Source organism: Lygodium microphyllum, chromosome 7 (genome assembly GCF_053477565.2).
Source record: "Lygodium microphyllum isolate KBCC chromosome 7, Lygodium_microphyllum_v1.1.10, whole genome shotgun sequence".
NCBI lineage: Eukaryota > Viridiplantae > Streptophyta > Polypodiopsida > Schizaeales > Lygodiaceae > Lygodium > Lygodium microphyllum.
This window is the reverse complement of record NC_141141.1, coordinates 163,129,668-163,201,756: the sequence shown is the minus strand read 5'-3', so window position 1 is coordinate 163,201,756 and position 72,089 is coordinate 163,129,668. Positions and strand designations below refer to the sequence as shown.

The window sequence follows — 72,089 nt, the reverse complement described above, 5'->3', positions numbered from 1 at the left end:
ATTGGTTGGGACCATTTTTGTTGTGGTTTTGAGGCATTGATTGTGGCCACTGCGGATTTGGTACACTATACTGTGATACTGAGGGCATCTGTTCGTAGGGGTAGGGGACTGTCCCTGGGACTGCATTTGGTGGGTACATCATTCCTAGCATCAGAGGAGGTAGGACTCCTCTTCTTGGATTCATCGCCAATCTAGCTTCCACTTCATCGTATAGTCTTGCACCTTCGGTTGTAGCTTGTAGTGTGGCTGGTCTTTGCAGCTCCACAAACTTACAGACTTCTGGTTGTAATCCTCTGAGAAACACCCCCTTCTAAATGCCATAATCTAGATTACAGTTAGTCCATCTCTTCAGGATGGATTCCATTCGTGAGACATAAGCTTCTACTCTTTCTCTAGAGGACTGACTTAGATTCATAAATTCCTCTCGCATCCACTCTTCAAAACCTTCACGCCTATATTTAGTGAGGAAGGCCAACTTCAGGTCGTCCCATGTGCCAAAAGTTCCTTCTGCTTGTCTCTCATACCACTGAAACGCCGCGCCCTTGAAAGTGGCGAGGAATATTTCTTACCAATGCTTAGGGGTTCTGGCATTGTTAGCCACACATGCTACCATAAACTCTGCTACATGAAGATCAGGGTCTTCATTGTACTCTCCCTTAAAAACTGGCAATGGGACTACATTCGCTGGCCTATCATCAATATTTCGAGGACGGATCTGGCTCGGAAGTGGACCTCCAGCAGGAGGAGGAAGGGCTTGATGTGCCATTGGGACTTCTGTAAAGAGTTCCGCAAGGGCGTCAAAGGCGGCTTCTCCTGCAAGCTCGTTCTTGGCTTTGATTTTTGCTTTCTCTCTTCTCACGTACCTCTCGACTCGTTCTAACGCTTGCCTCTTTATTGTGTCATTCATCAGGGGGTTGGCTCCACTATGTTGTTAGTGCTCCACAGAGGGATAACAGAAGGCTTCAGTCTCTGGAGGACTGTCTTGCCAACATTTCCTCTACTTCTTCCTTTTCAACGTCTCTGAATTTTGCTTTCATGCCACTGCACAGAGGAAGGTATTCGGTTCAGAAGGTGTCAAAATGCATACGTCTAAGCATTGTGGTGGTGCCATCATCATAGTAACGCCAGCTTCTGATGGTTTCAACAGTGTATGTTGTGAAAAACACTCTATCTACCAACTTCCAGTGGGTTGCCAATTGAAAAAATAGAAGATTGTCAGAACACCAAGCATCCCATGTATCTTGCTGCTGTTGAGCATCCACGAGCAAATTTCAACTCTTTTCCTTCTTGTCTTTGTGAACCACAGAGCAAGACTCCTGAAGCTTCTTCACAGTCTCCCACTTGATGATGTCTGGAAACTTCTTAATGAATGCCAAATCTTCTATGTATGGTCATTCTCTCTGTTTCTGCTCTTCAGTTTGTTCCCAAACAGTTTGCCACTAAGATGCAAGTTTCTGCTGCTTCAACAGGAAGAGGAAACTGTCCACCACATAGAGCATGCATCATGATGGTGATATGTTTCCGCCATTGTGGGATGAACTTCTTGTGGAAAGTGGCTTGGATTATGAGGAATTCCAACTCTTCAGTGGAAGAAGAAACTTTACAAACATCCATTGAATTCTTCTCTTCTTAGCAATGCCATTTCCTTCATTTTCAGCCTCTTCTGGTGCTTGTTGATGGCAAGATTCCCCAGCTACACACAAAAAACATGGAGTCCCAAAAACCAAGGAAAAGGGAATTATCTTGCAAGAAAATCTATCTTGTAACATCAACAAGCTTTTTTATTAGGGTTTATATGATCACAATGAAGAAAAAAACACCAGGCACAACAAATCTTCATGTAGCATCATGTAGATCTCCCACGGATTTGATAGAATCAACCATATTCTTCAACATCTTCATAAAATCCATCAATATAACAAAGAAAGTAAAGGAATACACCATCTTTGAATGGAAATACATCACATAGTATTCATCTTCAATGTCTTCATATTCTCCTATCTCAATCTCTCATATACAATCACACTATTTTGATAGAATTGGCTATCTCTGACTCTCTCTCTCTCTCTCCATCAATAGTACATCATCTCCTCACTACAATACTCTCATACTAATCCTCAATAATCCTTCTTAGGTTGTGGATACACCTCCCAAGAGGTATGTCTGATATGAATAGTCACCAGAGCCACTACAGTGTCTTTTCATAGCTCACCACTGTCACTTCACTCCAGTCTTTACTTGAGTCTTCAATCTATCTCTACTAATAAACATCATGAGCTTAATAAAACCATTCCAACCTATCCAAAACACTCTCAAACCACTTCCAAACCAATCAATCATCTCATAAAATCAACCATTCAGCTCTCAAAAACAACAAAAATCAGCCAAAAAATAGGTCATTTCAACACTCAACAGTATGACATCCTTGAACTCCTCCAAAATTTCCCTAACCCTATCATCTTCTACTACATGTTTCTTTTCTTCATCTCCTAATTGATCCATTTCTCTCATGATACATAGGTGCACTGAACTTCCTCTCTTCAACTCCTTCTCTACTTGCTTAGCACTGCACCACTATGGCGTCTTGCCTTTGTCCTTGTTTGTCTTCACTGGTGTAGTCATGACATTCTGCTTGCTCCCACTACTGACATTCTGCTTGCTCCCACTGCTCTCCCCCTTAGTTGTTTTAGCCTCCATCTGTGCCATCTTCCCTTTTTCTCCACTTTTCGCCTCTACTCGCTTTGGATTCAACTTCGGTTTTGGTCTATAGTAGTTTATCATCACTGTTGACCCATTCATGTCTAGTACAATCTGATTTGATCCCTTCCCAAACATAGCCAAAACATACTTGTCATACCATGTCAACCCCAAAATTGCCTCAAACTCATCCATCGGCACAATCACAAAGTCCATCTTGGCTTTCCAATCTCCTAACTGTATCAATACTCCATAGGCTATGCGTACATTTGAATCTTTGCCTTGTCCAAAACTTACAGTGCAAGTCTCCATATTTGACCACATCTCTACCCCAACCTTCTTTGCCAACTGTGGCATCATGAAATTATGAGTTGCCCCCGTGTCTATCATCAATCTCTGCTTGTGAGCATTCACTATCCCATCCACATATAAATGTTGTATTGCCAGTAACTTAGCTGCCAATAAACTCGCTTGAACTTGTAGCACTCCCACTTTGGGGCACTCTGCCTCTCCTCCTAACCCCTTAGATTCATCCTCTTCTACTTCTGTGATTCTCACTCCCTGATTCATTTCACTCCTATAGACTTGATCCATTGCACTAGTTGCTGCCACCCGTGCTCTGCCCATTCCTTGCGTTTGCAAACATTCTCTAGCAAAATGCAATCCCCCACATGTAAAACATCCCCTTGGTGCTGCATTCCAGTTTGAGAAGCCTCTTCCTTGATTAAACCCACTCCTTTCATTATTCCACTGTGATAAAGTACCCCCAGTTTTCGATACTACATGTTGGGAGGCCTATACATTGATGGTGATGAAGCTACACTTTCTGCACCTCGATTCAGTTCTCCACCTCGACCCACCAGTGGTGTTCACCACGAATTGGTTTGAGCTTGATTTTCCATGTTGAATGATGCTCCTCTCCCCCCTCCCGTAGATCTACGTAACTCCATGTCTGCCAACCTCTTCGTCATCTCAAAAGCTAACTTGATATCTTCAGGTTCCTGCTTTTCTATCTCTCTGTGAGCCCATTCTTGTAATCCATACAAAAATCCATGTAACTTGGTCATTGCATCCATATCCTGTAGTTGAAGCATGTATCTTCTATATTTCACTATGTACTCCCTCATTTTACCCGTTTGTTGCCTTAGAGCACACCACTTGTCTCTCACTTTGAAATTTTCATTCTTTGGGATAAAATAATTTCTCAGTTCTGCACGTAACTCTTCCCAACCCATCATCCGTGTTTTTCCTTGCTCTATTCTGTCTTTTTCCTTTGCCAGCCACCAAATCACCTAAATGTTGAGATGCCACTTCCCCTCGTCTTCTTGTGGGCACTTTTAGAATGTGCATGTATTGTTGCATGAGGTTCAACCATCTCTCAAGAAGGAAAGAATCTCTTTCCCCTTTATACTTCCTCGAAGGTGTCGGTCTGTATCTTCCATATTTTGAGTTTGAATCTTCAGTTTCATATCTTACCTCTTTTTTATTCCCTTTTCTCTTCTTTTGTTTCTCTTGGTTCATATTCATCAACAATTGGGTCATTTGCACAAACGTGGCTTGAAAATCCATGTTGGTCACTCCTACTCCACCTGCCATGCTTCCTTCATCATCTTCATCTTCCGTAGGTGCATCCAAGTATGGTGGTTCCCGTTCTACTTCCTCATCATCAAACGGTCTTGATATCCCTTCCACTTCCTTTCCTTTTTCTCTATCTCGGTCCTGGACCTTCAGCATCTTGCCACCCTCACACGTGATGAAATTTGCTTCTCGTGAGGTATGCTCTGATACCAAGTGTTAAGATGGAACAAGCTCACAACTCAACTTCGGGCCAAAAGACAAGCTTTTCAAACTCCCCCAAACATGCAAGGAGCCTCTTTGAAGGTAACACGAAAGGTTTTGGTGCTCACGCAAGAGCCAAGGGTGGAAACCCTGGCCCTTCTCTATAACCCCCTCACCTCTCAACCCAAGAAGAAACTAAAACCCCCCTCTCACTTTTCACTCAAGTCACTCACCTTCCCTCCTATATTTTCCGATGGGATGCCCCGAGCCACTTAACCATGCCCAAGCGTGATGTGCAATAGCCCCATGCCGTGTCACCACCAAGGAGAGCCAAGCCTCGAGTAGGGTACCTCCCATATAGGTGCTATGATGGTCCAACCCTTAGAGAGCCACTAGGGACCTCCTAGGGACCCTGTCTAGGCCTTGGGGCAGCACTAGACCCTTCCCATAACTTTGCCATCCTGACCCCTCAACATGTCACGGGGCACCCAAACATGTCACGGAACACGGCACAAGTTTCACCCAAGGGCCCATCTTGAGGGCATCACGTAATATTGATAAGTAGAAAGCATTTACAAGATCACCAGGGCTCAGCAAGGGACTATGTCACGGTGGGTGGGTGGAGCTATCAACGCGCTACAACACGATGCCAACACAGTGGGTGAGGGAGCTAGAGAGGTACTCCCTCATACACACCTCCCCTTGAAAGAATTTGATGACCACATCGAGTGAGGGAGGCACAACTTATTGGCCTTTTGAAAATGGTGATTTGACTCAGACTCATATTTATTGTCGGGGGTCTTAACACGCCTCACTATCAAGGCGGCCAGTGTCTACCCGCTAGGTGCCATGCTCACTGACTCTATTTACAACTGTGAAACATGGACTTTTCGTACTTCTTGCATTCCACCCAGTGACTCAATTTACAATTGTGGAGTAGAATGGGACTTGGGTAGAATTGTGAAAGAGAATTTATTGGGCACATCAACCCATCCACCTGCTAACCAAATTTACAAGCACAGAATGGAGGGTAACCCAGTCGAAGACACGTTGTGCACCCATGCTCCAACTTGGGCCAAGTAGCTTGAGTGCGTAGAACTGCCTGTGGACTAAGGTCTTAACAAATAGCTTTCACTCTGAATGCCAAGCCTAGAATGCAAGGGTCCAGGCAATGACACCTTGCGTAGAAGAAGGCCCTCTTTGGCCACATCTTGCAATCCGCCGCTGATGAAGAGAGTGTAAGGGGTGTGTTTTGCCTTGAACGCACCTCCCCTTGAAAAGAGCTGGACCTTCATCGTCCCAATCTTCGATGCCGCATACTCTCTAGCTTTTCTCTTAGTGCCCTTGAAGGCATGAATCTGACTTGAAGTTCCTTGTGAAGAAGACCATCCGACCTACTGGGATTATGGGGGAAGACCATCCGACCTACTCGCGTCTAGAATCCTTCCATGCATTGTAGCACACACCTTGAAATAGACTTGGGGCAGCTTGAAACAGATTCAGGGAAGTCTTCTATTGGACTGAATTATGGGGGAAGCATACTGGTTGTTTGGAATCCTTCCCCACGTTGTAGCACACTCCTTGAAATTGATTGGGCTAAGCTTGAAGTAGATTTGGGGAAGTCTTCTGTTGGACTGAGTTGCACGAGGAGCACATGTGACAGGAGCGAACTGCACGACATGCCTGGAAGGTGCATGCCGCTTAGCCCACCGCGCGAGATCCAAGTCTCCCACATCAAATGCCCCAACCTCATTGAAGCATGCCCCGGTAAAAGGATAGGATGAGAGCATCAACCCTGGTTGACTTGAGAGTTGGAGCACCTGGCCAGCTCATGACAAATTGATGGGTTGTATCAAACTACCACGCCTGTAGAGTGAGGGCCATTTCCCTCGTTGTGATCACCTTCAGGCCTCTGTTGCCCAGATCTGATTGTCTCATGTGCAAGAAAAGAAGGTAGGCTTTTTATCTATCCGTAAATGCCACACCCACTTGAAATTTTAGGCCCTTATTGGCCAGATCAATCTCTACGAAGAACATGGAAGACGTCCGGGACCATTTCATAGCATTGACCCTTCTGGCTTGCATCGGGAGGGTCATGTCCCCCGCCATAGTCACGTCGAACTGGCCCTGCACGGCTTGAAAAGACAAGGAGGTTACCATTTTCTCAAGCAACTCTCGATGAGGGGCCACCATGCCTCGCTTTGCTTCAGGAATGGGCCTACGCACGCTTGGATCCATCTTATCAGCCTGAATGAGAGCTAAGACTTCACACCTCGGCTCTCCTTCATCGCTTGCTCCTTGAAGAGCTGAATGTGCATGGAACTCATAGGAGTGTGAAGCCTCCTTGCTTCCCCCTTGGTTCCATCTAGTAGTTTTTTGGCCACTTTGACTTTGCTAAGACAATCGCATCCCTTTGGCCCAAATACCAGAATGGGCTTGATTGCACACGTGGGTTTCCTTAACTCCTACACCTTCCTGAAACTCACCTTCATGTTGAGCGCGGGTCTGATGTCATTCCCTAACTCAGCCACTAGGTTTTGCTCCTTGAAGGCCCACTTGCCATGGTTGGACTGCAGTTGGAGTTCCCCAGCACTCCCAATCTTGATGCCGCGTGAGGGTTTGCCACCCTTGGAATTAGCCTTTGCTCCTCACTTGCTGCATGAGGGTTTTGCACCCTCGGAATCATCCTTGAAGCACAAGTTGACTCCTCATCAGCTTTGTAGCAGTAGGACCTCACTTTCTTGCGAAGGCTAACCTATTGTCACCTACTAACCGAGTTGGATTCAGGGGGCATCCGATTCGACACAAGAGTCTTCTCCTTTGCCCCACAAACGGATGACTAATTCACAGGTTTTCAAATTTTCCTTCTCTTCCTCTCCTTCACTCCACTTCCTTCCACACCAACTCTCCTCTTCCTCTCATTCACTTCACTTCCTTCCACTCCAACTCTTTTCCTCCTCTCCTTCTTCACCCAACATGCAACCGGTCATTTACCCTCCCAGTGCAAGGAGCCTTCCTCAACACACAAGGCCATTCTTTTACCCTCATGGCTAATGAGCTCCTCCCCATCATCCTCAACACAACTGGCCATTCATTTATACTCATGGCTAACAAGTTCTTCACAAGGGTTGCCCATTCGTTTATTCTCCCGGCGCAAGGAGTCTTCCCCATCCACAACCTTCTTCCTCTCATCCGCATCAGAAAAAACACAAGGCACCAGTTCATTTATACTCACTGGGCCGGACGAGTCTTCCTTCATCTCACCAACACTCCTCCTCTCTTTAGCACAACTCTTTCTCTTCGTATCTGCATCAAAAAAAACACAAGGCACCGGTTCTTTTACACTCGCTTGCCCGAAGAGTCCTCCTTAACCTTCCCTACTCCTACACACTCTTCCGCATCCTTACATAACACAAAACATGGTCCCAATTCATTTATGCTCGCTAGGATAGACGAGCCTTCCTTCACCTCCTCACCTAACTCAAACTCATCCTTTACCTCATCCTTTACCTCATCCTTAACACATAGTTTTATACAAGGCACCAGTTCCTTTATGCTCGCTGGGCCGCACGAGCCTTTCTTCACCTCCTCTACTCCTACATTCCTCCTCAAACCTCCTATACATAACCCCTTATCTAACTCAACCCTACACTTCAACTCATTATCAATGCATGGCAAAATACAGGGCTCCAGATCATTTACACTCGCTGGGTTAGACGAGTCTTCCTTCGCCTCCTCTTTGACACAACTCAAAAATAGTGAAATACAAGGCTCTAGTTCATTTATACTCGCTGGGTCGGACGAGTCTTCCTTCTCCTCCCCTACTCCAACACAACTCAAAACATCACGTTTCTCCTAATCTTCAACACAAAACTTCAACACTTCATCTCTTTTTAACTCAACATGCTTGAGCTCAATATCACTCCTCACCTCAATAACTGTACATGGTAAAATACAAGGCACCAGTTCATTTATGCTCGCTGGGCTAGACGAGCCTTCCTTCACATCATCCCCTCCAACACAACTCACTTTTGCATCTATACATGGTAGCACACATGGTCCCAGTTCGTTTATGCTCGCTGGGCTAGACGAGCCTTCCTTCTCCTCTTCCACTCCAACATACGTCAACTCAGCACCACGCTTCAACACTTCATCTTCTTTCAACTTAGCTCACTTCACCTCAACCTCAGCATAACACTTCAACTCAGCACCCTAGCATGATCATAAGAAAAATCATGTGGTCCTAGTTCATTTATGCTCGCTGGGCCGGACGAGCCTTCCTTCTTCTCTCCTTTCCCCTTCCCTTCTATCTTTTCCAAAACATAGGGCACATCACCCCGCAGCACACTCGACGCACATGATTTAGACTTAGCCTCTTTGGCTTCGTCCATCTCCTTAATCACCATCCCATTCACAACACACTTCTTTCTATCCGCAACCTCAAACAAAACTTTCTTTTTCAGCTTTCTCTCCTCCCCCACATCATTTCTCACCACTAGATTAGCATCTTGCTTCCTCACTGCACCCTTCTCATCAACACACGTCTTTTTCAAACAAGGGGCCGGCGTCTTTGCCATAGCCCGCACAGCATCCTTCTCCTTCCCACTCTCCATACTCTTCTTCACTCCCTTAGCCTTGGCATCCAACATCACACCACACTGCTTCACACCCTTTTGCATTATTTTCATTAAGTCCACAAACTGGGCTTTCATCGCCTGCATCCTCTCTTCACTCTCCTTATCCTCATCCTCACTCCCATCATCATCTTCATCTTCTGCTTCGGATCTCGAACTCGGCTCTTTGAACTTTGAGGGCACGGGCCGCCGCAGCGATGTATCAACAAGACTTGGTTTCTTCAACTCGACATCATTCTTCTTCTTCTCCACCCCTTTCTCTCCCACTCCATCACTCCTACTTCCCTTCACCACCTTCACTTCTTTCTTCACCCCCGACATTCCACCTATAGCGATAGATGCATCAAAATCCAAAGCAATTTTTCTTTTCAACCCACTTTCAACCTCCAATGCATCCCAGTCTCCCTTCCTCATCGTCTTCTCTCTCCACTCCTCAATCTCCTCATTCACATCCTTCAACTTCTTCTTCACCTCATCCTGCCTCCCTTCGATCAACCTCACCTTCTTTTCCAGCTCGATTCGAATTTGGGATGGGGCACTTGGCCCGTTTCCACATCCATACCTCAGCTTTTCCCCCAAACCCAACATATCATACTCCAAATCATAAAATTCATCTAGAAGGCTTCTTTTTTTAAAAATAAATATACTCCATAGCATCATATGACTTGGGCATGGCACTCTTCGGAGTTTTCTCAACACACCTCAGCCCCAGCTCCCCAACACAGGGGTTAGCACATGCCACTCGCGAAGGCGGATCTGATACCAAGTGTGATGGTCCAACCCTCAGAGACCCGCTCGGGACCCCCTGGGGACCCCGTCTAGGCCCCGGGGATGCACTAGACCCTTCCCATAACTTTGCCATCCCGACCCCTCAACACGTCACGGGGCACCCCAACACGTCACGGAATGCGACACGGAACATAACACGGCACAAGTTTCACCCAAGGGCCCATCTTGAGGGCATCATTTCATATTTATAAGTAGAAAGCATTTACAAGATCAGTGGGGCTCAGCAAGGAACTATGTCATGGCGGGTGGGTGGAGCTATCAACGCGCTATAACACGACGCCAACACCGTGGGTGAGGGAGCTAGAGAGGTACTCCCTCATAGGTGCTGTGACGACACTCCCCTGGAGCCGTCATGGGGTAGGCAACGCCCACCCCGTGGAGCTCGCCTCATGAGGGATCACCCTCTAATCCCTGGCCCCACAGCAGTACGAAAGCATTTTTCAAGGTAACTCAGGACGCGACACGTAACGCGTCATGGGCAGCGGAAGGTAACACGTAACGAGCAAGGTAACACGACAGGAAAATGAGGTAACACGATATGTATATTATGAAGTGCAATGGAGACACGAGAATAATTACAAGAAGCCAAAAAGGCTTGGGGGACGAGAAATCACATATAGAGGGTGGACGCTATCAACGTGCATACCATGACGCCATTATGTGGGTGAGGGAGGAGTACTACCCTCATAGGTGCAATCAGCTCCAAGGCAAGGCATACCTACAAAGCCTGAAATTTTTGTTATTGGGGGGGGGGGGGGGGGGGGGAGGGCGCATCGCCTCATGTCATCATGGCGTGTTGAGGGGAGGGGTGGCCGAATTTTGGAGGAGGGGAGGGCGTGTCACGACATGGTGTGGTGTGTGTTGAGGGGGGGGGCGAATTTTGGAGGAGGGGCGGGGAGGAGGGCACATCGCGACATGGTGTGGTGTGTGTTGAGGGGGGAAGGGGGGGCCGAATTTTGGAGGGGGGAGGGGAGCCGAATTTTGGAGGGAAGGTGGGGGGGGTGCGAATTTTAGAGGGGGGAGGGCGTGTCGCATCGCGATATAGTGTGTGTTTAGGAAGGGGGGAGGGAGACCCGTCACGGTGGGTGTGTGTCTGTGTTGAGGGGGGGGGATGTCATGTTATGTTGGGGAGGGGGAGGGGGACGTGTCATGTCGTGTTGTGTCCTATCATGGGGGGGGGGGGGGACGGGGATGCCATGTTATGTTGGGGAGGGGGAGGGGCCCGCGTTGCGTCGCATCGTGTCATGGGGGGAATGTCATGTTATGTTACGGAGGGGGAGGGGGGCGCGTCGCGTTGTGTTGTCGCGTCATGTCATGTCATGGGGGGGCCCATCACGTCGTGTCGTGTCATGGGGGGGAGGGGATGTCATGTTATGTTGGGGAGGGGGAGGGAGGCACGTCGCGTCGTGTCGTGTCATGGGGGGGGAGGGGATGTCATGTTATGTTGGGGAGGGGGAGGGGGCAGCATTGCATCGCGTCGTGTCATGGGGGCGGGGGGAGGCGGGGGGAGGGGGAGGGGGACGCGTCGCGTTGTGTTATCGCATCGTGTCATGTCATGGGGGGGGAGGGGGGATGTCATGTTATGTTAGGGAGGGGGAGGGGGAGGGGGGAGCATCGTGTCGTGTTGTGTCATGGGGGGAGGGGGGGATGTCATGTTATGTTGTGGAGGGAAAGGGGGGCGCGGCGTGTCGCGTCATGTCATGGGGGGGGGGGATGTCATGTTATGTTGGGGAGTGGGAGGGGGCAGGCGCATCGTGTCGCGTCTTGTCGTGTCATGGGGGGGGGGATGTCATGCTATTTTGGGGAGGGGGAAGGGGGCGCGGCGCGTCCTGTCATGTAATGGGGGGGAGGGGGGATGTCATGTTATGTTGGGAAGGGGAAGGGGGTGTAGCACATCACATCGTGTCATGGGGGGGGATGTCATGTTATGTTGGGGAGGGGGAGGGGGGCGCAGTGTGTCGTGTCGTGTCATTGGGGGGGGGGATGTGATGTTATGTTGGGGAGGGGGAGGAGGATGGGCACATCGTGTCGCATCGTGTCGTATCATGGGGGGGACAGGCGCATCGCATCGCGTCGTGTCGTGTTATGGGGGGGATGTCATGTTATATTGGGGAGGGGGAGGGGGGCGCATCGTGTCGTGTCGTGTCATGGGGGAGGGGAGGGGGGGATGTCATGTTATGTTGGGGAGGAGGAGGGGTTGCAGCACGTCACTTCATGTCATGGGGGGGGATGTCATGTTATGTTGGGGAGGGGGAGGGGGAGGGGGGCACGGCGCATCACGTTGTGTAATGAGGAGGGGGGGATGTCATGTTATGTTGGGGAGGGGGAGGGGGGCGCATCGTGTTGTGTTGTGTCGTGGGGGGGGATGTCATGTTATGTTGGGGAGGGGGAGGGGACGCGGTGCATCGTGTTGTGTTGTGGGGAGGGGGGGAGTTATGTTGTAGAGGGGGAGGGGGCGTGGCACGTCACATCATGTCATGGGGGGGGAGGGGGGGATGTCATGTTATGTTGGGTAGGGGAAGGGGGGCCCAGCGCATCACGTCGTGTCATTCGGGGGGGGAAGGGGGGGATGTCATGTTATGTTGGGGACGGGGAGGGGTGCGGGCGTGTCGCATTGCGTTGTGTCGTATCATGGGGGGGGATGTCATGTTATGTTGGGGAGGGGGAGGGGGCGCGTCATGTCGTGTCGTGTCATGGGGGGGGGAGGGGGGATATCATGTTATGTTGCGGAGGGGGAGGGGGCGCGGCACGTCGCGTCATGTTATGGGGTGGGGGGGATATCATGCTCTATTGGGGAGGGGGAGGGGGGTGCGGCGCATCGCGTCATGTCATATCATTGGGGAGGGATGTCATGTTATGTTGGGGAGGGGGAGGGGAGGCGCGTCGCATTGTGTCGTGTCGTGGGGGGGAGGAGGGGATGTCATGTTATGTTGGGGAGGGGGAGCGGGGGGCATCGCATTGTGTCGTGTCATGGAGGGGGATGTCATGTTATGTTGGGGAGGGGGAGGGAGCGCGGCGAGTCACATTGTGTCATGGGGGGGAGGAGGGGGGGCATGTCATGTTATGTTGGGGAGGGGGAGGGGGCGGGTGCATCGTGTTGTATCATGGGGGGGAAGGGGGGATGTCATGTTATGTTGGGGAGGAGGAGGGGGCGCATCATGTCCTGACGTGTCATGGGGGGGATGTCATGTTATGTTGGGGAGGGGGAGGGGGGCGCAGCGAGTCGCATCGTGTCATGGGGGGAGGAGGGGGGGCATGTCATGTTATGTTGGGGAGGGGGAGGGGGTGGGTGCATCGTGTTGTATCATGGGGGGGAAGGGGGGGATGTCATGTTATGTTGGGGAGGAGGAGGGGGGCACGGCGCGTCGCGTCGCGTTGTGTCATTGGGGGGGGGGAGGGGGGGGGATGTCATGTTATGTTAGGGAGGGGGAGGGGGGCGGGCGCGTCGCATCGTGTTATGTTAGGGAGGGGGGATGTCATGTTATGTTAGGGAGAGGGAAGGGGGCGGGTGCATCGCGTCGTGTCCTGGGGGGGAGGCGAGGGATGTCATGTTATGTTGGGGAGCGGGAGGGGGCGCGTCGCATCGCCTCACATCCTATCATGGGGAGGAGGGATGTCATGTTATGTTGGGGAGTGGGAGGGGGGGATGTCATGTTATGTTTGGGAGGGGAAGGGGGGCGCATCGCATCGTGTCATGTCAGGGGGGGATGTCATATTTTGTGGGGGAGGGGGAGGGGGTGCGGTGCATCGTGTCGTGTCATTGGGGGGTCCCATCGTGTTGTGCCATACTCTGTTTGGAAGGGGGGTCATGTTATGTCATGGCACCCAACCCCCTCCCACCATGACATGGCACCAACCAACCCCCCGCCCTTCCCCCCCCCAAAAAAAAACCCACTCCATCGAAGTCTCCCCCCTCCCCCAAAAAAAACCCCGCTCCAACCAAGTCTCCCCCTTCCCCCCACAACATGGCAACCCCCTAAAAAAACCTGGCTCCATCCATCCCACCCCACTTCACCTCAAAAAACCCTGCTCAACCCACCTCACCCCCCACAATATGGCACACCCTCATCGCCCCCCCACCTCTCCTCATCCCATCCCACCCCACCTCGCCTCACCCCTCCACGACATGGTGCACCTTCCCCCCCAAAAAAAACCCCGCTCCACCCAACCCCCTATCCCCCCATGACATGGCACAACCCCACCCCACCTCACCCCCCCACAACACGGCACACCCTCATTCCCCCTCCCCCTCCAACCTCTCAAAAAACCCCCCATCCCACCCCACCTCACCTCAACTCAAAAAATCCCCACTCAATGCACCCCACCTCACCCCCCCAAAAAAAAACCCCACTCCACTCCACTCCACCCTACCCTCCCCCCTCCCAACCTCACCTCACCTCACACCACCCCACCTCACCTCACCTCACCCCCCCACGACATGGCACACCTTCCCCCTTATGAAAAACCCACTCCACCCAACCCCACGCACCCCCCCACCCCCCCCAAGACATGGCACAACCCCCCCTCCCCAAAAAAAAAACCCTCTCCATTCATCCCACCCCACCTCACCTCAAAAAACCCCGCTCAACCCACCTCACCCCCCCACAACACATCACATCCTTATCCCCCCTCCCCTCCCCACCCCACGTCACCTCACCTCACCTCAAAAAACCCTTCTCAACCCACCCCACATTACCCCCCCAAAGAACATCACTCCACCCTAAACCCCCCCCTCCCACCTCACCTCACCTCACCTCACCCCCCCATGACATGGTGCACCTTGCCCCTAAAAAAACCCCACTCCATCCAACGCCCTCCCCAAAAAAAAAACCTACCCCCCACTCTACCCAGGCCCGTCCTCCCAAAAAAAAAAAACCCTCCACCCAAGTTCGCTTCCCCCACCCCAAAAAAAAGCCACTCCACCCAAGGCCCCCTCCCCCCGCCAAGACATGGAAACCCCATGAAACCTCCCCCCCCCCATGGCATGGCACAACCCCACCCCCCAAGACATGGAAACCCCATGAAACCCCGCCCCCCCACGGCATGGCACAATGCCACCCCACCTCTCCTCCCCACATCACGACACACCCTCATCCCCCTCCCCCCCGCCTCTCAAAAAGCCCCCCCATCCCACCCCACCTCACCTCTTGAAACCCCGCTCAACCCACGCCACCTCACCCCCCACCACATGGCACACCTTCCTCCCCCTAAGAAAACCCTACTCCACCCAGCCCCCCTCCCCCCCCGCCTCTCAAAAAGCCCCCCCATCCCACCCCACCTCACCTCTTGAAACCCCGCTCAACCCACGCCACCTCACCCCCCACCACATGGCACACCTTCCTCCCCCTAAGAAAACCCTACTCCACCCAGCCCCCCTCCCCCCATAACATGGCACAATCCCCCCCTCCCCCCAACGACATGGCACAACCCCCCTCCATGACATGGCAACCCAGTGAAAAAATCTCGCTCCATCAATCCCACCCCACCTCATGTCAAAAAATCCCGCTCAACCCACCCCACCCCACCTCATTCCCTGATGACACGGCACGACCTCATCCCGCCCCCGGCCTCTCAAAAAACCCCCTACCCAACCCCACCTCGCCTCACCTCAAAAAACCCCACTCAATCCACTCCACCTCACCCCACCTCACCTCACCTCACCTCAGCCCCCCACAACACGACGCACCTTCCCTCCTTAAGAAAACCTGGCTCCCACCCAAACCCCCCCTCCCCCCACGATATGGCACAATCCCCCCACCCCCGCCTCTCAAAAACCCCCCCACCCCACCCCACCCCACCTCACCTCACCTCAAAAAGCCCCACTCAACCCACCCCACCTCACCCCCAAAAAAAAAACCCCGCTCCACCCTAAATCCCTCCCCCTCCCCACCTCACTTGACCCCACCCCACCCCACCTCACCTCACCTCACCTCACCTCACCTCACCCCCCCATGACATGGCGCACCTTCCCCCTCCTAAGAAAACCCCGCTCCACCCAACCTCACCCCCCCATGACACGGCACATCCCCCGCCCCACGACATGGCACAGCCCCCCCACCCCACCTCACCCCCCCACGACACGGCGCATCCCCCCCACCCCACCTCAAAAAACCCCGCTCCATCCAAACCACCCCACCTCACCTCAAAAAACCCTGCTCAACCCACCCCACCTCACCTCACCCCCCCACGACATGGCACACCCCCCCACCCGCCTCACCTCACCCCCCACGACACGACACACCCCATGCCCCACAATACGGCACACCCCCCCACCCCACCTCACCCCCCCATGACACGGCGCATCTCCTCCCCACCCCACCTCCAAAAACCCCGCTCCATCCACACCACCCTAGCTCACCTCAAAAAACCCCGCTCAACCCACCCCACCTCATCCCCCCATGACACGGCGTATCCCCCCCACCCCACCCCCAAAAACCTCGCTCCATCCAAACCACCCCACCTCATCTCAAAAAACCCCACTCAACCCACCCCACCTCACCTCACCCCCCCTACGATACTGCACATCCCACCTAACCCCCCACCCACCCCACCTCACCCCACCCACCCACCCACCCCACTCACCCCCACCCCACCTCACGACACACACCTCACCTCACCCCCACCCCACCCCACCACACCACCTCACCACACCACCCCCCCACGACATGGCACACCCTCCCACCCCACCTAACCCCCCCACGACACAGCGCATCCGCCCCCCCCACCCCACCTCATGGCACACACCTCACCTCACCCCCACCACACCACCCCCCCACGACATGGCACACCCCCCCACCCCACCTAACCCCCCCACGACACAGCGCATCAGCCCCCCCACCCCACCTCAAAAAACCCCGCTCAACCCACCCCACGTCACCTCACCCCCCCATGACATGGCACACCACCCCACCCCACCTCATCCCCCCATGAAGACACGGCGCATCCCCCCCACACCCCACCTTGAAAAACCCCGCTCCATCCACATCACCCCACCACACCTCAAAAAACCTCGCTCAACCCACCCCACCTCATCTCACCCCATGACATGGCACACCCCCTCCACCCCACCTCACCCCCCCATGACACAGCTCATCCCCCTGCACCCCACCTCAAAAAACCCCACTTCATCCACCCCACTTCACCCCCCACGACACGGCGCATCCCCCCCACACCCCACCTCGAAAAATCCTGCTCCATCCACCCCACCCTACCACACCTCAAAAAACCCTGCTCAACCCACCCCACCTCACCTCACCCCCCCATGACACGGCACATCCCCCCCCACCCCACCTCATCCCCCCATGACATGGCACATCGCCCCCGCACCCCACCTCGAAAAACCCCGCTCCACATCCACCCCACCCCACCACACCTCATAAGGCCCGACTCAACCCACCCCACCTCACCTTACCCCCCCCCCCCCCCACGACACGGCGCATCCCCTGGTACCTCACCTCACCTTACCCCCCCACGACACAACACATCCCCCCTGTACCCCACCTCGAAAAACCCCGCTCCACATCCACCCCACCCCACCACACCTCAAAAAACCCCGCTCAAGACACAGGTGGTGGGGGAGAGGGGGGCATGCCACGACATGCCATTCATACCACAGAGGACCTGTGTCCATGCGAGCACTAAACCCCGCGCACATGAGATTGAGTCATAGAATCCATGCCATGGATGAACTTGGAATGCCATCGGGTACCCTTTATGACCAAACGTGAGCATCCATACGAAGAGAACCTCGCGCACATAAGGACAATGAGGTACAAAAGATCAAGTCATAGAATCCACATCGTGGAGGGTGCATGTCCACGTGAAGAAGAGAACCCCACGCACGTCGAGGCAACACACAGAAGATCCGAGTCGTAGAGTCCATGCCGAGTTGTAGAGTCCATGCCACGGGGGGCGGACTTGAAATGCCACGGATGTCGACGAGGCAAGACAAGCATGAAAACCGCACTAACACAAGTGAGCCAAGGCAAGAAATGTGAAGAGAAGGCAATCAAATTTCCCACATGAGCTAGACTAGATTGGGTGCACTGTATTGTTTTGTTTTGTTTTGCGAGTCAGGTGTGTAATTGATAGGATATACCTACCCTCTACACAATGCTTTTGCAAGGCCAAACCCTTAAGCCCACGCTTTCGACAAGCAAGCCCGCTTATTACCGCCTCCTTCTAGCGAAACCACCGGGAGGACCGAGCATTGGGTGCACGGTGTGCACGAGGACTTGGGGGCGTGCCATGACACACAAGGGCTGAGGCCAAGAAAACCTCGTCAAATCGAGTGAAAGGGGGACAAACCAGTGTGGCGGCGGGCTGAATCTCAGTGGATCGTAGCAGCTGTTGAGATTCAGCAATCACACTCATTGACAGCCTCTTTGTATGGAGCTTTAGGGCCAAGGACATGTAGGCTAACCTATCCCATACGCACAGTGGTGCCTACTGCAGTTTCCTACTTTCCTATAAAGCATTGTAATTGCTTCCTTTTCTTAATGCAAATGATAGTACTCTTTTCTTTTTAGTAAAGTGTCAGTGTCATTGTCCACATACACAAGATTGTGTTTATGAGTCCAAGTCTCAATCTTGGAACCTAATTCACTTGTGTAACAAATAGTGTCTTTGTCTTCTCCATCATGAGTCCACACTTCTCCTTCCATCCACCATAACTAACTGCCATGTCCTAGATCTCGCATCTTTCACATGGTATCAGAGCCCAGACGGGCATGGCACTACTCCTTCAACTCCATTTCACTTTCATCTAGCTCAGCTTGAGCTCAGTCCAGCTCAAGACTTCATCTTCTACTCTTTTTTCTCACTACCCTGTTTGGCAGCCATAGCCAAACTTGCACCTACCTGCCTTTGAGCTCTTAGATCTCTTGAACTAGGCAATATCTCCCCAAGATCTCTTCTAGAGGATTGTTCCTAAAATCCCTAAGCTTCCCTCTGTTGCATAACAATCCAACATTGGGCTCCTATAGCTCCAGCATGGTCATTCTTCTGTGTTTCTATCTTGTGGCCACCATAGCCAGCCTGGACATACCTCTGATAGAGGGCTGAGATCTCCCTCTACAAGTCAAATCAGCCTATGACCTCTTCTTGGAAGATGTTCCCCAACACTAGGCGCAACTCCCTATCACAATAGCTGATGACATTGTTACTCTCTAGCCCTGGCATTATAGAAATTGACTATGCCTGTCCTGAACTGTGCCGATTCTGATCGAGTGCTCTGCATGCACCGTACAGCCCACGATCTGGTCAATCTCCATGGGGCTTTGATAGCCCTTCACATAAGCTTCCTAGACATGTAAATTTTTTTGAAAATGATCAAGAATTGAGGTCATAGCTGTTGAGATATCGAGCTCCACTCGTGATACGCCAGGGTGACCGTTGTGTATTTATGTCACCGACTTGTCAGTTGCAGATGCGGTTGGTACACCGCCCCTGAATAATAGCTACATGATAGCTATCCTTATCTACTCTAGTTCGTGGCTCAGTTAGTATGCCACCTTAGTTAGTTGAGTTTGGTTTGAGACCCATATAGAGGGTTCTTCTATTTCTTTGTACTTGAGTTCTTTTGGCTTACACAACTAAGAAGAGGAAAACTGTTTTCAGCCTCCACCCTTGTGTGTCTTCTCCCATTGTGCAAGCAAGGAAGCTTCAAGCGAGACTCCTTCCTTCTCTCCCATAATCTTGACATGGTATCAGAGCCTTGTTCGTGGTAAGGAGCTCAAGAAAGCAAGCCAAGCTCGCGGTGTTCTGGTAAGAGGAGTAGTGTTGCTTTCATTTTCTGTTTTGGGAGCAGATCTCTGTAGGTAGCACAGCCGGAAAGTGCAGGAGTGCATTGTCTCAGGTTGAGACGTCTTTCGCGGTGAAGCAAGAGGGCAGTATATGCTGCGGGTTAGGGCTTTAGCCCTGGCGACCTTGTTTTTTTGATTTGAGGCCATTTCGGGGCCTGTTTTGCAGACGGAAGTTTTCTGCACGCACTCAGGAAAAGGCTCAGTTTTATGCTGTGCAGCCACTGTTCTACAGGTCGGTGAAAAGTTACTGTAGAAATTGCATCGTATGCTTGTGCGCAGAGACATTGGGAGTTTCAGAATCATCCTTGGTTCTTGTTTATGCAAAATCGTCACTAGGAAGTGACTGTGTGGTCAAATACCACTTTCGCCAGTTTTGCAGATTTGCCCTTGTGAGGGTGAAGCTGTGTTTTTTTGCAGTGACAGAATTTCTTGCAGTATTCTGTAATGGCGTTTGATTCTCTTTCACAGATTGTCACTGAAAAGCTTGACAAGAACAACTTCCAGGCATGGAAGTTTAGAATGACGAATTTCCTTATGGGAAAAGGATATTGGGAATTTGTTGCAGGAAATGAAGAAGAACCAGTTCTTCCTGATGTTCCCAATCAACAGCAAATGCAGGCATTCAAAGCATGGCATGAGAGAGCCAGGAAAGTTATGTACTGGCTGTCTATCAGCATTTCAGACTCTATGATTGTGCATATTCAAGATCCAAGTACGCCAAAGGAGGCATGGGATACTCTGTCAAAGATGTATAGCACAAATACGCAAGCCAGGAAAATGCAGCTCAAGCAAGAGTTTCACAATGTGCAAAGAGAAAATATGAGCATCAATGACTACCACATGAAGGTGAAGAAGATTGCAGATGCACTTGCTTCCATTGGGTCGCCAGTGGAAGATGATGATTTAGTTTCTGTGACCTTGAATGGTCTAGGAAAGGATTATGCACAGTTTCAGACATCCATTTCAGTTCGTGAAAGATTTCCTGATTTTGAGGAGTTGACTGCTCTTCTAATTTCTGAGGAACAGAGAAATGGTGGTGCATCTTCTTCAGGAGGAACTTCAAAAGAAGCTGTCTTCTACTCAAATGCTGGAAGAGGTAGAGGCAGAGGTAGAGGAGGCCGATTTGGAGGCCGTGGCAGAAATCAGAATATGCAGCAGACTCAAGAAAACCAATCCTATGGAGGAGGACGTGGTAACTCTAGAGGCAAGGGGAGCCAAAGAGGTCGTGGTGGATGGCAAAGAGGCCAAAATGCAAACAGTAATGTTGAATGCTACTACTGTGGTAAAATGGGTCATATGGCTAAAGACTGCTATAAAAAGCAGAATGACATCATGAATGGAAAACTGCAACAAGGGAATTATGCATCTTCTAGTAGACAAGGTGATGACAGAAATGAGCACTTGTTTATGGTGCAGCACATGAACAATTCTGTGACAAGTGCAGAAGAAAGCAATGATGTATGGTATGTTGACTCAGGTGCATCAAACCACATGACAGGTCATGCAGAATGGATGGAGGATGCAAGGAAAATGGAAAAACCAGGATTTGTGGAGACTGGTGATGATACTGCACATCCTATTGTGCAGATTGGAAAAATTCCCTTGTCTATGCAGGATGGGAAAAAGAAATACCTGTCCGATGTATTTCATGTCCCGAATATCACCAAGAATCTGGTTTCTGTTGGTCAAATGGTTGAACAGGGCTTGCAGGTCAGATTTAATCCTCATGGATGCTTTGTTGAGGATATGAAAAATAAAGGTCGCTTGATAGCAAAAGGAAAGAAGAAGGGCAGAATGTTTACATTGGATGCAGACATGTCTGAATTGAGTGCAGCAATGTTTGCACATGGGACCGGTGTAGTTGCAGATATTGATATCTGGCATAAACGCATTGGTCATGTTAATGTACATCGACTTAAATCAATGCAGGCCCAAAATATTGTTGCAGGTTTGCCAAAATTCAAGGTTGCAGAAATGCATAAGGTATGTGAAGCCTGTCAGTTTGGAAAACAGGCAAGGAAACCATTTCCTAGACATGTTCAAGAGAGTGAAAAGCCATTGGAATTAATCCACTCTGATGTGTGGACTACTAAAGCTGCATCTCTTGGAGGCTGTCATTATTTTGTCACTTTTATTGATGACTATAGCAGAAAAGTTTGGGTGTATTTTATGAAAAAGAAAAGTGAAGTTTTTGGGCATTTCAAAACCCTTAAAGCTATGGCTGAAAAAGAAACAGGTCTGCAAATAAAATGCCTAAGGTCAGATGGAGGGGGAGAGTACCTCTCAAATGAGTTTGCAAAGTTCTTGCAGGAGCATGGCATAAAGCAGCAATATTCATGCAGTTATACCCCACAACAAAATGGAATTGCAGAAAGGAAAAACAGGCATATTGGAGAGGTATCTCGTGCCATGCTCAATGAAAAAGACTTGCCAGATTTTTATTGGGCTGAAGCAGTTGCTACAGCAGTCTACATAATGAACATGACTCCCACTGCAGCAATACATGGAATGACTCCAGAGGAGAGGTATACTGGTAGGAAACCAGATATTTCTCATTTGAAAATTTTTGGTTGCATTGCCTATGTACATGTGCCAGATGAGCTGAGATCCAAGTTGGATCCAAAAGCTGAGAAGTGCATCTTTATTGGTTATTCTCTGCAGCAAAAAGGGTATAGATGCTATAACCCTTCTACTCGTAAGTTTACAGTGAGCAGAGATGTTTTTTTTGATGAGATGAGTAGCTGGTATAAACCAGTAAATGTGATTGATGATGTAGATGCACAAAATGGTAATGCTGCACAAAATTCACAGCAGCAGTCACAAAATATTAGTGGACCTGGAGCGTCCTCTAGCAGTGGTTCACATTCTTTGCCATGGACAGGCAGATTGAGATCAGGAGAATCTTCTGAAGGCAGCGCAAATAGTGGTATGCAGGTATCACGAAAAGGAAAAGAGAAGGTAGATCAGCCCATGTTTGATGTGAATGCAGGTCACTCTTATGTGGATGGTGAATCCAGTGGCTCAGAACAGAGCATTGATGATGAGTTGGGTATTCCTTCTATTGTTACACCTGGAGTAAGGAAGACCAGGGATGTTTTGAGAGCACCTGGGAGTGAACCTACTTTGCGCAGGTCTACGAGAGCTAGGTATCCTGTGGATAGGCTGAAATATGATGGATTTACAGCCATTCACTATGCATATATGGTCAAAGTGATACAGGGAACCAGAACCCACTTCTTTTGAGCAAGCCATGGGAAAAGAAAAATGGGAGAAAGCCATGGATGAAGAAATGGATGCCTTGGAAGCAAATGCTACATGGGAATTGGTACCTTTGCCTAAAGGTAAGAATGCAATTGGCTGTAAGTGGGTTTATAAGGTGAAGCACAATGCAGATGGTTCTGTGAATAGATACAAGGCAAGATTAGTGGTCAAGGGGTATGCACAAACATATGGCATTGACTATGAAGAAACATTCAGTCCGGTTGCAAGGATGGCAACCGTAAGAGCAGTCATTGCTATGGCTGCATCAAAGGGATGGTCTTTACATCAGATGGATGTAAAGAATGCCTTCTTGCATGGTGATTTGCAAGAAGAGGTCTATATGGAGCAGCCACCAGGTTATGTGCATGCTGTTCATCCTGAGTTTGTTTGCAGGTTGAAGAAAGCCTTGTATGGCTTGAAGCAAGCACCTAGAGCATGGTCTGACAAGATAGGACAGTATCTTGTCACTATTGGCTTTCAGATTTCCAAGGCAGATTTCTCACTTTATGTGAGAAAAACAGAGAAAGGTATTATGCTACTTGTCATTTATGTTGATGATTTGATTATGACAGGTGATAGTGATGAAGATATCCTTCATGTGAAAATGCTATTGAAGCAGAAGTTTGAGATGAAGGATTTGGGAGAGCTGCGTTATTTCTTGGGCATTGAGGTGATTAGATCACCAAGTGGGATACAGCTCTTGCAGAGGCAGTATGGATTGGACATGTTGTCCAAATATGGGATGACAGGCTGTAAGCCTATTTCAGTTCCTTTGGAGCAGAATGTGAAGCTGAGCACAGATGCAGGTGAGTTTCTAGAAGACCCTACTATGTACAGACGCATAGTAGGAAGTTTGATTTATATGACTATTACCACGCCAGATTTGAGCTATGCTATTGGATTGGTAAGTCAGTTTATGCAGGCTCCAAGGAAACCACATTTGGATGCGGCTAGACGCATACTCAGGTATGTGAAGTCCACATTGCAGTATGGACTATTTTATGAGACTGGGGTTCAGATACAGTTGCATGGATACACTGATGCTGATTGGGCTGGTAGTATTTCTGATAGACGATCTACCACTGGATATGTGTTCTCTTTTGGGAGTGCTGCAGTCACTTGGAGCAGCAAGAAACAGCCTACAGTTGCCTTGTCGAGCACAGAGGCTGAGTACAGGGGTGCAGCAATGGCTGCATGTGAGGTAGCTTGGTTGCATAAGCTACTTTATGATATGCATCAGTCTACAGATGGACCAGTTGTCATTTATTGTGACCACATGAGTAGTATACACTTGGCAAATAACCCAGTCTATCATGCTAGAACAAAGCACATTGAGGTGCATTATCACTATGTGCGAGAGAGGGTTTTACTAGGTCTTATTGATCTAGTTTATGTCAGCACAGAGGATCATGTAGCTGACATATTCACAAAGGCATTGGGCGCAGAGAAGCTGCGCAAGTGCAGAGAAGCTGCGCAAATTCAGAGACCTGCTTGGTGTGCAGGAATTGGGATTGAGCTCGAGGGGGAGTGTTGAGATATCGAGCTCCACTCGTGATACGCCAGGGTGACCGTTGTGTATTTATGTCACCAACTTGTCAGTTGCAGATGCGGTTAGTACACCGCCCCTGAATAATAGCTACATGATAGCTATCCTTATCTACTCTATTTCGTGGCTCAGTTAGTATGCCACCTTAGTTAGTTGAGTTTGGTTTGAGACCCATATAGAGGGTTCTTCTATTTCTTTGTACTTGAGTTCTTTTGGCTTACACAACTAAGAAGAGGAAAACTGTTTTCAGCCTCCACCCTTGTGTGTCTTCCCCCATTGTGCAAGCAAGGAAGCTTCAAGCGAGACTCCTTCCTTCTCTCCCACAATCTTGACAACTGAAAAACCAGGCCCCTGTCTCAGAAACCCTAATTCCACCATAGCCAAAATCTCCCAAGCTCATCTTTTCCCTCATTTTCTCACTCCTGACACTTAACCAAGCTAAAGCCCACTCTGATCCATTGTCCCAGCACCAAATCAAGGAGGGGAAGGACCTGAGAAGATTAAAGAACGAGTGAATGACCCCGAACAAGAAGAATCAAGCTCAACATCAGCACAGACATAGTGTGTTTTCACACTGTCATTACATGTGTCTCTTGACACATTGTAATCTGCTCTTCCACTAATAAAATCTCAGAATTCTGGAGTTGATTTGCTACTGATCTTGCAACCTCAACATGGGAAAAGACTCTCCAAATGCTCGATTCAAAGGAGTCGAGTTTCACACCTGGCAAACCCGCATCAAGCTCATTCTGATGAAGAAGGATTGTCTTTGGGCCATCACAAATGCCAAAGAGAAGAAACCTGGGGATGTAGAACTTGCAGTTACTTGGCAAAAGAATGATGACATGGCACAAGCCATCACTAAACTGGAATTGGACGATAGCTACATCCATCATGTGGATGCCTGTGACATGCCCCATGACACTTGGGACAAATTGGATACCTTATTTGGTGCACAGTCAAAGTCATCTAAGTATGGTCTATTGATTGAATTTTTCCAACTTGATATGAAGCCTCATACATCCCTGGCATCCCATCTAAACTACATGGAAAGCCTGCTTACTCAACTTGCAGGGATAAAGCTAAAAATGGATGAAGATGTTTGTATTGGTGTCTTGTTAAAAAGTTTGCCTCCTGCTTATGATAATGTATCAACCACTCTAACTAATATGCATGATCCTCAACTTGTTGATATTAAAGCCTCTCTGCTAGAGGAAGAAAAGAAACTTAAAAGCAAAGAAGAGCCTAGCACTTCAAAGGATGAACAAATGTTATATGTAAACAACAGATACAAAGGTAAAAAGGAACCGCTCTTCTGTGACTTCTGCAAAAGGACCGGACACACTGAGAAGTTCTATCATGCTAGAAAGAGGTCCGAAACGGCCTATCTTGCAACTATGAAAGAAGAAGAATACCATGGACCAAAAGATGAAGATGAAGACCACCAGGATCGAAAGGATAAGACTCATCAGTCCTTCTACTCTCATTACTCTGATAGACTGTTTTAAAAGCCTTGTATTTCCTTTCCCTAATGCTTCCTGCCATAAGCTTTGTAAACTCCTTATGTAACTTGGCATTACAGTCCCTATACACTTTGTGAGGCCCCTGTTATAGCCTCTAGATGTCCATCATGTTCCTTAATTTTTCTTTCTAAGAAATTCTGCTCTTCGTTCACCTTGGAGACTTGATGCGGTTATGAGTATGACTGGGCATGATCGGCATTTGCTCCTGCAGATTTTTACAGGCCACCAGGGGCGCACCGAACACACTTTACCAGCGCTGGACCCTATCTCCGGGTGATCCGATTTTAGGGTGGGCGAGGCCCCCGCCGACGTCTCCGAATTCGGTCACATTGCCGTCCACTACCACGTCTCGGTTCCGGAATATTAACCCGATTCCCTTTCAATGAGCGGCGCGCATTGCGCCCTTGACAGAGGATTGCCCCATCTCTTAGGATCGACTAACCCATGTCCAATTGCTGTTCACATGGAACCTTTCTCCACTTCGGTCTTCAAAGTTCTCATTTGAATATTTGCTACTACCATCAAGATCTGCACTGGAGGTCGTTTCACTAGTGCTCGCGCCCAGAGCTACGCCACGACCCCCATGCCCTCCTACTCATTGGGGCCTTGCACTCACCCCGATGGCCAGGTATAGGTCACGCGCTTCAGCGCCATCCATTTTCGGGGCTAGTTGATTCGGAAAGTGAGTTGTTACACACTCCTTAGCGGATTTCAACTTCCATAACCACCGTCCTACTATCTTAATCAATCAACACCCTTTGTGGGATCTAGGTTAGTGCGCAGTTTGGCACCGTAACCTAACTTTTGGTTCATCCTGCATTGCCAATTTTTCTTACAAAAAATGGCCCACTTGGAGCTCGCATTCCGTGCTAGGGTTCAACAGAGCAACCCTGGAAAATTACCTATTTAAAGTTTGAGAATAGGTCGAGGGTGTTTCACCCCCGATGCCTCTAATCATTCGCTTTACCTGATAAAAATGCTAGGAGCTCCAACTATCCTGAGGGAAACTTCGGAGGGAACCAGCTACTAGATGGTTCGATTAGTCTTTTGACCCCTACACCCAAGTCTGACAAACAATTTGCACATCAGTATCGCTATGAGTCTCCACTAGAGTTTCCTCTAGCTTCGCCCTACTCACGCATAGTTCACCATCTTTTGGGTCCCAGCAGGTATGCTCCTACTCAAACCTTTCACAGAAGATCATGGTCGATCGATGGTGCACCCCATGAAGGGGATCCCACCTATTAGGTTCCTTGCGCCTCCGTGGGTTTGCCACCCACTAGCTCGCGTACATGTTAGACTCCTTGGTCCATGTTTCAAGATGGCTCAGATGGAAAGCCCAGAGCGCCAGCGTCCCGAGAGTGCAGGTGCAGAGCCCGCCACAAGTGGTGCACGCTTTGTTCCTCGGCCGACACGATGGTATCGGTGAGTCATCTAAAGCCCGCTCGTATCCCGCCGCATCGGCCCACGCTGACCAGCACCCCCCGTTGAGCGACGAACTAGTTCGCACCGTTCTGCATCCGACCGGGGTGCACCTGCGGCCTCCATTCGCTTCCCTCCCAGTAATTTCAAGCACTTTTTAACTCTCTTTTCAAAGTTCTTTTCATCTTCCCCTCGCGGTACTTGTTCGCTATTGGTCTCTTAACCATATTTATCCTTGGATGGAATTTACCACCCACTTAGGGCCGCATTCCCAAATAGCCCAACTCGTCGACGGTGCCTCGTGGAGCGACAGGGTCCGAGCTCGACGAGGCTCTCACCCTCTCTGACGCCCCTTTCTAGGGGGACTTGGGCTCGGTCCGCCACAGAGGACGCCTCTCCAGACTACAACTCGCATGGCAAAGCCATGCGATTTCCAAGCTGGGCTCTTTCCAGTTTGCTCGTAGGGTAGCTACTAGGAAAATCTTGGTTAGTTTCTTCTCCTCCGTGTGATATGCTTAAACTCAGCGGGTAGCGTTGCCTGATTTGACGTCCGAGTTGCGTTTCGGGTCAGCGAGGGCAAGCCCCGGCTCCGAAAAGCCCGATCCGACACGTGCACCTTGGAAGAGGTCCCCGCAAATAGCCGCCACCTCGACGAGGAGACGAACCACCCTTGCGGAGCAACGTCACTACACGGTGCTGCTAGTACATTTCAGCCAACTGCGGCATCATGTCGGAGCACGGACGACCAATTCCACCCTCCCCCAAAGAAGGGGAGAGGGTGTTGGGGAGTTAGGGATGCTCAAGCAGGCATGCCCTTGGACGAGCCATGGGCACAAGGAGCATCCAAAGACTCGATGATTCACGGAATTCTGCAATTCACACTACATATCGCATTTTGCTGCGTTCTTCATCGTTGCAAGAGCCAAGATATCCGTTGTTGAGAGTCGTTGTGTTTTGTTTTTTAATCCTCCCGAGGGGAGGAATCTCAAACAAGACAAGGTTTATTAAGTTCCTCCTGTCACCCCCGCGTGAGGGAAGGGGCAAAGGGTTTATGAAGGTGGCGACATGCCCGAACGAGCACGATGGAGGGGGATCATCCTAAGCAAGGAAGAGAGGTCGAAGGTGTCCCTCCTTCCTCCTCCACTGGCCGCACGGTCGTAGGAAAACCCTGAAGCATAGCCTCCCCCACTGTCGCCTGGACTCCAACGAGGGGAGAGAGAATGCCGACCGCGCCTCCGAGTGCAATCCCTTAGGGACATTCCACGGTTTGCATTGTTCTCACAGACGTGTGTCAATTATCCTTCCGCATGTTCACCTACGGAAACCTTGTTACAACTTCTCCTTCCACTAAATGATAAGGCTTATTGAACTTCTCACAATGTCACCGGTGGCAAACCACTAGAGTTGCCACAATTCGAAAACTTCACCGGACTATTCAATCGGTAGGAGCGACGGGCGGTGTGTACAAAGGGCAAGGACATAGTCAACGCGAGCTGATGACTCGATCAATAATTGCAATGATCTATCCCCATCATGATGAAATTTCAAAATATTACCCAGACCTCTCGTCCCAGGTGGTAAACTCGTTGAATTCATCAGTGTAGCGCGCGTGTGGCCTAGAACATCTAAGGGCATCACAGACCTATTATTGCCTCAAACTTCCATGGCATTTTGACACAGCCTTTGATCATAATTTGGCTTGCCACTCTAGCTTTCAGCTCTCCAATATTGTTGCTCATGGTCTGCTTCTTCTTTAATAATCGTTTGCTCATCTTCAACATCTGATTCCTTATATGTTGAATCCATACTACCAAGTTGTAATTGGACAGTTTCCTGAGTTTGTCAATTGTGCGCTGCCAGTGCTTACTTCATCCTTTCTACCATCTGAGGTAGCATTCTTTGTTGTTCGGGAGTCAATTGGCCATCTGATATCATCTGTTCAGCCATGGCTATGTGGCATTGTGTTGCAGACAAAAACTCTTGATCATTCAATAGATCTTTTGCACCGCTTTCACTTTCTGATTCACTTTCTGACTCAAAATCCCTATCTGCATTGTGCATATCAGCACACGGCCTTTCTGACTCACTTTCTGACTCATATTCACTGTCTGAATTGTATATATCAACACATTGTATAGGTTGACATGCGGGGGGTGTCTTTGTTGGAACTAAATCATCTGGCATACCCCCCTACGCGATGATTTCACCATATTGTTTTACCATATCTATGTGCAATTGGCGCTCCACACACACCGAATCAAAGGCTAACTTTTTCTTGTGGTTTTCAGACCGCTCAGCTATGTTGTCATTGACTACTCGAAGACACATTTTTGTTAGAAGTTGTGTGTCCTTAACGAGCTTCAATTTGCCTTGTGTGTCCTTGACAAGCTTCAATTTGCCTTGAAAATCTTTTTCTTCTTTCTTTGACAGAATATGGCCATTTTGCAACGATTGTATTTTCGTTGACCAAAGAATTCGTTTTTCATCCTCATTTTTGAACTAATGGGTCAAAATCTTGTATTTTTCAGCATAAAAATTCTCAATTTGCTGTTTTTCGGCCTCATTTTGGGCTCTATCCACTCTTTTGTGCTCATTTTTCACTTTTCTAGCACCTATCTTCTTTTTACCCATCGTACTTTGACCAGGCTCACTCACACGGGGTCATTGTGCACCAACCAAGGAGTTTTCTCTGATACCAAGTGTGACGACACTCCCCTGGAGCCGTCATGGGGTAGGCAATGCCTACCCCGTGGAGCCCTCCTCATGAGGGATCACCCTCTAATCAGTGGCCCCACAGCAGTGCGGAAGCTTTTTTCAAGGTAACTTGGGACACGACACGTAACGTGTCATGGGCAGCAAAAGGTAACACATAACGGGCAAGGTAACATGACACGGAAATGAGGTAACGTGATATGTATATTATGAAGTGCAACGGAGGCACGAGAATAATTACAAGAAGCCAAAAATGCTTGAGGGACGATAAATCACATGTAGAGGGTGGATGCTATCAACGTGCATACCACGATGCCATCATGTGGGTGAGGGAGGACTACTACCCTCATAGGTGCAATCGGCTCCAACTGCAAGGCATACCTACAAAGCTCAAAATTGTTTTCGGGGGGGGAGGGCGCATCACATCGCGTCTTCATGGCTTGTTGAGGGGAGGGGGGGCTGAATTTCGGAGGGGGGAGGGCGCGTTGCGACATAATGTGGTGTATGTTGAGGGGTGAAGGGGGGGGGCGAATTTTGGAGGGGGGGAGGGCCGAATTTTGGAGGGAAGGTGGGGGGGGCGAATTTTGGAGGGGGGGAGGGCATGTCGCGTTGCAACATGGTGTGTGTTGAGGAAGGGGGGGGAGGGAGACCCGTCATGGTGGGTGTGTGTGTGTGTGTTGAGGGGAGGGGGATGTCATGTTATGTTGGGGAGGGGGAGGGGGCCGCATCGCGTCGCATCGTGTCATGGGGAGGAATGTCATGTTATGTTGTGGAGGAGGAGGGGGGCGTGTCATATTGTGTCGTCGCGTCGTGTCGTGTCATGGGGCGGGGATGTCATGTTATGTTGGGGAGGGGGAGGGGGGCGTGTCGTGCCATGTTCTGTCATGGGGGGGGGATGTTATATTATGTTGGGGAGGGGGAGGGGGAGGTGGAGGGGGAATGCCATGTTATGTTGGAGAGGGGGAGGGGGAGGGGGAGGGGGAGGGGGGCCCGTTGCGCCGTGTCATGTCATGGGGGGGGATGTCATGTTATGTTGGGGAGGGGGAAGGAGGCATGTCGCGTTGTGTCGTGTCATGGGGGGGATGTCATGTTATGTTGGGGAGGGGGACAAATAGGTGCGGCAGCGGGCTGAATCTCACTGGATCATAGCAGCAAGGCTACTCTGCCACTTACAATACTCAGGCACATATTTAAGTCATCTACAAAGGATTCATCTCCCCGGTTGTTCAGAATTTTCATTCAGAGTCCTCGAGGTGACCACTTCCAGCACCTCGAGGGAAGACTCTCAACACATGCTCTCGGGGACGCCCAAGCGCCCCTACTATCAGTCGGGGGAGGTAGAGAGCATGGCATCTAGCATGGATTTTGACTTAGAGGCATTCACTCATAATCCTACACATGGTAGCTTCGCGCCACTGGCTTTTCAACCAAGCGCAATGACCAATTATGTGAATCAATGGTTCCTCTTGTACTAAGTTGAATTACTATTGTGGAACCACTCATTAGTAGGGTAAAACTAATCTCTCTCACGATGGTCTAAACCTAGCTCACGTTCCCTATTGGTGGGTGAACAATCCAACACTTGGCGAATTCTGCTTCGCAATGATAGGAAGAGCCGACATCAAAGGATCAAAAAGCAATGTCGCTATGAACGCTTGGCTACCACAAGACAGTTATCCCTGTGGTAACTTTTCTGACACCTCTAGCTTCAAATTCCAAAACACTAAAGGATCGATAGGCCATGCTTTCACAGTTTGCATTTGTACTAAAAATCAACATGAAATGTTCTTTTACCTTTTTGTTCCACACGAGATTTCTGTTCTCGTTGAGCTCATCTTAGGACACCTGCATTATCTTTTTAGAGATGTGCCACCCCAACCAAACTCCCCACCTGACAATGTCTTCTGCCTAGATCGGCAGCCAGCACGCCTTAAGACTAGAAGTAGGGGCCGAGCCCCACCTCCACCTCATGGAGTAAGTAAAATAACGTTAAAAGTAGTGGTATTTCACTTGCGCCAAGTTCTCATTTGAATATATGCTACTACCACCAAGATCTGCACTGGGGGCCATTTAACTTAGGCTTGCGCCCAGAGCTGCGCCATGACCCCCACGCCCTCCTACTCATCAAGGCCTTCCACTCACCCCGATGGCCGGGTATAGGTCGCGCGCTTTAGCGCCATCCATTTTCGGGGCTAGTTGATTCAGCAGGTGAGTTGTTACACACTTCTTAGTGGATTTTGACTTCCATGACCACCATCATGCTATCTTAATCAATCAACACCCTTTGTGGGATCTAGGTTAGCGCATAGTTCGGCACCGTAACTCCGCTTTCAATTCATCCCACATCGCCAATTCTGCTTACCAAAAATGGCCCACTTGGAGTTCGCATTCCGCGCCACGGTTCAACAGAGCAACCTCGGCCGCTTACCTATTTAAAGTTTGAGAATAGGTCGAGGGTGTTTCACCCCTGATGCCTCTAACCATTTGCTTTACTTGATAAAACTGTGAGGAGCTCCGGCTATCTTGAGGGAAACTTCAGAGGGAACCAGCTACTAGATGGTTCGATTAGTCTTTCGTCCCTATACCCAAGCCTGACAAACGATTTGCATGTCAGTATCGCTACGAGTCTCCACTAGAGTTTTCTCTGCCTTCACCCTGCTCAGGCATAGTTCACTATCTTTCGGGTCCCAGCAGGTATGCTCCCACTCAAACCTTTCACAGAAGATCATGGTCGGTCAATGGTGCACCCCATGAAGGGGATCCCACCTGTCAGGTTCCTTGTGCCTCCATGTGTTTGCCACCCACCGGCTCACGTACATTTTAGAATCATTGGTCTATATTTCAAGACAGGTTGGATGGAAAGCCCACAGTGCCAGCGTCTCGAGCATGTAGGTGCAGAGCCTACCACAAGTGGTGCATGCTTCGTTCCTCAACCAACGTGACAACATCGATGATCCATCTAAAGCCCGCTCTTGTCCTGCCGCACCGGCCCACGCTGACTAGCACCCCACGTTGAGCGGGGGACTAGTTTGCACCGTTCCACATCCGATCAGGGCGCACCCGTGGCCTCCATTCGCTTTCCTCCCAGCAATTTTAATCACTTTTTAACTCTCTTTTCAAAGTCCTTTTCATCTTTCCCTTGCGGTACTTTTTCGCTATCAGTCTCTTGCCCATATTTAGCCTTGGATGGAATTTACCACCCACTTAGGGCTACATTCCCAAATAGCCTGACTCATCGATGGTGGCTCGTGGAGCGACAGGGTCCGAGCTCGATGGGGCTCTCACCCTCTCTGACGCCCCTTTCCAGGGGGACTTGGGCTTGCTCCGCCGCAAAGGCCGCCTCTACAAGCTACAATTCGCACGACAAAGCCGTGTGATTTCCAAGCTGGGCTCTATCCGGTTCACTCACAATAGCTACTAGGCAAATCCTGGTTAGTTTATTCTCCTCCACTTAGTGATATGCTTAAACTCAGCAGGTAGCCTTGCCTAATTTGAGGTTGAAGTTGCGTTTTGGGTCACCGAGGGCAAGCCCCGGCTCCGAAGAGCCCGATCTGACACGTGCACCCTGGAAGAGGCACCCGCAAATAGCCACCACCTCGACGAGGAGACGAACCACCCTTGCGGAGCAACGTCACCGCACGGTGCTGCCGGTACATTTCAGCCAACCGCGGCATCACGTCGGAGCATGGACGACCAATTCCACCCTCCCCTGAAGAAGGGGAGAGGGTGTAGAGGAGTTAGGGATGCTCAAGCAGGCATGCCCTTGGACGAGCCCCGAGCGCAAGTTGCGTTCAGAGACTCGATGATTTGTGGAATTCTGAAATTCACACTACGTATCGCATTTTGCTACATTCTTCATTGTTGCAAGAGCCAAGATATCCATTTCTAAGAGTCGTTGTGTTTTGTTTTTCGATCCTCCCGAGGGGAGGAAGCTCAGACAAGACAAGGTTTATTAAGTTACTCCTACCACCCTCGCGTGCGGGGAGGAGCAAAGGGTTTATCAAGGTGGCGGCATGGCCAAATGAGCATGACAGAGGGGGATCACCCCGAGCAAGGGAGAGAGTTCGAAGGCGTCCCTCCTTCCTCCTCCACCCGCACGGTCGCGGGACGACCCCAAATCATAGCCTCCCCCACTGTCGCCTGCCAACTCTGACGAGGGGAGAGAGGATGCCGACCACGCCTCCAAGCGCGATCCCTCATGAACATTCCACGGTTCGCATTGTTCTCATGGATGTGTGTCAATGATCCTTCCACAGGTCCACCTACGGAAACCTTGTTACGACTTCTCCTTCCTCTAAATGATAAGGCTTAATGAACTTCTCACAATGTCACCGGTGGCAAACCACCAGCGTCGCCGTAATCCAAAAACTTCACCGGACCATTGAATCAGTAGGAGCGATGGGCGGTGTGTACAAAGGGCAGGGACGTAGTCAATGCGAGCTGATGACTCGCGCTTACTAGGAAGTCCTTGTTGAAGGTCAATAATTGCAAAGATCTATCCCTATCATGATGAAATTTCAAAAGATTATCCACACCTCTCGACCCAGGTGGTAAACTTGTTGAATTCATCAGCATAGCGCGCATGCGACCCAGAACATCTAAGGGCATCACAGACCTATTATTGCCTCAAACTTCCATGGCCTAGACGGCCATAGTCCCTCTAAGAAGTTGGCCACGAAGAGGATCCTTCGTGTAACTAGTTAGTAGGCTGAGGTCTGGTTTGTTAACGGAATTAACCAGACAAATCACTCCACCAACTAAGAACGGCCATGCACCACCACCCATAGAATCAAGAAAGAGTTCTCTGTCAATCCTTACTATGTCTGGACCTGGTATGTTTCCCCGTGCTGAGTCAAATTAAGTCGCAGACTTCACTCCTAGTGGTGCCCTTCCATCAATTCCTTTAAGTTTCAGCCTTGCGACCATACTCCCCCCAGAACCCAAAAACTTTGATTTCTCATAAGGTGCTGGCGAAGTCATCAAAATAACATCCACCAATCCCTAGTTGGCATCGTTTATGGTTGATACTAGGATGGTATCTGATCGTCTTCGAGCCCCCAAATTTCGTTCTTGATTAATGAAAACATCCTTGGCAAATGCTTTTGCAGTAGTTCGTCTTTCATAAATCCAAGAATTTCACCTCTGACAATGAAAGACGAATGCCCCCAACTATCCCTATTAATCATTACTCTGGTCCCGAAGACCAACACAATAAAACTAGATTCCTATCGTGTTATTCCATGCTAATGTATTCAGAGCATAGGCTTGCTTTGGGCACTCTAATTTTTTCAAAGTAACATCACTGAATCCACGTCCTAGCCAATTAAGTCCAGGAGCACGTCTCCGACAGAAAGGGCGGGGCGATCAGTGCACACCAAAGGAGGCGGACGGCATGCTTTGCCCCGAGATCCAACTACAAGCTTTTTAACTGCAACAAGTTAAATATACACTATTGGAACTGGAATTACGGTGGCTACTGGCACCAGACTTTCCCTCGAATGGATCCTCGTTAAGGGATTTAGATTATACTCATTCCAATTACCATATTGGTAAAAGCCCAGTATTGTTATTTATTGTCACTACCTCCTCGTGTCGGGATTGGGTAATTTGCGCGCCTGCTGCCTTCCTTGGATGTGATATCCATTTCTTAGGCTCCCTCTCCAGAATCGAACCCTAATTCTCCCTCACCCATCACCACCATGGTAGGCCTCTATCCTATCAGCGAAAGTTGATAGGGCAAAAATTGGAATGAAGCATCGCCGGCTGAGGCCGTGCGATTCGAGAAGTTATCCTAATTCACCGCAGAAGTCGGGAGTTGGTGCACGTATTAGCTCTAGAATTACTACGGTTATTCGAGTAGCAAGGTACCATCAAAGAAACTATAACTGATTTAATGAGCCATTCGCAGTTTCACAGTACAAGAGAGTTTATACTTACACATGCATGGCTTAATATTTGAGACAAGCATATGACTACTGGGGCAGGATCAACCAGGTAGCTATCTTTCATCACACAAGCAGCACCGCTGCTGCTGCGCGTTCCGACTCCACATCAAGTGTGGGTGCGGGGCAAAAAGGCACGACCTCATGACCAATGTGCTCTTCTTGATGTAAAGAGAAAGAGGGGAGGAGCACGAAGGCTTGAGAGTTTACGGGGAGAAAAAGAAAATGACAAATGGGGATGGGACGAGGGCATGCTTTTGTCTCCCACCGTGGACAAAGCCACACACGAGCACGTGCATCAGCCATCACCACCACCACACATGAGTCATGCTCTGCGTTGTCTTGTCTGCCACATTTCGAGCTTGTGTCGAGTCAAAAGACGATGGAGATGCTCATGCATTCCATTGTTTCGCATCAACAAGAGCCCATCAAGAGGTGCACTCAACCCCACTGGGAACAAGCCCCGCAGATGAAGCAGCACCTCGATCACATCGTTCCATTGGTTTCGGTCCATTTATATCGAGACAAGCCGCACAATATTCACACTGAGATTTGCCATTAGCATTGAGAACCATGGAGCTCGAACACGATCTCGCCACCAATGAGACGCGTGTTCAAGGCACCACACTTCACACCTCACTACCTAGTGGGCACACGTTGACCGCCACGATGCGATGTCCTCACAAGGATCACCACAAGTCGCTTGAGCCTAACCGTTTGATGGGGGGTACATGGCATTTGCTCACGAGACACTCCTCGTGCAACAAGACGGATGCGGAGACCATATGCCTCACATCACCCTCCCTTGGATCTCCAAGGAGTGTTTTGATGGAGCAAGCACCAATACCCTTATATGTGCTGTGGCACTGACTTTCTAGTCCCACGGGTCCGCACGTGAAGCCCGCACAAGAAACATGGCCCACGGGCACCTAGCACCACATCGCATCTTGGAACACATAACAGAAGCCAACTCGCAAGACATGTTAAGATGACACGCCGTAGAGCATGACCCCGTCGCATCGTGTCGCGTCAGGTCACGGGCCATTCATTTATTCTCATGGCTCCACGAATCTTCCCCGTGCCTTCTCACGACTCTCCATGGTCCTTCTCATCAGACCCCAGGTACCAGATTTTCCGCTTCTTTACCCCACTCACCGGATCAAAGAGCTCTAGCTTCTTTATACTCGCCAACACCTACAAGTTTTGGCCCTCTTTCCATGTCGCTTCACACGGCCCCCATCTTTATACTCCTGCCTCTAGAAGTGTCCACCCTTCTTTTGCCTTCCAGCCCGGCTTATTTAGCCTCGCTCGAGGTCCATGAGCTCTGAGCCCCGGCTTATTTATACTCACCCCACGTCCACAAGTCTTCACACCACCATCCGCCCGGTCCATTGCCCTTCTCGGCTTCACTGCCATCGGCATGGGGTCTTCCTTCCTTCCCCTCTTTATCGACCCAACTTGGCTTATTTATACTCACCCCAGGTCCACGAGTCTCGACACCGTTCTTTATACTCCCGGTGTTAGGAGTCTCTTCCTTCCCCTCTTTCTCCACCCAGCCCGGCTTGTTAATACTCGCCCTAGGTCCACGAGTCTCGGCACCGCTCCTTATACTCCCGACATTAGGAGTCTTCTTCCCCTCTCCCAAAATCCACCTCTTCCTTCTCCTAGCCTGGTTTCTTTATACTCGGCCCAAGGTCACGAGTCTCGCAACCGTTCTTTATACTCCTAGTGTTAGGAGTCTCCCTTCCTTCGGCCCTCTTGGCCTTTGCTCTCGGCCATTCATTTAAGCTCGCAGCTCCACGAGCGTTGTGCACCACAGATCTTATTTTCTCTTCCTCAACTCCTTCCATGCACTCGACCATTCTTTTATACTCCCAACTTAAGGAGTCTTGCATCTTCTAAATCAGCTTCGCCATTCTTTTATACTCGCAGTGTTACGAATCTTCTCCATGTCATCTCTTCACCTCCTCATCTCCTTCTCCATCCTCATCTTCTTTACTTCAAAAACTTAGGGCCGCAGCCCGTTTCCATCTTTTTCTTCATAAAAACTTGGGCCTTTTGCCTGCATCTTTGTTTTCTACTCTTTCCACTCCTTCTCGCCTCTGCTTTCTTCCACTCCATCCTCTTCTTCTTCTTCAAACAAAGGGCCTTCTTGCCCTAACCAAAACTCTTCAACACAAGCCCGCTTGCTTTATACTCCCTGGGTTGAGATTTGCAAGACCATAGCCTTTTAGCTTCCCTTCACGTGACTTCAGCATCGCAGGTTCTTTTTGACACTCTTTAGTAGCCCCATAACAAGCAGACATAGTCTTTCAGCTCCAAATAATTTAACCCACGGCCATCCATACTCCGCTCCGTTTCGCCTCTTGGCTCATTCTTCAGCTCTTCAAACAGATATCCAATCCGCATCCTCCAACAAGTGATCTCACCATAAGCCCATGTTCTTTATCCTCTTGCCAAGTCCGGGAGTCTTTGGCTTTGACTTAAAGGGTTTCATTCAACAGACTAAAAATTCACTCGTAGGAGCTCATCCACTCCATCAGATACACCCTCTCATCTCAACCTTGCCCGCGTTGTTTATACTCCTGCCAGGTCCGGGAGTCTTCAAATATATCAACTTTACTCCTCCTCCTGTACCCGCTTTCTTTATCCTCGCGCCAAGCCCACGAGTCTTCTCTCGAGACACTAAGCCCGTAGGCTCCATCTTCAGCTCGCACAGATTTCAAGTCAACTAGGCTGCCCTTGAGCCGTGATGATAAAGAGCTACACAAATTTCTCTGATCTGCTCCAAAATACACTATCTCTAATCTGCATAAACCCTTCAATCTTATTTTTTGGTCCACCAACAAGATTTGGTCTCATATCATGGCTCTCATAGCCCCAAGAGATCCGTTTTTAGCACAAATGAGCATATCACTTCACTGCCCGTGGTTAGGCATAGATTTAGGTTCAAACAGATCAGCTACATCAGTCTCTTCACAAATGAAGACAAGTTGTGGGTAGTAGCACGCAGCCCCAACCCTGCTTCATTTCCAATGACGGCTCATTTTTTCAACACATGCAACTTGAACAAGCTTGACTTTGACCTCTCGACTTGCTGGACACTCATAGCCTGAAATCTTGGCCGACTTGCCTCCACCCATGTTGACCACCCTAGTAGTCGGGTAGGAGGTAGCTCTGATACCAACTGTGGCGTTGACATTCTGATCCCACAGGTCTGCACACGAAACCCGCACAAGAAACATGGCCCACGGGCACCCAGCACCGCATCACGTCTTGGAACACGTAGCAGAAGCCAACTCACAAGACATGTCAAGGTGACATGCCATCGCATCACAACATGACCCCATCGCGTCACGTCACGGGCCGTTATGCCCCATGATATCCCTCCCGCGTTGCGGTTTGCTCACAACACGCGTAACACAATTTTCTAACTCGCACAAGGGTAACTTGGCGCTTGGATTCGCCGGATCGCGCCACTGAAGAGTTCCGGGCTCACAAGGATCCACACTCAACCATCTTAGAATACGGCGCCACGGGGGCGACACGGTTCACAACCCACCTTTCCTCATAAGAAGTCATGGTGACTCAAACTTGGAACACGGGGCACGGCTGCCTCACTCAAAATGAGAACCCTGCATGCCGGGAGTCTAAAAAAATGGTTGCTCCATGAGGCACGGCCTACATGGAGGAGGTGGGGAGACATGGGTTGCCCAAGCCTCACACTCCCTTCGCTCATAGGTGCAATCGGCTCCAACAGCAAGCCATACCTACAAAGCCCGAAATTGTTTTTTGGGGGGGGAGGGCGCGTCGCGTCCCGTCGTCATGGGGACATGAGGGGAGGCGGGGCCGAATTTTGGAGGGGGGGCGAGGGCACGTCGCGACATGGTGTGGTGTGTGTTGAGGGGGGAGGGGAGCAGCAAATTTTGGAGGGGGGAGGGGGGCCGAATTTCGGGGGTGGGGGGGAGACCCGTCATGGTGGGTGTGTGTGTGTGTGTTGAGGGGAGGGGGATGTCATGTTATGTTGGGGAGGGGGAGGGGACCGCGTCGCGTCACATCGTGTCGTGTCATGGGGAAGGGAGGAACGGGGATGTCATGTTATGTTGGGGAGGGGGAGGGAGCCACGTCGCATCGCGTCGTGTCATGGGGGGGAATATCATGTTATGTTGCGGAGGGGGAGGGGGCCGCGCCACATCGTGTCTTGTCATGGGGGGAGGGGGCGGATGTCATGTTATGTTGGGGAGGGGGAGGTGGAGGGGGAGGGGGGCCTGTCGCATCATGTCCTCTCATGGGGGGGGATGTCATGTTATGTTAGGGAGGGGGAGGGAGGCACGTCGCATAATGTCGTGTCATGGGGGAGGGGATGTTATGTTATGTTGGGGAGGGGGAGGGGGCCTCGTCACATCGCGTTGTGTCATGGGGGGGGGGGGGGGGGGATGTCATGTTATGTTGGGGAGGGGGAGGGGGCACATTGCGTTGTGTCATCGTGTCGTGTCCTGTCATGGGGGGGGCATGTCATGTTACATAGGGGAGGGGGAGGGGGCCGCATCACATCGCGTCCTGTCATGGGGGGAGGGGGGAGGGAGGGGGGGAATTTCATATCATGTTGGGGAGGGGGAAGGGGGCACGTCACGTTGTGTTGTGTCATGGGGGGGCGGGCAAGGGGGAGTGTCATGTTATGTTGGGGAGGGGGAGGGGGGCGCATCACGTCTTGTCGTGTCGTGGGGGGAGGGGGGGATATCATGTTATGTTGGGGAGGGGGGCACGTCACGTCGTGTTGTGTCATGGGGGGGAGGGGGGGATGTCATGTTATGTTGGGGAGGGGGAGGGGGCATGGCACGTCGCGTTGTGTCATGGGCTGGGGATGTCGTGTTATGTTGGGGAGGGGGAGGGGGATGCGGCACGTCGCGTCCTGTCATGGGGGGTAGGGGAGGGGGGGATGTCATGTTATGTTGGGGAGGGGGAGGGGGCATTGTGTCGTGTCATGGGAAGGGAGGGGATTTCATGTTATGTTGGGGAGGGGGAGGGGGGCGCGTTGCTTCATGTTGTGTCATGGGGGGGGAAGTGGGGGATGTCATGTTATGTTGGGGAGGGGGGCATATTTCATGTTATGTTGGGAATGGGGAGGGGGGTGCGGTGCGTAGCGTCATGTCATTGGGGGGGGCGGAGGAGGGGAGGTCATGTTATGTTGGGGAGGGGGAGGGGGGCGCGTCGCGTCGTGTCACGTCCTGTCTGTTGAGATATCGAGCTCCACTCGTGATATGCCAGGGTGACCGTTGTGCATTTATGTCACCGACTTGTCAGTTGTAGATGCGGTTGGTACACCACCCATGAATAATAGCTACATGACAGTTATTCTTATCTACTCTAGTTCGTGGCTCACTTAGTATGCCACCTTAGTTAGTTGAGTTTGGTTTGAGACCCATATATAGGGTTCTTCTATTTCTTTGTATTAGAGTTCTTTTGGCTTACACAACTAAGTAGAGGAAAACTATTTTCAGCCTCCACCTCTGTGTGTATTCCCCCATTGTGCAAGCAAGAAAGTTACGAGTGAGACTCCTTCCTTCTCTCCCACAATCTTGACATGGTATCAGAGCCTTGTTCGTGGTAAGGAGCTCAAGAAAGGAAGCCAAGCTCGCGGTGTTCTGGTAAGAGGAGCAGTGTTGCTTTCATTTTCTGTTTTGGGAGCAGATCTCTGCAAGTAGCACAGCCGGAAATTGCAAGAGTGCATAGTCTGAGGTTGAGACGCCCTTCGCGGTGAAGCAAGAGGGCAGTATTTTGATTTGAGGCCATTTCGGGGCCTGTTTTGGAGGCGGAAGTTTTCTGCACACACTCAGGAAAAGACCCTATTTTATGCTGTGCGACCACTGTTCTACAGGTCCGTGAAAAGTTACCACAGAAATTGCATTGTATGCTTATGTGCAGAGACATTGGGAGTTACAGAATCATCCTTGGTTCCTGTTTATGCAAAATTGTCACTAGGAAGTGACTATGTGGTCAAATACCACTTTCGCCAGTTTTGCAGATTTTCCCTTGTGAGGGTGAAGCTGTGTTTTTGGCAGTGACAGAATTTTTTGTAGTGTTCTGTAATGGCGTCTGATTCTCTTTCACAGATTGTAACTGAAAATCTTGACAAGAACAATTTCCAAGCATGGAAGTTTAGAATGACGAATTTCCTTATGGGAAAAGGATATTGGGAATTTGTTGCAGGAAATGAAGAACCAGTTCTTCCTGATGTTCCCAATCAACAGCAAATGCAGGCATTCAAAGCATGGCATGAGAGAGCCAGGAAACTTATGTACTGGCTATCTATCAGTATTTCAAACTCTATGATTATGCATATTCAGGATGCAAGTACGCCAAAGGAGGCATGGGATACTTTGTCAAAAATGTATAGCACAAATACGCAAGCCAGGAAAATGCAGCTCAAGCAAGAGTTGCATAATGTGCAAAGAGAAAATATGAGCATCAATGACTACCACATGAAGGTGAAGAAGATTGCAGATGCACTTGCTTCCATTGGGTCGCCAGTGGAAGATGATGATTTAGTTTCTGTGACCTTGAATGGTCTAGGAAAGGATTATGCACAGTTTCGGACATCCATTTCAGTTCGTGAAAGATTTCCTGATTTTGAGGAGTTGATTGCTCTTCTAATTTCTGAGGAGCAGAGAAATGGTGGTGCATCTTCTTCAGGAGGAACTTCGAAAGAAGCTGTCTTCTACTCAAATGCTGGAAGAGGTAGAGGCAGAGGTAGAGGAGGCCGATTTGGAGGCCGTGGTAGAAATCAAAATATGCAGCAAACTCAAGAAAACCAATCCTATGGAGGAGGACGTGGTAACTCTAGAGGCAGGGGGAGCCAAAGAGGTCGTGGTGGATGGCAAAGAGGCCAAAATGCAAACAGCAATGTTGAATGCTACTACTGTGGTAAAATGGGTCATATGGCTAAGGACTGCTATAAAAAGCAGAATGACATCATGAATGGTAAATTGCAACAAGGGAATTATGCATCTTCTAGTAGACAAGGTGATGACAGAAATGAGCATTTGTTTATGGTGCAGCACATGAAAAATTCTATGACAAGTGCAGAAGAAAGCAACGATGTATGGTATGTTGACTCAGGTGCATCAAACCACATGACAGGTCATGCAGAATGGATGGAGAATGCAAGAAAAATGGAAAAACCAGGATTTGTGGAGACTGGTGATGATACTGCACATCCTATTGTGCAGATTGGAAAATTTCCTTTGTCTATGCAGGATGGGAAAAAGAAATACCTGTCCGATGTATTTCATGTCCCGAATATCACCAAGAATCTAGTTTCTGTTGGTCAAATGGTTGAACAGGACTTGCAGATCAGATTTAATCCTCATGGATGCTTTGTTGAGGATATGAAAAATAAAGGTCGCTTGATAGCAAAAGGAAAGAAGAAGGGCAGAATGTTTACATTGGATGCAGACATGTCTGAATTGAGTGCAGCAATGTTTGCACATAGGACCGGTGTAGTTGCAGATATTGATATCTGGCATAAACGCATTGGTCATGTTAATGTATAGCGACTTAAATCAATGCAGGCCCAAAATATTGTTGCAGGATTGCCTAAATTCAAGGTTGCAGAAATGCGTAAGGTATGTGAAGCCTTCCAATTTGGAAAACAGGCAAGGAAACTATTTCCTAGACATGTTCAAGAGAGTAAGAAGCCATTGGAATTAATCCACTCTAATGTGTGGACTACTAAAGCTGCATCTCTTGGAGGCTAACATTATTTTGTCACTTTTATTGATGACTATAGCAGAAAAGTTTGGGTGTATTTTATGAAAAAGAAAAGTGAAGTTTTTGGGCATTTCAAAACTCTTAAAGCTATGGTTGAAAAAGAAACAGGCCTGCAAATAAAATGCCTAAGGTCAGATGGAGGGGGAGAGTACCTCTCAAATGAGTTTGCAAGGTTCCTGCATGAGCATGGCATAAAGCAGCAATATTCATGTAGTCATACCCCACAACAAAATGGAATTGCAGAAAGGAAAAATAGGAATATTGGAGAGGTATCTCGTGCCATGCTCAACGAAAAAGACTTGCCAGATTTTTATTGGGCTGAGGCAGTTGCTACAGCAGTCTACATAATGAACAAGACTCCCACTACAGCAATACATGGCATGACTCCAGAGGAGAGGTATACTGGTAGAAAACCAGATATTTCTCATTTGAAACTTTTTGGATGCATTGCCTATGTTCATGTGCCAGATGAGTTGAGATCCAAGTTGGATCCAAAAGCTGAGAAGTGCATCTTTATTGGTTATTCTCTGCAGCAAAAAGGGTATAGATGCTATAACCCTTCTACTCGTAAGTTTACAGTGAGTAGAGATGTTGTTTTTGATGAGATGAGTAGCTGGTATAAACCAGTAAATGTGATTGATAATGTAGATGCACAAAATGGTAATGTTGCACAGAATTCTCAACAGCAGTCACAAGATATTAGTGGACCTGGAGCGTCCTCTAGCAGTGGTTCACATTCTTCGCCATGGACAGGCAGATTGAGATCAGGAGAATCTTCTCAAGGCAGTGAAAATAGTGATATGCAGGTATCACGAAAAGGAAAAGAGAAGGTAGATCAGCCCATGGTTGATGTGAATGCAGGTTACTCTTATGTGGATGGTGAATCCAGTGGCTCAGAACAGAGCATTGATGATGAGTTGGATATTCCTTCTATTGTTACACCTGGAGTAAGGAAGACCAGGGATGTTTTGAGAGCACCTGGGAGTGAACCTACTTTGCGCAAGTCAACCAGAGTTAGGTATCCTGTGGATAGGCTGAAATATGATGGATTTACAGCCATTCACTATGCATATATGGTCAAAGTGATACAGGAACCAGAACCCACTTCTTTTGAGCAAGCCACAGGAAAAGAAAAATGGGAGAAAGCCATGGATGAAGAAATGGATGCCTTGGAAGCAAATGCTACATGGGAATTGGTACCTTTGCCTAAAGGTAAGAATGCAATTGGCTGTAAGTGGGTTTATAAGGTGAAGCACAATGCAGATGGTTCTGTGAACAGATACAAGGCAAGATTAATAGCCAAGGGGTATGCACAAATATATGGCATTGACTATGAAGAAACATTCAGTCCGGTTGCAAGGATGGCAACCGTAAGAGCAGTCATTGCTATGGCTGCATCAAAGGGATGGTCTTTACATCAAATGGATGTAAAGAATGCTTCTTGCATGGTGATTTGCAAGAAGAGGTCTATATGGAGCAGCCACCAGGTTATGTGCATGCTGTTCATCCTGAGTTTGTTTGCAGGTTGAAGAAAGCCTTGTATGGCTTGAAGCAAGCACCTAGAGCATGGTCTGACAAGATAGGACAGTATCTTGTCACTATTGGCTTTCAGACTTCCAAGGCAGATTTCTCACTTTATGTGAGAAAAACAGAGAAAGGTATTATGCTACTTGTCATTTATGTTGATGATTTGATTATGACAGGTGACAGTGATGAAGATATCCTTCATGTGAAAATGCTATTGAAGCAGAAGGTTGAGATGAAGGATTTGGGAGAGCTGCGTTATTTCTTGGGAATTGAGGTGATTAGATCACCAAGTGGGATACAACTCTTGCAGAGGCAATATGGATTGGACATGCTGTCCAAATATGGGATTACAGGCTGTAAGCCTATTTCAGTTCCTTTGGAGCAGAATGTGAAGCTGAGCGCAGATGCAGGTGAGCTTTTGGAGGACCCTACTATGTACAGACGCATAGTGGGAAGTTTGATTTATATGACTATTACCAGGCCAGATTTGAGCTATGCTGTTGGATTGGCAAGTCAGTTTATGCAGGCTCCAAGGAAACCGCATTTGGATGTCGCTAGACGCATACTCAGGTATGTGAAGTCCACATTGCAATATGGACTATTTTATGAGACTGGGGTTCAGAAACAACTGCATGGATGCACTGATGCTGATTGGGCTAGTAGTATTTCTGATAGACGATCTACCAGTGAATATGTGTTCTCTTTTGGGAGTGCTGCAGTCACTTGGAGCAGCAAGAAACAACCTACACTTGCCTTGTCGAGCACAGAGACTGAGTATAGGGGTGCAACAATGGCTACATGTGAGGTAGCTTGGTTGCATGAGCTACTTTATGATATGCATCAGTCTACAGATGGGCCAGTTGTTATTTATTGTGACAACATGAGTAGTATACACTTGGCAAATAACCCAGTCTATCATGCTAGAATAAAGCACATTGAGGTGCATTATCACTATGTGCGGGAGAGGGTTTTACTAGGTCTTATTGATCTAGTTTATGTCAGCACAGAGGATCAGGTAGCTGACATATTCACGAAGGCATTGGGCGCAGAGAAGCTGCGCAAGTTCAAAGACCTGCTTGGTGTGCAGGAATTGGGATTGAGCTCGAGGGGGAGTGTTGAGATATCGAGCTCCACTCGTGATATGCCAGGGTGACCATTGTGCATTTATGTCACCGACTTGTCAGTTGTAGATGCGGTTGGTACACCGCCCATGAATAATAGCTACATGACAGCTATCCTTATCTACTCTAGTTCGTGGCTTAGTTAGTATGCCACCTTAGTTAGTTGAGTTTGGTTTGAGACCCATATATAGGGTTCTTCTATTTCTTTGTATTAGGGTTCTTTTGGCTTACACAACTAAGTAGAGGAAAACTGTTTTCAGCCTCCACCTCTGTGTGTATTCCCCCATTGTGCAAGCAAGAAAGTTACAAGTGAGACTCCTTCCTTCTCTCCCACAATCTTGACACTGTCATGGGGGGGGATGTCATGTTATGTTGGGGAGGGGGAGCAGGGCGCATCGCGTCGTGTCGTGTCATGGGGGGGATGTCATGTTATGTTGGGGTGGGGGAGGGGGGCGCAGCGTCGTATTGGTTGATGTTATGTCATGGCACCCAAACCCCTCCCACCATGACATGGCACCAACCAACCCTCCCCCCAAAAAAAAAAAACCCACTCCCCCAAAGTCTCCCCCCTCCCCCGAAAAAAACCCCGCTCCAACCAAGTCCCCCCTTCCCCCCACAACATGGAAACCCCCTGAAAAAACCTCGCTCCATCCATTCCATCCTACCTCTCCTCAAAAAACCCTGTTCAACCCACCTCAACCCCCCACACTATGGCACACCCTCATCCCTCCCCCCACCTCTCAAAAAACCCCGAACCCTTCCCCACCTCACCTCATCCCACCCCACCCCACCTCGTCTCACCCCCCAATGACATGACGCACCTTCCCTCCCTAAGAAAACCCCACTTCACCCAACCCCCTACCCCCCATGACATGGCACAACCCCACCCCACCTTACCCCCCACGACACGGCACACCCTCATTCCCCCCCTCCCCACCTCACCTCACCTCACACCACCCCACCCCACCTCACCTCAGCCCCCCATGACATGGCACACCTTCCCCCCTAAGAAAACCCCGCTCCACCCAACCCCCCGCCCCCCTAAGACATGGCACAATCCCCCTTCCCCCAAAAAAAAACTCGCTCCATCCATCCCACCCCACCCCACCTCACCTCAAAAAACCCTGCTCAACCCACCTCACCCCCCATGACACATCATACCCTCATCCCCCCCCCTCCCCACCCCACCTCACCTCACCTCAAAAAGCCCTCCTCAACCCACCCCACCTCACCCCCCCAAAAAACTTCACTCCACCATAAACCCCCCTCCCACCTCACCTCACACAACCGGACCTCACCTCACCCCCCCACAACATGGTGCACCTTCCCGCTAAGAAAACCCTGCTCCACCCAACCCCCTTCCCTCCCCCCCCCAAAACACCTCACACCACCCAACCCCGCCCCACCTCAGCTCACCCCCCCATGACATGGTTCACCTTTTGCCTTAGAAAACCCCGCTCCACCCAACCCCCCACTCTTCCCAAGTCCCCGTCCTCCCAAAAAAAAAAACCCCACTCCACCCAAGTCCATTCCCCCCAGAAAAAAAAGCCACTCCACCCAAGGGCCCCTCCCCCCCCCAGACATGGAAACCCCATGAAACCCCCCCCCAACACCATGGCACAACCCCACCCCCCAAGACATTTAAACCCCATGAAACCCCCCCCCCCCCCACACCATGGCACAACCCCACCCCACCTCTCCTCCCCACATCACGACACACCCTCATCCCCCCCGCCTCTCAAAAAAACCCCCACCCCACCCCACCTCACCTCTAAAAACCCCGCTCAACCCACCCCACCTCATCCCCCCATGACGTGACGCACCTTCCCCCCCTAAGAAAACACTACTCCACCCAGCCCCCCTCTCCCCATGACATGGCACAATCCCCCCCTCCCCCCAACGACATGGCACAACCTCCCCCCCCATGACATGGCAACCCTTTGAAAAAACCCCACTCCAACGATTCCACACCACCTCACCTCAAAAAACCCCACTCAACCCACCCCACCCCACCTCACCCCCCCACCTCGAAAAACCCCGCTCCATCCACACCACCCCACCCCACCTCAAAAAACCCAGCTCAACCCACCCCACCTCACCTCACCCCCCCACAACACGGCACACCCCCCACCCCAGCTCAACCCCCCCATGACACGGCGCATCCGCCCCCACCACCCCACCTCAAAAAACCCCGTTCCATCCAGACCACCCCACCACACCTCAAAAAACCCCGCTCAACCCACCCCACCTCACCTCACCCGCCCCCCATGAAACAGCACACCCCCCACCCCACCTCATCCCCCCACGACACGGTGCATCCCCCCCGCACCCCACCTTGAGAAACTCTGCTCCATCCACACACCTCATCCCCCCACGACACGGCGCATCCCCCCCCACCCCAACTCGAAAAACCCCGCTCCATCCACACCACCCCACCACACCTCAAAAAACCCCGCTCAACCCACCCCACCTCACCTCACCCCCCCCATGACATGGCACACCCCCCACCCCACCTCGCGCACACAAAGGCAACGAGGTACAAAAGATCAAGTCATAGAATCCACGTTGCGGAGGGCACATGTCCACGTGAAGAAGAGAACGTGCAGGCGACGCACAAAAGATCCGAGTTTCGTACAATCCATGCCACAGCGGGTGGACTTGAAATGCCACGAATGCTAACAAGGCGAGACAAGCACGAAAACCGCACTAACGCAAGCAAGCCAAGGCAGGGAATGTGAAGAGAAGGCGATCAAACCACCCACATGAGTTAGGCTAGATTGGGTGCACGGTGTGCGTGAGGACTTGGAAGCATGCCATAACACACAAGGGCCGAGGCCAAGAAAACCCCGTCCAACCGAGCGAAAGGGGGACAAATTAGTGTGGCGGCGAGCTGAATCTCAGTGGATCTTAACAACAAGGCTACTCTGCCACTTACAATATCCGGCCACATATTTATGTTGTCTGCAAAGGATTCATCTCCCCGATTGTTCGGAATTTCCATTCAGAGTCCTCGAGGCGACCACTTCCGGCACCTCGAGGGAAACTCTCGACACATGCTCTCGAGGACGCACAAGCGCCCCTACTATCAGTCGCGTAACAACTGAGGAGGTAGAGAACGTCGTGTCTAGCATGGATTCTAACTTAGAGGCATTCAATCATAATCCTACACATGGTAGCTTCACGCAATTGGCTTTTCAACTAAGCGCAATGACCAATTATGTGAATCAACAGTTCCTCTTGTACTAAGTTGAATTACTATTGTGGCACTGCTTATCAGTAGGATAAAACTAACCTGTCTCACGATGGTCTAAACCCAGCTCATGTTTGCTATTGGTGGGTGAAAAATCCAACACATGGCGAATTCTACTTTGCAATGATAGGAGGAGCCGACATCGAAGGATCAAAAAGTAACGTCGCTATGAATGCTTGGCTGCCACAAGACAGTTATCCCTATGGTAACTTTTCTGACACCTCTAGCTTCAAATTTCGAAACACTAAAGGATCGATAGGCCATGCTTTCACAGTTTGTATTCGTACTGAAAATCAAAATCAAATGAGCTTTTACCCTTTTGTTCCACACGAGATTTCTATTCTTGTTGAGCTCATCTTAGGACACTTGCGTTATCTTTTAATAGATGTGCCGCCCCAGCCAAACTCCCCACCTAACAATGTGTTCCACCTGGATCGGCACACGAGGACGCCTTAAGACTAGAAGCAGGGGCCGAGCCCCCGCCTCCACCTCATGGAGTGAGTAAAAAAACGTTAAAAGTAGTGGTATTTCACTTGCGCCAAAGGCTCCCACTTATTCTACACCTTTCAAGTCATTTCACAAAGTCAGACTAGAGTCAAGCTCAACAGGTTCTTCCGCTGATTCTTCCAAGCCCGTTCCCTTGGCTATGGTTTTGCTAGATAGTAGATAGGGACAGTGGGAATCTCGTTAATACATTCATGCACGTCAGTAATTAGATGACGAGGCCTTTGGCTACCTTAAGAGATTCATAGTTACTCCCGTTGTTTACCCACGCTTGGTTGAATTTCTTCACTTTGACATTCAGAGCACTGGGAAAAAATCACATTGTGTCAACATCCGGAGGGACCATCGCAATGCTTTGTTTGAATTAAATAGTCAGATTCCCCTTGTCCATACCAGTTTTGAGACGTCTTTTCACCGCCTAGGGAGGGCTGCCCCGCGAGGGACGACGTTCTGCCCCGGTCACCTGATCGACACGCGGAGGTCCCCCCTCGCTGCTAGGGCAGCTCGAGAAAACCCTCGATAGCCTTCGAGGCCAAGAAGCAGACCCCTAGACCCAGCCCTCAAAGCCAATCCTTTTCCCAAAGTTATAGATCCGTTTTGCTGACTTCCCTTACCTACATTGTTCTATCGATCAGAGGTTGTTCACCTTGGAGACCTGATGCGGTTATGAGTACGACCTGGCGTGATCGCCATTCGCTCCTCTAGATTTTCATGGGCCGCCGGGGGTGCACCGGACAGCGCAAGACATGTGGTGCTTTACCAGCCGCTGGACCCTATCTCCAGGTGATCGAATTTCAGGGTGGGTAGGTTGTTAAAAAGAAAAGAGAACTCTTCCCAAGGCCCTCGCCGATGTCTCCAGATTCGATCACGTTGCCGTCCACCGCCACGTCCCGGTTCGGGAATATTAACCCGATTCCCTTTCGATGAGTGGCACTCATTGCGCCCTTGACACGAGAATGCCCCATCTCTTCGGATCGACTAACCCATGTCCAATTGCTATTCACATGGAACCTTTTTCCACTTCGGTCTTCAAAGTTCTCATTTGAATATTTGCTACTACCACCAAGATCTGCACTGGGGGCCGTTTCACTTGGGCTCGCGCCCAGAGCTATGCCACGACCCCCATGCCCTCCTACTCATCGGGGCCTCGCACTCCCCTCGATGGCCGGGTATAGGTCACGCGCTTCAGTGCCATCCATTTTCGAGGCTAGTTGATTTCGGCAGGTGAGTTGTTACACACTCCTTAGCGGATTTCGACTTCCATGACCACCGTCCTGCTGTCTTAATCAATCAACACCCTTTGTGGGATCTAGGTTAGTGCACAGTTCGGCACCGTAACTCGGCTTTCAGTTCATCCCGCATCGCCAGTTTTGCTTACCAAAAATGGCCCACTTGGAGCTCGCATTCCGCGTCAGGGTTAAACAGAGCAACCTCGGACGCTTACCTATTTAAAGTTTTAGAATAGGTCGAGGGTGTTTCACCCCCGATGCCTCTAATCATTCGCTTTACCTGATAAAACTGCGAGGAGCTCCAACTATCCTGAGGGAAACTTTTGAGGGAACCAGCTACTAGATGGTTCGATTAGTCTTTCTCCCCTATACCCAAGTCTGACGAACGATTTGCACGTCAGTATCGCTATGAACCTCCACTAGAGTTTCCTCTGGCTTCGCCCTACTCAGGCATAGTTTACCATCTTTTGTGTCCCAACAGGTACGCTCCCACTTAAACCTTTCACAGAAGATCATGGTTGGTCAATGGTGCACCCCGTGAAGGGGATCCCACTTGTCAGGTTCCTTGCACCTCCGTGGGTTTGCCACCCCACTGGCTCGCCTACGTGTTGGACTCCTTGGTCCGTGTTTCAAGATGGGTCGGATGGAAAGCCCAGAGCGCCAGCGTCCCAAGTGTGCAGGTGCAGAACCCACCACAAGTCCTGCACGCTTCGTCCCTCGGCCGACGTGATGGGATCGGCAAGCCATCTAAAGCCCACTCTTGTCCTGCCGCACCGGCACATGCTGACCAGCGCCCTGCTTCGAGCGGCGGACCACTTTGCATCATTCTGCATCTGACTGGGGCACACCCTGACCTCCATTTGCTTCCCTCCTAGCAAATTCAAGCACTTTTTAACTCTCTTTTCAAAGTCCTTTTCATCTTTCTGTCGCGGTACTTGTTTGCTATTGGTGTCTTGCCCATATTTAGCCTTGGATGGAATTTACCACCCACTTAGGGCTGCATTCTCAAATAGCCCGACTCGTCGACAAGGCCTCGTGGAGTGACAGGGTCCAAGCTCGACGGGGCTCTCATCCTCTATGATGCCCCTTTCCAGGGGGACTTGGGCTCGGTCCACCGCAAAGGATGCCTCTCCAGACAACAATTCGCACCGCAAAGCCGTGTGATTTTCAAGATGGGCTCTTTCCGGGCTCTTTCCGGTTCACTCGCAGCTACTAGGGAAATCCCAGTTGGTTTCTTTTCCTCTGCTTAGTGATATGCTTAAACTTAGTGGGGTAGCCTTACTTGATTTTAGGTGAGAGTTGCATTTCGGATCGCCGAGGGCAAGCACCGGCTTCGAAGAGCCCGATCCAACACGTGCACCCTGGAAGAGGTGCCTGCGAGATAGCAGCCACCTCAACGAGGAGATGAACCACCCTTGTAGAGAAACGTCACCGCACGGTGCTGCCGGTACATTTTAGCCAACCGCGACATCATGTCCGAGCACGGACGACCAATTCCACCCTCCCCCGAAGAAGGGGAGAGGGTGTGGGGGAGTTAGGGATGCTCAAGTAGGCATGCCCTTGGAGGAGCCACGGGCGCAAGTTGCATTCAAAGACTCAATGATTCGTGGAATCTCAGACAAGATATCCATTGCTAAGAGTCATTGCCTTTTCTTTTTTGATCCTCCTGAGGCGAGGAATCTCAGACAAGACAAGGTTTATTAAGTTCCTCCTGCCACCCCCGCGTGCGGGCAGGGGCAAAGGGTTTATCAAGGCAGCGGCGTGCCTGAACAAGCACGACGGAGGGGGATCACCCCAAGCAAGGGAGAGAGGTCGAAGGCGTCCCTCCTTCCTTCTCCACCCACATGGTCGCGGGACAAACCCGAAGCATAGCCTCCCCCACTATCGCCCGACTCCAACGAGGGGAGAGACGATTGTTCTCACAGACAATCCACGGTTCGCATTGTTCTCACGGATGTGTGTCAATGATCCTTCCACATGTTCACCTACGGAAACCTTGTTACGACATCTCCTTCCTCTAAATGATAAGGCTTAATGAACTTCTCACAACGTCATCGGTGGCGAACCACCAATGTGGCCCCAATACAAAAACTTCACTGGACCATTCAATCGGTAGGAGTGATGGGCGGTGTGTACAAAGGGCAGGGATGTAGTCAACGCAAGCTGATGACTCGCGCTTACTAGGAATTCCTCGTTGAAGATCAATAATTGCAATGATCTATCCCCATCACGATGAAATTTCAAAATATTACCCAGACCTCTTGGCCCAGGTGGTAAACTTGCTAAATTCATCAGTGTAGCGTGTGTGTGGTCCGGAACATCTAAGGGCATCACAGACCTGTTATTGCCTCAAACTTCCATGGCCTAGACCCCCATAGTCCCTCTAAGAAGTTGGCCATCAAGAGGATCCTTCATGTAACTAGTTAGCAGGCTGAGGTCTCGTTCGTTAACGGAATTAACTAGACAAATCACTCCACCAACTAAGAACGGCCATGCACCACCACCCATAGAATCAAGAAAGAGCTCTCAATCTGTCAATCCTTACTACGTCTGGACCTGGTAAGTTTCCCTGTGTTGAGTCAAATTAAGCCGTAGGCTCCGCTCCTAGTGGTGCCCTTCCGTCAATTCCTTTAAGTTTCATCCTTGCGACCATACTCCCCCCGGAACCCAAAAACTTTGATTTCTCATAAGATGCTGGCGAAGTCATCAAAATAATATCCGCCAATCCCTAGTCCGCATCATTTATGGTTGAGACTAGGACGGTATCTGATCGTCTTCAAGCCCCCAACTTTCATTCTTGACTAATGAAAACATCATTGGAAAATGCTTTCGCAGTAGCTTGTCTTTCCTAAATCCAAGAATTTCACCTCTGACAATGAAAGACGAATGCCCCTAACTATCCCTATTAATCATTACTCATGTCCCGAAGACCAACACAATAAGACCAGAGTCGTATTGCGTTATTCCATGCTAATGTATTCAGAGCATAGGCTTGCTTTGAGCACTCTAATTTTTTCAAAGTAACATCGCCGAATCCACGTCCCAACCAATTAAGTCCAGGAGCGCGTCTCCAAAAGAAAGGGCGGGGTGATCAGTACACACCAAAGGAGGCGGACCACATGCCCGGCCCCGAGATCCAACTACGAGCTTTTTAAATGCAACAACTTAAATATACACTATTGGAGCTAGAATTACTGCCGCTCCTGGCACCAGACTTGCCCTCCAATGGATCCTCATTAAGGAATTTAGATTGTACTCATTCCAATTACCAGACTTGTAAAAGCCCAGTATTGTTATTTATTGTCACTACCTCCCCATGTCGGGATTGGGTAATTTGCGTGCCTGCTGCCTTCCTTGGATGTGGTAGCCGTTTCTCAAGCTCCCTCTCCGCAATCAAACCCTAATTCTCCATCACCCGTCACCACCATGGTAGGCCTCTATCCTACCATCGAAAGTTGATAGGGTAGAAATTTGAATGAAGCATCACGGGCGCTGAAGTCGTGCAATTCGGGAAGTTATCATGATTCACCGCATTACGGGGCAAGCCCGCATCAAACTTTTATCTAATAAATGCATCCCTTCCAAAAGTTGGGAGTTGGTGCACGTATTAACTCTAGAATTACTACGGTTATCCGAGTAGCAAGGTACCATCAAAGAAACTATAACTTATTTAATGAGCCATTCGCAGTTTCACAGTACAAGAGAGTTTAGTCTTACATATGCATGGCTTAATCTTTGAGACAAGCATATGATTATTGGCAGGATCAACCAGGTAGCTATCTTTTGTCACACGAGTAGCACCATTGTTGCTGTGTGTTTCGACTCCACATCAAGTGTGGCTATGGGGCAAAAAGTCACGATCTCATCACCAATGTGTTGTTCTTGATGTAAAGAGAAAGAGCGGAGGAGCACGAAGGCTCGAGAGTTTACGAGGAGAAAAAGAAAACTACAAATGGGGATGGGACGAGGGCATGCTTTCGTCTCCCACCGTAGACAAAGCCACACACAAGCACGTGCATTGGCCATCGCCACCACCATGCACGAGGCGTGCTCTGCGTTGTCTTGTCTGCCACATTTTGAGCTCGTGTCGAGTCGAAAGATGATGGAGACAGTCATGCATTCCACCGTTTCGCGTCAACAAGAGCTGATCATAAGATGCACTCAACTCCATCGAGAATAAGCCCCGTTGACAAAGAAGCACCTCAATCACATCATTCCATTGGTTTCGGTCCATCCGTATCGATACAAGCCGCACAATATTCACGACGAGATTCACCATTAGCATTGAGAACCATGGAGCTCGAACACGATCTTGCCACCAACGAGACACGTGTTAGAGGCACCGTTCTTCGCTCCTCACCGCCGTTGTGGGCACATGTTGACCGCCACGACGCGATGTCCTCGGAAGGATCACCACAAGTCGCTTGAGCCTAACCATTTGGTGGGGGGTACATGGCATTTGCTCACGAGTCATTCCTCACGCAACAACACGGATGCAAGGACCATATGCCTCATCTCACCCTCCCTTGGATCTCCAAGGAGTGTTTCGATGGAGCAAGCACCACTACCGTCATAGGTGTTGTGATGGTCCAACCCTCAGAGATCCGCTCGGGACCCCCTGGGGACCCTGTCTAGGCCCCAGGGCAGCACTAGACCCTTCCCATAACTTTTCCATCTTGACCCCTCAATGTGTCACGGGGCACCCCAATACGTCACGGAACGCAACACAAAACATAATACAGCATGAGATTTTCCCAAGGGCCCATCTTGAGGGCGTCACGTCATATTGATAGATAGAAAGCATTTACAAGCTTGTCGGGGCTCAGTAAGGAACCTTGTCATGGTGGGTGGGTGGAGCTATCAATGCGTTGCGACAAGACGCCAACATCATGGGTGAGGGAGCTAGAGATATACTCCCTCATAGGTGCTATGATGGACCAACCCTCAGGGACCCGCTTGGGATCCCATCTAGGCCCCGGGGCAGCACTAGACCCTTCCCATAAGTTTGCCATCTCGACCCCTCAACACGTCACGGGGCACCCCAACACGTCACGGAACGCAACACGGAACATAACACGGCATGAGATTTACCCAAAGGCCCATCTTAAGGGCATCACGTCATATTCATAGATAGAAAGCATTTACAAGCTTGTCGGGGCTCAGTAAGGGACCTTGTCACCGTGGGTGGGTGGAGCTATCAACACGCTACAACATGACGCCAACACCGTGGGTGAGGGAGCTAGAGAGGTACTCCCTCATACACACCTCCCCTTGAAAAAACTCGATGACCACATCGAGTGAAGGAGGCACAATTTACTGGCCTTTTGAAAATGGCAAGTTGAATCAGACTTATATTTATCGTCGAGGGTCTTAACACGCCTCACTATCAAGGCGGCCAGTGTCTACCCGCTAGGTGCCATGCTCACTGACTCTATTTACAACTGTGAAACATGGACTTTTCATACTTCTTGCATTCCACTCACTGACTCAATTTACAACTATGGAGTAGAATGCGACTTTGGTAGAATTGTGAAAGAGACTTTATTGGGCACATCAACCCATCCACTTGGTGACCAAATTTACAAGCACAGAATGGATGGTAACCCAGTCGAAGACACATTGTGCACCCATGCTCCAACTTGGGCCAAGCATCTTGAGTGCACAAAACCTCTTGTGGACTAAGGGCTCAACAAGTAGCTTTCACTCTGAATGCCAAGCCCAACCTCGCAGGAGAAGGCCCTCTTTGGCAACATCTTGCAATCTGATGCCGATGAAGAGAGTGTAAGAGGTGCGTTTTGCCTTGAACGCACCTCCCCTTGAAAAGAACTGGACCTTCATCGCCCAAATCTTTGATGCCGCGTGCTCTCTAGCTTTGCTCTTAGTGCCCTTAGAGACACAAATCTGACTTGAAGCTCTTTTTGAAGAAGACCACTCGACCTGCTGGGATGCAGCATGCCGTTTGGCCCTTCGCGCAAGATCCATTTCCCTCGCATCTAGAATTCTTCCCCGCATTATGGCACAGACCTTGGAATAAGCTTGAAGCTTGAAATAGATTCGAGGAAGTCTTCTATTGGACTGAACTGCGAGGGGAGCACAATGGTTTTTTGGAATCCTTCCCCACATTGCAGCACACACCTTGAAACCAATTTGGATAAGCTTGAAGTAGGTTGGGGGAAGTCTTCCATTGGACTAAGCTTCACGAGGAGCATGTGTGACAGGAGTGAACCGCACGACACGCCCGGAAGGTGCATGCCGCTTAGCCCACTACGCGAGAATCATGTCTCCTGCATCAAATGCGCCCACCCTCATTGAAGCACACCCCAGTAAAAGGATAAGATGAGAGCACTGACCCTGGTTGGACTAGAGAGTTGGAGTGCCTGGCTAGCTCGTGACGACTTGATGGGTTGCATCAAACTGCCGCGCCTGGAGAGTGAGAGCCATTTCCCTCGCCGTGATCTCCTTTGGGCCTCTGTTGCCCAGATCTAACTGTCTCATGTGCAAGAAAAGAAGGCAAGCTCTAGATCTATCCGTACATGCCATGCCTACTTGAAATTTCAGACCCTTGCTGGCCAGATCAATCTTTATGAGGAACATGAAAGCCTATAACCTTCTGGCTTGCATCGCGAGGGTCATGTCCCCCCCTGAAGTCACGTCAGACTGGCCTTGCACAGCCTGAAAAGATAAGAAGGTTCCCATCCGCTCAAGAAACTCTCCGTGAGGGGCCACCACGCCTTGCTTTGCTTCAGAAATGGGCCTGTGCATGCCCGGATCCATCTTGTCAGCGCGAACGAGAGCTAAGCCTTCACACCTCGCCCTCTCCTTCATTGCTTGCTCCTTGAAGAGCTGGATCTGCATGGAACTCATAGGAGTGTGAAGCCTCCTTGCTTCCTGTTGGTAAATCAAACTCAAGAAGACTAAATGTAAAGGGGGATAGCATCAGTTCACATGGTGAACATAGTACTAGATGTGTGCTTAAGAGTGTGAGTGACCTAATCTATGATGTAAGGCATTATGCCCTTGTGTGTGTAGGTTAGAATCTAGGAGAGAATCATGGAGAAATTAGAGGAGAGAATCATGGAGTCATCGATGATGTTTCTCTCTATATATTATGACTCTCTCTTTGAATAATTTCATTCATTTTTTGCTTGCCTTCCATTGCTTCCGTTGTCTCATTTTTCAAGATGGTATCAGAGCCTGGGAGAAATGCATGACTGAAGCAGCAGGGAGACTTTGCTGAAGAGCAGAAACAAGCACAGCAATGGCAGATGAGCCTGCATCAGGCCATGCGAGTATCAACCTCACTTTCTTCTTCTGCAACTGGCGATGTGAGAGAACGACAGCCGGAACTCCATCCACCAAGCTACCAGAAGGATAATACGATATCTTGCCTCGGAAATGCGCGCTCGGGACCGCCGCAAGCACCAGCACGTCCTCAGCCTCAATCAAATCGAGCAGCATCTTCGTCCAGGCATAGGCTCACTCTGCAGGAATGGAGTACTGCACACTCGCTAGCACGACAGAATCGTCATCTTTCAAGGCATATAGGTAGCAAGCTCCGACGAAGAGAGGTAAGGCATCATGCAAGAAGGCTGTCTCACGAAGTGCAAAGGCAGGGTTGCAATTCCCAGTGCCCCGGTGTATCTTGCGACGGTGCTGGAGGATCTAGCAGCTCAGGTTCTGGAGCTCGTCAGTAATGCCTCCTGCGACAACAAGAAGACACGCATCGTGCCCCGCCACATCTAGCTCACCGTCTTCAACGACGAGGAGCTCAGCAAATTGCTAGGCCACATTACCATCGCCAATGGCGGCATGTTGCCCAACATCCATTCCGTCTTGCTCCCTCGCTGTTGTGTTTTAGCAACCAACCCATAGGTGTTTCAACAGACGAAACCCCTTGAAGATCAAAACTGTAAGTTCCAGAGTTGCAAATATGGCCGACTTCCTCCACACTCTCTACTAGTGTGGTTTAGGAGAGGACCTTCTCTTCAGGCATCATTGTATTTGAAAAGTATTTAATTACTATTTTTTTTTGTCAAGATGCCTTTGAAAGATAATGACTTAAGCTTCAAGTTCTCTGGAACTTTATTTCATACATGGCAAACTAGGATCAAGTTGGTCCTCATGAAGAAAAGTTTATGGAATATTGCAAATGGAAAGGAGAAGAAGCCTCGAGATCCTGCTCAAGCCACTACATGGGAAGTTCGCGACGACAAAGCACAAGCCATAATCAAGCTAGAGTTGGATGATACCTACATCCATCATGTGGATGAATGCAACAATGCCAAGGACACCTGGGATGTTCTGAATACTCTCTTTGGATCCAAGTCAAAGAGTTCCAAGTTTGGACTTCTAGTTGAGTTTTTTCGTCTTGAAATGAAGCCTCAAACCTCACTTGCTTCTCATTTGAATTACATGAAAAGTCTCCTAACTCAACTTGCCGGTATTGATTTACGCATTGATGAAGATATCTCAATTGGTGTATTACTTAAATCCCTTCCTAGTCCTGAATATGACAATGTTGTAACAACCCTCACCAATATGCCGGATCCACGGCTAGTGGAAATAGAAGCTTCTTTGCTTGAGGAGGAGAAGAAAAATAAATTCAAGCAAGAATCTCCACCTACTACTACAAGATCATCTACAAGAGAGGAAGTACTTTACCACAGGGGATTTTCTGGCAAAGGGAAATACAAGTACAATGACACCATCATTTGTGATTTTTGCCACAAGCAAGGCCACAAAGAAAGGGACTGTTTTTCGAGGAAGAAAGCACAAAGAGCCTATCTCATGAGCATCACCGACAAAGAAGAGCATGATGAAGAAGAAGACCAAGAGCATCAAGAGGAAGAACACAAGAATCTCAGCATGGAAGTGAAGAAGAAGGGGGCCTCTAAAACTCCTTCAACTTCGTTTGATGACCGTTTATTTTGAATAAAGATGTAACCCCGGCACATTAACCTCATCTTGATATTGTATACCAATTCCAAAGGTAAACTCATTATAAGTCATGGCTAAACCTCTGACTCAAGTCACCTACACCTTCCACACCACTGAGAAACCACGTCCCTGCGTTGGTCATGGATGACCAAGTCATGTCATGCCTAAACTATTGTACATCTTGAGTTTGAGAGGGGGTGTTGGTAAATCAAACTCAAGAAGACTAAATGTAAAGGGGGATAGCATCAGTTCACATGGTGAACATAGTACTAGATGTGTGCTTAAGAGTGTGAGTGACCTAATCTATGATGTAAGGCATTATGCCCTTGTGTGTGTAGGTTAGAATCTAGGAGAGAATCATGGAGAAATTAGAGGAGAGAATCATGGAGTCATCGATGATGTTTCTCTCTATATATTATGACTCTCTCTTTGAATAATTTCATTCATTTTTTGCGTGCCTTCCATTGCTTCCGTTGTCTCATTTTTCAAGACTTCCGTCTTGGTTCCATCTAGTAGTCTTTCGGCCACTTTGACTTCGCCAAGACGGGTCGCATCCCTTTGGCCCAGAGACTTGAATGGGCTTGATTACACACATGGGTTTCCTTGACTCCAACAACTCACCTTCCTGTTGAGCGCGGGTCCGATGTCATTCCCTAACTCAACCATTTGGGTTTGCTTCCTGAAGGCCCACTCGCCATGGTTGGACCGCACTCAGAGTTCCCCAGCACTCCCAATCTTGATGCCGCGTGAGGGTCTGTCACCCTCAGAATCGGCCTTTTCTCCTCACTTGCTACATGAGGGCTTTGCACCCCCTAAAATAGCCATTGAAGCACAAATTAACTCCTCCTTGGCTTCATAGCAATAGGACCTCGCTTTCTTGCAAAAGCTAACCCATTTTCGCCTACTAATCGATTTGGATTCAAGGGGCATCGGATTCGACAGGTTTGCCTCCTCCTTTGCCCCGTAGATAGATAAACGATTCACAAGTTTCCACACCTTTCTCCTCTTCCTCTCCTTCACTACACCTCCTTCCACTTCAACTCTCCTCTTCCTCTCCTTCTTCACCCAACGTGCAGCCATTCGTTTACCCTCCCGACGCAAGGAGCCTTCCTCAACACACAAGGCCATTCTTTTACCCTCGCGGCTAACGAGCTCCTCCTCACACTCCTCAACACACCTGTCCATTCTTTTATATTCGCGACTAGCGAGTTCTTCACAAGGGTTGCCCGTTCGTTTATTCTCCCGGTGCAAGGAGTCTTCCCCATCCACAAGCTTCATCCTCTCATCCGCATCAGGAAAAACACTAGGCACGAGTTCATTTATACTTGCTGGGCTAGACGAGTCTTCCTTCTCCTCTCCTACTCAAACACAACTCAAAACATCATGCCTCAACTCACCTTCCACACAAAACTTCAAAACTTCATGTCTTCTCAACTCAACACACTTCACTTCAACATCGCTCCTCACCTCAATATCTGTACATGGTAAAATACAAGGCACCAGTTTGTTTATGCTCGCTGGGCCAGACGAGCCTTCCTTCTCTTCTTCCGCTCCAACATATCTCAACTTAGCACCACGCTTCGACACTTCATCTTCTTTCAACTTAGCACCTTCACCTCAACTTCACTTTTCAACTCACCCCTCACCACATTACGCTTCACCTCAACATCAACACAAAACTTCAACTCAGCATACTTCTTCGGCTTAGCATGGTCACAAGATAAAACATGACCCCGCAGCACACTTTGAGCACAAGAATTTGACTTAGCCTCTTTGGCCTCGTCTACCTCCTCAATCAACACACCGTCCACAATACACTTCTTCCCATCCACTCCCTTTAACACATTATTCTTCTTTGGTTTTCTCTCTTCATGCATACTTTGCCTCGCCACCAAATCCGTATTCTGCTTCTTCACCACACCCTTCTCATCAACACCACTTTTCTTCAAACAAAGGGCCGGCGATTTTGCCTTAGCCCACATCCTATCCTTCTCCTTCTCCTCCTCCACACCCTTCTTCAAAATACCACTCTCCTTCAAACCCTTTTGCATAATTTTCATTAAATGAACAAACTGGGCCTTCATAGCCCGTCTCTTCTCCTCATCCTCATCCTCACTCTCATCCTCATCTTCTTCTTTAGACCCGGAGCTGGAGCTCGGCTCCACACGTTTTGAAGGCACAAGCCACCACAGCAGCACATCCACAAGACTAGGCATAGATTTCTTCACTTCAACATCTTCCATTTTCTTCTTCTCCACCCCTTTCTTCTTCCCACATTCCTCCTCTGCACTTCTCTTCACAACTCCTTCTCTCTTTTCACTCAGCATTCCCCCATAAGCAATCCCAACTCCAAAATCCAAAGCCATTTTTCTTCTCAACTCACTCTCCACCTCCAGCGCGTCCCATTCCTCCACCTTAGTTCTCTTTGCAATCCATTTTTCAATATCCTCATTCACATCAGTTAGGTCCATCTTCAACTCCTCTTGTTCCTCTTCCATCTTCCACATTTTCTCTTTCAACTCACTTTTCTCCTTTTTACCTCACAGCTCCATCTTACCCTTCAATCCTCTTATCTCCTCTCCCACCACAAAATTTTCTTCCAAAAGCCTTCGTTTTTTTAAATAAAGATTCTCCACTACAACGATTTTTGAAGCTTGCAAGGCACTCTTCCAAGTTTTCTCAACACACCTCAACCCAAGCTCCCCAACACGGGGGTTTGCACACGCCACCCGCGAAGACGGCTCTGATACCAATTGTGATGGTCCAACCCTCAAAGACCCACTTGAGACCCCCTAGGGACCCGTCTAGGCCCCGAGGCAGCACTAGACCCTTCCCATAAGTTTGCCATCTCGACCCCTCAACACGTCATGGGCCACCCCAACATGTCACGGAACACAACACGAAACACGACATAGAACATAACACGGCATGACATTTACCCAAGGGCCCATCTTGAGCGCATCACGTCATATTGATAGATAGAAAGCATTTGCAAGCTTGCGGGGGCTCAATAAGTGACCTTGTCATGGTGGGTGGGTGGAGCTATCAACACGCTGCAACACGACGCCAACACCAAGGGTGACGGAGCTAGAGAGGTACTCCCTCATAGGTGTTGTGGCGTTGACGTTCTGGTCCCACGGGTCTACATGCAAAACCTGCACAATAAACATGGCTCGCGGGCACCCAGCACCGCGTCGCATCTTGGAACACGCAGCAGAAGCCAACTCGCAAGACATGTCAAGGCGACACACCGTCGCATCACAGCATGACCCCGTCGCGTCGCGTTGCATCACGTCACGGGCCGTTATGCCCCATGATATCCCTCCCGCGTCGCAGTTTGCTCACAACATGCGTAACACATTTTTCTAACTCCCACAAGGGTAACTTGGCGCTTGGAGTCGCCGGATCGTACCACGAAAGAGTTCTAGGCTCACAAGGATCCACACTCAACCATCTTAGAACAGGATGCCACGGGGGCGACACGGTTCACAACCCACCTTTCCTCATAAGAAGTCATGGCGACTAAAACTCGGAACAAGCACTTGCCTTGATTTTCTTCTCTCCTCATCCAGATAGCTGAGGCCCTGCCATCTGCCCAGCTTGCACGTTAAAGACACAACTGCCACTTGCATCCTTGAGTTGTTTTCTGAACTTGAATTGAAGTTGTCTCCCCCCTTCCTTTTCCTTGGCAAGTAGACTTGGGGTGAGTTGGATGCAGATGAAGCTCATGATTTCTTTGCACAGTTGGGGATAAAGCTTGCTTTAACTTCAGCCTATAACCCTGAAGGAAATGGCAAAAGTGAAAGAGATCATCCACCTATTGTGAAGGCATTGGCAAAAGCATGTGGAGAGAAGATAAAAGAGTGGCTACGATTGCTCCCTTATGCTTTGTGGGCTGACAGAACAACTCATAGTGATGTTATAGGATAAATGCCTGCAGAATTGATGTATGGTCAAAAACCTATCATGTCAATAGAAGAGATGATAGTCACATGGAGTGTGTTACCTTGGGAGGAGGAGTTGAATCAGGAGTTGTTGGCTTGGTAAGTTTCCCCGTGTTGAGTCAAATTAAGCCGCAGGCTCCACTCCTGGTGGTGCCCTTCCATCAATTCCTTTAAGTTTCATCCTTGTGACCATACTCCCCCTAGAACCCTAAAACTTTGATTTCTCATAAGGTGCTGGCGAAGTCATCAAAATAACATCTGCCAATCCCTAGTCCGCATCGTTTATGGTTGAGACTAGGACAGTATCTAATCGTCTTCGAGCCCCCAACTTTTGTTCTTGATTAATGAAAAACATCCTCGGCAAATGCTTTCACAGTAGTTTGTCTTTCATAAATCCAAGAATTTCACCTCTGACAATGAAATACAAATGCCCCCAACTATCCCTATTAATCATTACTCTAGTCCCGAAGACCAACACAATAAGACCAAAGTCTTATCGCGTTATTCCATGCTAATGTATTCAGAGCATAGGCTTGCTTTGAGCACTCTAATTTTTTCAAAGTAACATCGCCGAATCCACGTCCCAGCCAATTAAGTCCAGAAGTGCGTCTCCGATAGAAAGGGCGGGGTGATTAGTACACACCAAAGGAGGCGGACCACATGCCCCGCCTCGAGATCCAACTACGAGCTTTTTAACTGCAACAACTTAAATATACACTATTGGATCTGGAATTACCGCGGCTCCTGGCACCAGACTTTCCCTCCAATGGATCCTCATTAAGGAATTTAGATTGTACTCATTCCAATTACCAGACTTGTAAAAGCCCAGTATTGTTATTTATTGTCACTACCTCCCCATGTCGGGATTGGGTAATTTGAGCGCCTGCTGCCTTCCTTGGATGTGGTAGTCGTTTCTCAGGCTCCCTCTCCGCAATCAAACCCTAATTCTCCATCACCCATCACCACCATGGTAGGCCTCTATCCTACCATCGAAAGTTTATAGGGCAGAAATTTGAATGAAGCATCGCCGGCATTGAGACCGTGCGATTCGAGAAGTTATCATGATTCACCGCATTACTGGGCAAGCCCACATTGGCCTTTTGTCTAATAAATGCATCCCTTCCAGAAGTCGGGAGTTGGTGCACGTATTAGCTCTAGAATTACTACGGTTATCAAAGTAGCAAGGTACTATCAAAGAAACTATAACTAATTTAATGAGCCATTCGCAGTTTCACAGTACAAGAGAGTTTATACTTACACATGCATGGCTTAATCTTTGAGACAAGCATATGACTACTGGCAGGATCATCTGGATAGCTATCTTCCTCACACGAGCAGCACCGCTGTTGCTGCACGTTTCGACGCCACATCAAGTGTAGGGACCATACTTGGCATTTTCTCACGAGTCACTCCTCACGCAACAACACAAATGTAGGGACCATACGCCTCACCTCACCCTCCCTTGGATCTCTGGGGAGTGTTTCGATGGAGCAATCACCACTACCCTCATAGGTGCAATCGGCTCCAACGGCAAGGCATACCTATAAAGCCCGAAATTGTTTTCAGGGGAGGGCACGTCGCATCGCGTCGTCATTGCATATTGAGGGGAGGGGGGGCTGAATTTTGGAGGGGGGAGGGGAAGGGCGCGTCGCGACATGGTGTGGTGTGTGTTGAGGGGGGAGGGGGGAGGGGGGCCGAATTTTGGAGGTGGGGGGAGGGTGTGTCGCATCATGACATGGTGTGTGTTGAGGAAGGGCGAGGGGAGGGGGGCCGATTTTGGGGGGGGGGGGGAGACTCGTCATGGTGGGTGTGTGTGTGTGTGTTGAGGGGAGGGGGATGTCATGTTATGTTGGGGAGGGGGTTCTCTATAAGTAATTGATTCTCCAAGTTTCAATATCTTCTTTCATTTTGTGTTTTGTATTGACTCCTCAGTATGTTTCAAGCCTCTGATACCTTGGTTCTATGCTGAGTCAAGGTCAAAACATTATTAGAATAGCTTGTAACTATAGTATACAATGCATCTGTATTCCTTTGTTTCCAAGCTCATAGAGGATCTACATTTTGAAGAATCATAACACTTGAATTTTATGCATTGGGGGTGGGTTGTGGTTCTGGATTAGTCCCTAGCACTATCTCCAGAAACTCATAAGAATCAAGGATAGTTGTAATTTTAAACTTCCACAATGTGTAGTTTATACCATCTAACTTGTCTTTATTGGGGGGGGGAGGGACGGGGATGTCATGTTATGTTGGGGAGGGGGAGGGGGAGGGGGCCGCATCGCATCGTGTCGTGTCATATGCAGGGGGGGGGGGGAAGGGGGGGAAGTCATCTCATGTTGGGGAGGGGGAGGGGGGCGCGTCGCGTTGTGTCGCCACATCGTGTCGTGTCATGGGGGGGGGGGGGGGGGGGGGGGGGTCATGTTATGTTGGGGAGGGGGAGGGGGCCGCGTCGCATTGCGTCGTGTCATGGGGAGGGGGGCGCATCGCATTGTGTCGTTGCGTCGTGTCGTGTCATGTGGGGGAGGGGGGGATGTCATGATATGTTGTGGAGGGGAGGGGGGCACGTCGCGTCATGTCGTGTCATGGGGGGGGAGTGGGGGATGTATGTTACATTGGGGAGGGGGAGGGGGGCGGGCGCATCGCATCACGTCATGTCGTGTCAGGGGGGATGTCATGTTATATTAGGGAGGGGGAGGGGGGTGCGTCGCGTCGTGTCCTTTCATGGGGAGGGGGGGATGTCATGTTATGTTGGGGAGGGGGAGGGAGATGCGACACGTCGCGTCGTGTCATGGGGGGGATGTCATGTTATGTTGGGGAGAGGGAGGGGAGCGGGCGCATCGAGTCGCGTCGTGTCGTGTCGTATGGTGTCATGGGGGGGTGGATGTCATATTATGTTGGGGAGGGGGAGGGGGCTGCGGCACGTCACGTCATGTCATGTGGGGGGGGAGGGGAGGCATGTCATGTTATGTTGGGGAGGAAGAGGGGGAGGGGGGCAGGCACGTCACGTCGTGTCGTATCGCATCGTGTCGTGTCATGGGGGGAGGGGATGTCATGTTATGTTGGGGAGGGGGAGGGGGGCCCTACGCGTCGCGTCGTGTCATTGGGGGGGGGAGGGGGGAGGCCATGTTATGTTGGGGAGGGGGAGGGGGGCACATTGCATCGTGTCATGGGGGGGGGGAGGGGGGAAGGGGGGGGAGGGGGAAGGGGGGGTGTAAGGGCTTTGTAGCTATACCATGCCGTTGCTACCGAATGCACCTATATAGGGAGTAGTAGTGACTCAAAGCCCTGCCTTGTTTCCACTCTATGTGTGATTCCCTATACATAGTGGTGAACCCTCTTATGTGCGGCGTCATGAGGATGTAGTCCTGGGATGTGTCTATGTTGTCTCACTTTTTGGATTGAATAATACAAGAGTATACCTTGAGCTCATATATCATGTTACCTTTCTGTGCCATGTTGAGTGTGTAATGAGTGCAAGTTTATCACACTTGGTATCAGAGCGACTCTTGCTCGGAGTGAAGGAGTGCTCATGGAAGCAGGAGGAAATATCCAGTGTCCCAAAGAGATCGAAGTTGTAATGACCCACAGCGTGATGCCCCGCCTCGTGTCACCCCATGTCACGTTGCCCCACGTCGTGTCGACCCCCTGTCGCATCGGCCCACGTTGCATCGCCCTGGCGTGACGTCCCAACATCGACATCCCACCGTCTGAAGACATGATGCGGCTTCCCTGCAGCATGACCCACACCACCACAAGGAAAAACGTGGCTTCCCCACATTGACACCACCACCAACCACATGGAGGACAAAAGGGAGAATGTCACCCTCCCAACAATGGAGGAGAGGAAGAAGAGTAGAGGGCAAGAATGGAGAGTGGCCCAAGAGGAGAAGGTGGCTGAACTTGAAAGACAATTAGATGGTATGTCAAGCATGCTGGAGTCAATATGGAGGAACATGTAGATGAAGGAAGAGGAGGCAGAAAGGAGAAAAAAACTAGAAGTAGAGCAAGGCTATAGAGAATGGGTGTTACAACAACAAGAAGAGGAGAAAAGACACAGAATGCAAGAAGAGATGGATAGAATGGGTAGAGAGGAGACATCTAGGAGGGCGCAAGATACAAGGAAGGAGAAGGAGAAAGTAGTAGAATTAGGAAGCAAAAAGAAAGACAAGAAGAAGGAGAAGAAGCACCACCGTAAAGAAGAGGAAGGCAGTGATAGTTCAGAGGATGATTATGGAAAATTCAAGATGCCCCAACCATCCAAGTACAAGGGAGAGAGATATGGGTTGGTTTTGAAGAAATGGATCATAGAGGTAGACAGGTACTTGAAGTATTCACAAATAACCGAAGACAGAAAGGCGGAGGTGGCAGTCATTTACTTAGAGGAGGACGCTGCCAGTTGGTACCTGCTGGAACAAGAGCAAGGCACACCATCTTTCTGTGGGAAGAACTCCAGGAAGAATTGAAGGACTACTTCATTCCAAAGATGGAAAAATTCAAAGTGAGAGATGAATGGAGGAACCTCAAGCAAACACAGGGAAAGATGAAAGAATATGTCAGCAAATATAGGCAGATCATGCTGCAGCTACCTCCCCCAAAAAAAAACCCGCTCCATCCATTCCACCCCACCTCACCTCAAAAAACCCCGCTCAACCCACCTCACCCCCCACGACACATCACATCCTCATCTCCTCCCCTCCCCATCCCACCTCACCTCAAAAAACCATGCTCAACCCACCCCACCTCACCCCCCCAAAAAACTTCACTCCACCCTAAACCCTCCCTCCCACCTCACCTCACCTCACCTCACCTCACACCACAACACCTCACCTCACCCCCCCACGACATGGTGCAACTTCCCCCTAAGAAAACCCCGCTCCACCCAACCCCCCGCCCTTCCCCCCCCAAAACACCTCACACCACCCCACCCCATCCCACCTCACCTCACCCTCCCACGACATGGTGCACCCTCTCCCTTAGAAAACCTCGCTCCACCCAACCCCCCGCCCCTCCCCCAAAAAAAAAAAACCCCACTCTACCCAAGTCCGTCCTCCCAGAAAAAAAAAATCCCACTCCACCTAAGTTCGTTCCCCCCACTGGCCCCCCCCAAAAAAAAGCCACTCCACCCAAGGCCCCCTCCCCCCCAAGACATGGAAACCCCATGAAAACCCCCCGCCACGCCATGGCACAACCCCACCCCACATCACGGCACACCCTCATCCCCCCCGCCCACCTCTCAAAAACCCCCCCCCCACCCCAACCCACCTCACCTCTAAAAACCCCTCTCAACCCACCCCACCTCACCCCCCCATGACACGGTGCACCTTCCCCCCTTAGAAAACCCTGCTCCACCATCTCTATGACATGGCACAATCCCCCCCCCTCCCCCCCAACGACATGGCACAACCTCCCCCCCCATGACATGGCAACCCCTTGAAAAAACCCCGCTCCATCGATCCCACCCCACCTCACCTCAAAAAACCCCACTCAACCCACCCCACCCCACCTCACCCCCCCACGCCATGGCATGCCCTCATCCCCCCCTCCCCTTGCCTCTCAAAAAACCCCCTACCCAACCCCACCTCATCCCCCCCACCTCGAAAAACCCCGCTCCATCCACACCACCCCACCGCACCTTTGAAAACCCCACTTAACCCACCCTACCTCACCTCACCTCCCCATAACACGGCACACCCCTCCACCCCATCTCATCCCCCACGACACGGCGCATCCGCCCCCACCATCCCACCTCAAAAAACCCTGCTCCATCCAGACCACCACACCACACCTCAAAAAACCCCGCTCAACCCACCCCACCTCACTTCACCCCCCCAATGACACGGCACACCCTCCCCACCCCACCTCACCTCACCCCCCATGACACGGCACACCCTCCCCACCCCACCTCAACCCCCACAACACGGCGCATCCTCTCCGCACCCCACCTCGAAAAACCCCGCTCCATCCACACCACCCCACCACACCTCAAAAAACCCTGCTCAACCCACCCCACCTCACCTCACTCCCCCCACAACACGGCACACCCCCCAACCCCACCTCACCCCCCCACGACACGACGCATCCGCCCCCACCACCCCACCTCAAAAAACCCCGCTCAACCCACCCCACCTCACCTCACCCCCCCACAATATAGCACACCCCGCGCCCCACAACACGGCACACCCCTCCCATCCCACCTGACCCCCCACGACGTGGTGCATCCCCCCATCCCACCTTGAAAAACCCCGCTCCATCCATACCACCCCACCACACCTCAAAAAACCCTGCTCAACCCACCCCACCTCACCTCACCCCCCCACGATACAGCACACCCCCCCACGACATGACGCATCTGCCCCCACTACCCCACCTCAAAAAACCCTGCTCAACTCACCCCACTTCACCTCACCCCCCCACTACACGGCACACCCCCCGCCCCACAACACGGCACACCCCTTCCATCCCACCTCACCCCCCCACCACGTGACGCATCCCTCCACCCCACCTTGAAAAACCCCGCTCAACCCACCCCACCTCACCTCACATCCCCCCCATGACATGGCACACCCCCCCACCCCACCTTAGGAAACCCCGCTCAACCCACCCCATGTCACCTCACCTCCCCCACGACACGGCACACCCCCCACCCCACCTCACCCCCCCACAACACAGTGCATCCCCCCTGCACCCCACCTCAAAAAACCACGCTCCATCCACACCACCCCACCACACCTCAAAAAACCGCGCTCAACCAACCCCACCTCACCTCACCCCCCCCACGACATGGCACACCTCAGCCCCCAACAACATGGTGCATCCCCCCCGCACCCCACCTCAAAAAACCCCGCTCCATCCACACCACCCTACCTCACCTCACCCCCCCCCCACGACACGCATACCCCCCCATGACATGGCACCACCCAACCCCCCACGACATGGCACACCCTCCCTCCTCAGAAAACCCTGCTCCACCGAGCCCCCGATGACATGGCACACTCTCCCTCCTCAAAAACCGTACTCCGCAATGACACGGCACATGCCCCACTGTACACAACCCCCTCCTGCGACATGGAACCACCCACCCCCCAACAGACCTCCTCAAAAAAACCCCCCACGATATGGCACCACCCAACCCCTCCGTGACATGGCACACCCTCCCTCCTCAGAAATCCCCGCTGCAACAACCCCTCGCACAACATAGCACACCCTCCCTCCTCAGAAAACCCCGCTCCACCAAACCCCCCCACAACATGGCACACCCTCCTCTCCCAAAAACCTCGCATAGTGAGAAGGGGGTATCACGTGAAAGCGAGGCACAGGGAGGGACCATGCACGACGTACGCAAAGACAATCACAACGAGGAGAGGAGGCGCCACGTCATGGCAAGGGGAGGGGGTTTCCTACCACGATGTCAGCATTGGAGAGTCAAGACGTGATTTGAGGGGATTGCCATGCCATGGTCTTGAAACAAGCATGCAAAAGGGTGCAGCACCAAGACTTCCCGGGAGGTCACCCATCCGAGTACTATTCTGGCCCAAGCGCGCTTGACTGTAGAGTTCTGATGGGATTCGGTGTATTAGCACTGGTATGAAGGCACCAGAAACACAAAGGAATTCCAAAGAGCTCTTGTATACTCACAAAGTGGCACGAGAGAGCTCAAGAGCGAGGCATGGCGGCTGCATGCCATGCCGTTTATGCCATG

At 50.1% G+C, this 72,089-nt stretch overlaps 4 non-coding genes and 5 pseudogenes across 4 annotated transcripts; all 9 read right to left on the bottom strand.

The window, feature by feature from the left end:
• Positions 1 to 26,161: 26,161 nt before the first annotated feature.
• Positions 26,162 to 28,006, bottom strand: LOC148034199 (25S ribosomal RNA; annotated as a pseudogene).
• Positions 28,007 to 28,247: 241 nt separating this feature from the next.
• On the bottom strand, positions 28,248 to 28,400 carry LOC148034198 (5.8S ribosomal RNA). The gene has a single exon (XR_015691509.1). It is a non-coding gene; the product is annotated as a 5.8S ribosomal RNA (ribosomal RNA).
• A 2,873-nt stretch (positions 28,401 to 31,273) lies between these two features.
• LOC148034197 (25S ribosomal RNA) lies at positions 31,274 to 33,666 on the bottom strand (annotated as a pseudogene).
• Positions 33,667 to 33,907: 241 nt separating this feature from the next.
• LOC148034196 (5.8S ribosomal RNA) lies at positions 33,908 to 34,060 on the bottom strand. Its single transcript, XR_015691517.1, has one exon. It is a non-coding gene; the product is annotated as a 5.8S ribosomal RNA (ribosomal RNA).
• Positions 34,061 to 34,405: 345 nt separating this feature from the next.
• LOC148034195 (18S ribosomal RNA) lies at positions 34,406 to 36,163 on the bottom strand (annotated as a pseudogene).
• A 13,232-nt stretch (positions 36,164 to 49,395) lies between these two features.
• Positions 49,396 to 52,805, bottom strand: LOC148034194 (25S ribosomal RNA). The gene has a single exon (XR_015691500.1). It is a non-coding gene; the product is annotated as a 25S ribosomal RNA (ribosomal RNA).
• A 666-nt stretch (positions 52,806 to 53,471) lies between these two features.
• Positions 53,472 to 55,284, bottom strand: LOC148034193 (18S ribosomal RNA). Its single transcript, XR_015691536.1, has one exon. It is a non-coding gene; the product is annotated as an 18S ribosomal RNA (ribosomal RNA).
• A 9,307-nt stretch (positions 55,285 to 64,591) lies between these two features.
• On the bottom strand, positions 64,592 to 65,703 carry LOC148034192 (18S ribosomal RNA; annotated as a pseudogene).
• A 6,164-nt stretch (positions 65,704 to 71,867) lies between these two features.
• On the bottom strand, positions 71,868 to 71,986 carry LOC148034191 (5S ribosomal RNA; annotated as a pseudogene).
• Between the last annotated feature and the right edge of the window lie 103 nt (positions 71,987 to 72,089).